Raw genomic sequence first — 64,603 nt, forward strand, 5'->3', positions numbered from 1 at the left:
GCAGCGATATGGTCACTCTTCTCTCTCTTGCATTCTGAACCAGCTGCAGGTGAGATAAGACTGTCTGATTTGCAAGTAGATGAGATAAGAGGAACTATGTTCTCCAAATTCTCAGCAGAGCAGGAATGATTTCAATTCGGCAAGTGATCTAATCTCGTGCTGACAGCAGAGTTGATTTGTTTATAAAATTCTAAACCAGAATCAAGATAACAACAAGACTTCTTGCACGGGAGTTTACATTCAATGACAGAGGCCTGAGAGTGTTGATTGTGTTTGTGTCGAGACTGATTTAATACTGGGTGTAGCTTACAACATATTCATGAACTACAGTGCAGAGCCTTTAGCATATGTGTTTGGGAAGTACTGAGCATACGACTGGATAAATGAGACTTGGATTACACTGCACGAGTTGTGTGAGAGTTTGTAAATGGATGCAAACTCTGCTGGAGTTTTGGACCCCATTACCTTGACTTGTGAAGAATGTTCACCTTTTTTGGATTCCTTCTTCACCATGGAGGCATGTGAGAAAAAGTTTTCTCCATGAAATCATGACACGTGGTGAGTAACTGATATATAAATGGTAGTTCTGTGGTTGAGGTATTCCTTTTGACTGAAAGTGAAATATTTTTCTGTTCACAGATATGTTCAGCTCCATCACCACAGAAACAGGCAGGTTTACTGGCCTCCCTGAAGAGGAGACACTTTGTTATATGGCCTACTTTAGGTGAAATTGAAGAAGAAGTGTGTCATGTTTATTGGCTCATTGTATGATCATTAAAGCTCCACTCTTGTCCTTCATTTCTGATTGATTCAAGTTTTTGTGGCAGTTTTTAAGGGCAAATGTTTCACCACTGACACAATATTTTTGGTGTCTCTGAAGTCCAACTGATTTACTAAAGATGTGTATTAAACCTTTATATTGTGGAGTGAATTATTTTGCGTGTTCATAATGTGTTCACAATGTCTTTTAACTGTACCGCAATCGAGGCTAAAGGGTAAGAGAGATCGTGCCTTTGCAGTAGCTGCTCCAAAACTTTAGAATAGCCTTCAACTGTCAATCAAATGCTTCCCCTCCATTGACACTTATAAGACAAATCTTAAGGCGAACATGTTTTCAATGGCCTTTGGTTGCTGTTAGTGGTTTTAATATTTGAGTATTTTATAATTTTTTCACGTATGTAATCATTCTTATTCTGTTTTATATTTGTGTACATGTTATATTGCTTTATATTTGTGTGTCATTCTTTGAATTTGTACATCACTTTGGTGAGCTGCACTTGTTTTTAAATGTGCTATAGATCAACTTGATTTGATTTGATAAGTATTAGGCTACAAACGTCCTTGCATATACAGTTTTAGGAAACAGTCAGATTGCTTTTATGAATAACCTGGTGTGGTCAGGTGTACAGGAACGTCTGTCAAGATGTGCAGCACTGAAATTTTTAAAAAGCCCACATGGTTACTGGGCTTTCCCACTACACACAATGAGCTCCGACAGAAGTGCAACTGACATTCAACAGTAACCGACCACTGGAGCGTTCGCGTATTGTCGGATGAACAGTCATGTTGTAAACTTCTTCCTAGACAAGGTGACATTTGGGTCAGAGTGAGAAGTCAGTGCTCTAATTGGTCCGCTGTGCTGATGAGGGAAAAATAATACATTTACTGTGTGTACAGTGGTGTAAGTGCACTACGTGGTGATTGCATTTTCTTTGAATAACGGCCACAGGAAGAGTAGTGCCAGTTGGAATTCCAATAAACATAACAGTGAGCATGACATAACCTCTTAAGATGTCGTAATCACACACTGTATAAGTGGAAATTATAATTTGTCCGCACACATGTCACTCCATTGTTCAATAAAACAGAAAGGAGAAATGAGAGTTTCAGTGGAGAGTAACTCTGCATCTTAAACTCCCATGAAGCTGTCACATGAGGGCAGATATAATCAAATATCGTCGACATATCGTCTCAAAAGTTGGAAGCATTCTGAATAACCATTTGCAAACTCCATAATTCTAACCAAAATAATCTCACACACTAAAAACCACTGGGCCAGTAAAACACCAACACAATACTGGGTTCATTTACCCAGTACCTAAGACAGTGGGTTGTTTTGACCCAATTTGATTGTTATTTTTTCTTCACATGGCTGTTATGGTTGCAAACTTTTGTAATCAACTCCCTTTTAAAACTCAAATGTCAGTGTCAGGCAGCAACCTCCAGGGCTGAAAAATGAAGCCAACATTGTGGTGCCAAAAACTTAACAGGCACTTAAGGCTGGCTCCAGAAGCCGGTCAATCCTCATAGACAGCCATGTTAAAATGTTTAACTTTACAGCAGAAATAAACATGTTTACAGTTTGGTTTTGGTCTCTATACCTAATTTCTACTCACCTGTTTACATTTTTAAGACTTTAAGTTTTCGCATAATCAATGGCAGGCTACTTTGAGGGACAGGCCGTCTGCTGATAGTGCCCTCAGCTTCTCAGACAGATCCACCTCCCGCACATTTACAGCCTCCACCTCTCACCCAAATATGGTCACTTCTGCCTCCAAAATCCAAGATGTTGATGGCCAAAATGCCAAGCTTGAGATTTCAAAACAGGAGACCACAAACCAATGGGTGACATCACTTGAGCAACATCCATTATTTTTGCAGTCTATGGTCAGTATTTATTTTTTTTTTTACAGATTGTTTACTAATATGGAAATGTGGATCTGGGAAGAAAAAATGAACTTCAGGCACTCATGCGTGGAGCAGGAACAAATGCATTTGAATTAAGTTTTTATCCAAAAAACATGGCTGCTTCCATTAAAACATCAACCGGTTTCAACTCTGAGGTCTTCGTCAAGGTGCAAAAGGGTCGACAGGAGTCAAGCAACACATTTTAAAAGCTTGGTAAGGGATGTCACCCATCCTGATTACTAAGTGAATACAGGTGGGTGATAACAATGGATTACAATGAGAGGCCTTTTTGTTTTTTTCTCCTTTGCTGAACACTTGTGGAGGCGTGTCAACCTCAAAATGGCTGTGTTTTTTTGGTTTTTTAATAAAGGATTTTTAACTTAATTCAAGTGCATTTGTTCCTGCTCCACGCACGAGTGCCTGAAGTTCATTTTTTCTTCCCATGTGCTGACCTTTTTCTTCAAGAGCGCCTGTGTTTTTTTCTTGAGTCTCATATGATAAATAATGTCCTCGAGCACACTACTTCCTTGTTCTCCATGGAAATGTGTATCCTTTGCATGCCCATCATTTCGTACAGATAACAAGACATTTGTGACACGTTTAAGGTCAGACTTGAGCTTGTTGTATCTAACATCAGTCAAAATAAGTGAATTTTGGTTTGAATAGATAAATGCCCCAAAAAATCCACTATCACAGGATGAAAACAATCCATTTGTACTTGGTAAATTTAACCCAGTATTGACCCAGACCGGTGATTTTTAGTATGCAGTGACATGACATGTTGAAAAAATATTATACTGTGACACACTGATTCCAAAATAATTCACAGATGCACAAACCCTTTATAATTATCTACTGACAGTTGAATAATGCCATCCTGTATGACACTAAAAAAAAAGGGTTTGCAGCATCCTTGTTAATGTGCTGAGCAATAGGCCAAAAGCTGCTGGAGAATAACTACTAAGACTCGGAGCCCACAGCAAACACTGACTCCACATTGGGGAGAATGTTATTTAAGAGGATCCTACCTATCAGTACAAGTCGGGGCAAATGATTTGCTGTCGCGACATCAGTCTGAGCCCGAGGTGCTGATCAATCTCAATCTCCTGGTTGTCTGCTGCATTGTGCACTGCACACATTTAGGAGATGTTTACACAAAAGACAACAGCAGTGGTTTAAACACTCCCTGGAGGAGGCTGAAAAGAGCTGATTATTGTAATTGCAGCACTAAAATTTACATGAATTATTTTTCACCAGCATAGCAGACCAATTAGAGCGCTAATTTTTCATTCTGACCCAAATGTCACCTTGTCTGGTCTTGTCTGCAAACAATGAAGTTGGTCATATTTACTTGTAAATCATTTTTCACAAAAACATCTTCATCACAACAAGCTGTTCTGGGCACAGCGGTCAAGGGAGAATGAAGCAGTGACGTTGGATGAATCCTAAGATTGGACATGTTTGTCTGTGGCATTCCTGGTGGTTACAGAATAAATCTAGGCAGAAACTCATCTGGTTCGGTTAAGACAAGAGGAACGCAATGGAACTGACTCAGTTCTGACAATGTCAGTGGTTTCTGTACTCATCTGAGCCACCACTGCCCTCAACTTCATAACAACCAATGGCAGAGAATAGCTCAGCAGCCAAATGAAAATGTTGGCATTGTACGCTTCTGCAAACCACGGATACATTTATACATTTCCTATCATATCAATGTTCCTAAAGTGATGTAGTTCTGATTACATGCATATGAGCTGACTTTGCTATCGGAAGTTTGAGGAGATAACGGATGGCGTGACATCTACAGCTGCCAAGCTGCAGACCACTGCTTGAGACCAGTAAAAAACAAAACAGGTGTTTTTTGGTAAGACATCGGAAGCATTTCCAGTTATTATTTTGCCACCAAAACTGGCTATTTCAAGCCCAAACATGATCTTTTCCTAACCACAATCAAGCAGATTTTCAGCTTAAACCTAACCACACGTTAACCACAGCGTCGTTGAAATGTAAAAGACATAAGGTTTCAGCATATCCACTACATACCAACAAACAAATGTTACATATCCGTGGTTTGCAGAAACTTATGATGTCAACATTTATTCTGGTGATTGGGTTGCAGCAAGCTAAGATATAGAAAGCCTTAAATGACTCCAGAGACTTTGTTCTTCTTTCAAAGTTTGGATATAAACCAGCCGAGTTTTTAACTAATTACAATAATACGGTTTAAATCCTACTGAAGAGGGTGACAATCCCCTGTAGCATTACACATTATGTTGTCGTTTGATGTCAAATATTGCTAAGCATTCACACCTCAGTGACTTTTAAGTGGGATGACTTTTCATGAACTACAGACATCTGTGTTGATAGTGGCACCAGAGTAAGACAAGCTTGCTCTGAATGGCTGGGACAGGTCCAATCCTGCATGCAGATGAGGGTTCCTGGGCCATCTGTGTTCTGCCTGAAAGGAGCCAAAACATCTCCAGCTAATTGTTCGACTATCCCATTGTGTGCACAGAGCTATACTGACTTTGCCAAGACAGGAATCTTAAATTATCCCCAGCATGATCAGCTAGTCTATATCACAGAAAGCAGAGTTTATCGAGTGTTGTAATTCTGAACCAAGATGCACTGAAGAAATTTGAACAGAAAGGTGTGAGGCAGAGCAAGAAAAGCTGAGATGTTGTTGGTTTAGCACGAGTACAGAGTTCAGTGAATAAGTAGAAGGTGGGCGTGCTGAGGGGGCATTGCTGACAAGTGCAGTTTGATTTTGCTGAAAGCCAGAGGGGACATTGGCTCTTATTCCTGATGAACTGCAGCCTGCGAATGACTGTGTGAGTTTTATTCTGTCATATACTCCACTGCAGACACTAAAGCATACAGCCAAATGCTAATAACTTCAAAGTTAATAAGAGCAAGCTTTTTAAGGAGCAGCGTGTAAAATTTATGGGGAGTTAGTGAAATCTAGCAGTGAGGATTGCAGATTGCAACCAGCTGAAACTTTCCCCAGTAAGATCTCCCTCAGTGTTCATTTTTTGGGAGGTTTTTACCAGGTACCGAATTATCCACAGAGGTCTCTTCTTCTCTAAAACAAATGGGATCATTGCTTGAAACTGGTAAAAACACTGCATATAGCAGTTTCATGTTAAAAAAATCAGTGTTTTTCTGATGCTACTTGTCGCAGGGTGGCTTTTAACTATAGGGGTGGACGTGAGAGCACGTATGGCCTTATCTAGAGCCATTGTTTGGTTTGTCTGTTCTGGGCTACTGTAAAAACATAGCAGTGCAACATAGCCATCTCCTTGGAAGAGGACCCGCTGCTTCCTATGTAGATATAAACGGTTCATTCTGAGGTAACAAAAACACATTCCTTTTTTTCCAGGTGATTATACACTATCATGGCCTGTCATGTCAAACTATGACAAGCTGGGTACCCCTCTGCATCAATTTAGGATGCTCAGGGACAACGTGTCAATTTACACTCGCCATGTGCATCATCTCTTTTCAAAAAAACAGCTTCTGTTTTCACAGGAAATTCACAGTTTCTGCTCGTTAAATGCATATAGTCTTTTTTAAAAAATATACCTAGGACATAGGTAAAAACTAGGGCACCCAGTAGCTCAATGGGTACAGCAGGCACCCGTGTACAAAAGCACTGTCCTTGCCACAGCAGCCACAGGCTCTATTCCAGCCTTCAGCCCCCTGCTGCATGTCTTCCCCTCTCTCTCTCCCCCTCTCACACTTGGTCTGTCCTATTTAATGAATATATAAAAAGCCCCCCCAAATAATCTTTAAATTAAAAATAAAAGACAAGTACAAACTATTGTTTTTAGGCGTACTTCCTTGGTTATAGGCAACATTGCATGTGGTTAGGTTTAGAAAAAAAACAAATAGATATGTGACATGTGACATAAGTCACTAGCATAGCATGCTAAACATACTAGCACACTTCATCATCATTAAAACAACTCTATTGACTATTGGTTTCACACTGGACAGCAGGCTCCAGTTTGAAAGTCAGGAGTTTATTTGACCCTTTCACCTCAACTCCCGGCTGCACAGTGCAGACTCTTTTTCTTTATACTGCAGCAGTTGCATGGAGTATCAAAAAATGCTGCTACCCGGGTTGTCTCACCGCTAAAGGTTGCCTCTGTGTGGTGTGTCTTTGTATTTGAGGAGTTGGGAGTGACCAGGTTGTCCATTTTTGCGAATATATTCCTCTAAATCCTACACACAGGACCTTTAAACCAGTGAAAGGCTAAAAAAATCTGGAAGGGAGGAAAATATGTAAGGCTGAGTCCTGGCATCTGTTTGGAAGAAGGCTGGGTGCTTGCCTGGCTCTGCTCAGGCATTTGGCACTGCAAGGGTATCAGAGTTGAGGTCTGAAGGAATCTGCATGCACTGAGTTGACCTGTATTGTTTTATTTAGATTGATATGCTAGAGTTCCGCCAGCAAAACCTAAAGCCCCTGATGGCATTTGCTTTGCAGAGCTAGTTTCAAAGCAATCATCCACTTGCTTCCCAATAACGTTTGATGTCTGAAATTCTCCTCTGTTTGAATCTGGAAAGTATGATGCAAACAGTGCAGCCTGGCAGGCTCAGCAGAAAATGATCAAGTGATACTGACAAGAGTTGCTTTTGTAGCGCTGCACACTGACATCCAGGATAAGAGGATGCAGGAAAAGATAAGGGGGGCCAAACCAACCAGTGGCCTCACGCGGAGGGCTTCGGAGGGAGCCCCAGTAAACAGTTGTTCCTGTATCCCTCTCTGCAGCCCCCACCTCCCCTCCTCATTCTTTGGGATGTGTTTGATATGCTGGTCATGTCTGTGGGATCCTGTGTGTTTTTCCATCGTGCAGAATGGCTCGGTGGACCTGGACCTATCTCTCGCGTTGTTCTGCAATGTGGCCCGGAGCCACTGAGTCACTGCCCTGGCCTTCCTTCCTGTCTCAGCTAGGGCAGAGCCTCCAGTGCAGGATGGGAGATAACCTGCTAATCGCTGGGCGAAGCGCCTGCAGAACGATAAGGGCCGACTCTTTCTGCATTCTAACATGCGGCTGCTAAGAAAGTTTAAATGTCCCAGTGACACGTGTCTATCAGCTGTGTGTCTATCAGCTGGGCTTCTTGTAAGCACGTCTCCACCTCTTTAAACTCGTGAAGTTCACAAGAACATACAGTGTCTTCAGCAATGATATTTCTCATGTTCTTACTGCAACCAAGCTAATCAAGTAATCAAGTTGTTATTTTAAACTAATAAGGTTTGATGTAGTGCTTTAGCTGACTCTTCTCAGAGCAGTAAGGGGGTTAGGAAAGATTTTAACTTGTTTAACTTGTATATGGATGACATTTCCAGTCAGTTTAATGTCAGAAAAACTGGTTGTGTTTTTTGTTGTCTTATCATTTTCTGAACACAGATGACTTGACTATTCTTTCATCCATTCATTTATTCATTCTTATATAAGTGTCATGCCTTCTTTGGCCCATCCCACATGTGATTATAAGGCATAGCCTTGTGGGAGACCTATGTTGGGCCATGTCTCAAGCTAGTTTGCTGTCTCTGTTAAGAAGTTGTTCGGCATTCGCTCACTCTACAGCAGGAAACGGCACTTCACTGTACTTATGTACTTGATCCAACAGTTGGGAACCACTGCATTACTACATGTATAGAAGTACGAGTATTATCCAAGTAAAATGTTTCAGTATTTGTACTTGTGATGAAGGAACATACTCATCTGAGTAGCTATATTTAAGCTCATACTCTTGTGGTCACAAATGATCTGAAGCGCAATCTTGAGGCTGTTCTGTAAATAGTTTATCCAGTGAATAAAAATACAGAAACTTCTGATCAACCCAGGCTTGAAATAACTTGTAACTTCTAGTTAGGCCCCACCCATATCTGGTTTATGTCCCACCCACTTCCTATTTAAGCCACACCCACTTCAAGTACATATACAGACACAGATAATTAAATTGGTTTAACAGATGCAGTTTAACAGTGGTGCACTAACTCATCCCTACAGTACACTATACAATATGCAATAAATAAACATGCACAAATGAAGTACACTATAATACTAGAACTGGTAGTAATAATAAAATATTACATAAATATACAGCGCATTGGGCAGTTCTTCTTCTGGGTTAACACACTGTCCTCTTTCAATAGCAAGGGTAAAATACCAGATCTCAGCTGAGCACACAGAGATCTTTGCTTTTTAGACAAATTATGTCCAACATTATTCTCCGTGTTCAGCTTTTAATTGTTGTTATAAATAATCCCCCCTGAAAGCTGCACCCTGAGTCTGTCTGTGTACAATTTAGGAATGCATAATTGATAGTGATGAAGTTTTCATCTGATTACTGTTGTCTTTATGTATGTAAATATCTATTTTATTCTCTATCTTTTAGCTTTTCCTTCTGTGAACTGTGACTCTGAAAAGAAATGCAGATTGAAGTAAATGAACAAAATTCTAAGCAATTAAAGCAATCAAGGATTTTTTTACGCACAGTAATCACACAACAGTTTGTGACTCTGCCATTGTTGTCTCGATCAGAGCGGTTTATGTCCACTTAAGTATGCACATTTCCTCTTCCTGGACCAAGAAGCAAGTATCTCAGTTTCCCCAAGTACACTATGTACGTCAAAGATCCGGATGGAGAGAATGAGCAGGCTTCGATGTTTGGCTCAGCTAAGGACAAAACAACCAGTTGTACATCTGTGTTGTGCAAACGTTGTTTTTAGAGGAGATGAGAAGTTTTAATGGAAAACATTTCGACATCACACATCCTTTGCAAGGAAATGTAGAGCTTTAACTGTGAAGTATCTTTTTAATCACACCACGATTCCCTGAGGTTTATTGCTGACTGTAAAGCTCTGGCTCACTGAGAGTTATAATCTCAGAACGGCCTGCTCTGGCCTCCCGTAGGCTCTGTCAATGATACACTATAATATAAATGGCAATTCCTGACTGCTCCTATACTACCTGTGTGTCTTTATAACGCAGAAAAGTGTTGGACAATACTTTAGGTTCTCAAGACGCTCCTGATTGAATAAAGTTTACATTAATAAACAGACTGAAATTACCGCCTCAACTTGGAGTTACATCCCCCTTTTACACTGCCTCTTCAAGGTGGGGAATTCACGCTGTTATGCCACCTCGCTGTTCTGTATAAACGGTTCCATTGCGGAATTAGGGGACAGAGTTGTCTTGCCTTTAAGCCAGCATTGGAGGTAGTAACCGCATCAAAGCGATGTCTGTGTGGACAAGACAGCCGGCAGGACGAGATCATGGGGGGCATGGGTGTGACTTTATATGTTGTTTAAAAAGTAGCTGATAGCAGTTAGCAGCTATCTCAAAGAAGAAAAACAGTGGCCAAAAATATCCAGAAACTGGGAAAGCCATGAGGTGCAGGAGCTTCTTACCCACTGGGCAGAGGACGAGGTCAGCCGCCATATAACTGGAACTGCAAACCATTGTTATTGCTTTGTTATGCCATTGTTATAGTTTATATTAAGTGCTGTTGACACATATGTTACATTTTATACTCAAGGTCCATGCTGTGCGATGCTGTTCTAAATCATACATTGGGGGCGCCATAATGCAGCCATCATTTGGTTCTGTGTAAAAATGCAAAGGCGGCATGTAAAAGGGACTTCATAGCAGCCCTATAGCACGATCTCTGAAAAGGGCTACAGTTGACATACATGTCTGTCCAGCTTCATATGTAGCCATGACAGTTGACAATGCTTCAACTATGGATGTTGCTGCAACGAGGCTACAAACCTTAAAACGTAGATTCTCACACAGATCTTCAACCCGGCAGAACAGAAGATCAATGCAGTCAGCACAGTTTCATGATTAGTGTCATCAACTGCGATATGGCGTTGAATAATGACCGGAAAAGAGTTTTTGCAGAACGTTATGATGTCACAGGGACGTTAACCTTTGACCTTTTGGATATAAAATGTCACTACTTTGTTATTTTATCCTATTTGTAACATTTTGTCATGATTAGTGTATGACTTCTTGAGTTATGGCAAGGTCACAGTGACCTTGACCACCAAACTCTTCTTAGTTCACCATTAAGTACAGGTGGATGCCAGTTTAGAGTAAATTCCCTCCAGACGTTTTTGAGATAATGCGTTCACGAGAATGGGACGGATTGGACGGACAACCTGAAATAAATAAAGCCTCCGACTACAGCTGTTGTCAGCATAGAGGTATAAAAAGTAAATAAAGGATCATATTCTTTGGTTTAGTTAGTAATTCATTATGTTAAATCCAACAGTATACCGAGTTATCTATTAATTTATTATTTCTCTATTCAACTGAATGTACCCAATCCTCTGCAACTGTTCTGTTCTTGGAAGAGAAATAAACTTGCTCCATTTGTATTTGAAGCATGTCGTCACTTCATACAATTATTAGAAATGGTTGACTCAGTGATCAGTCAATGGAGCATCTAACTGGACTTATTTCACACAGGCCAGTGAGCAGAAGGGACTGGGGCAGATCTTACTCCAATCATTCATAAGAGGTCAAACTCATGGCCTTCACACAGGCCAACTTTAATAGACTGATGCCTTAATGATGCCAGAACACAAGGGCATAGGTTTCAACACTGGGGGTTTTGGGGGGGGTCCTCTGCCCGAAAGTTTTAAGCATCAAACACTTAATTTCCTGGATTCTGGTGAAATTTTATGCACCAATGTTTGGCTTTTCTTCATAAACTGATGGTGTAAATGTCAGAATTGGGGGCGACAAATGAACATGTTCTGAATATTAAGTGGGATGTCCCCTCTGTGTCCTCCTAGAAATCTACACCAATGCCAGAATATTTTAATGTGCCCAAGAGAGAACTAAAGGGACATTCAACAAGACAGTCCATGTTAAAAGGGAGCTGTTATCATCTACACATGATGTCTGGTGGCACCGGACCACCCCACTGCTGCCCTCCTCACATTGTTGTTGGAGCCGGAGCCGTCGAGGCTTTGGTCGGTCTTGAGGTGTGGGCTCTGCCACTCTGACCTTTTCTTATCCGCTCTGACCTCCCGACCTCCTGGCTGTCTGTGCCTGACAGTGGCTTCTCCTATACCCCCACCCCCCCCTTCCTGCCACACACTCAACAGAGTGTCTGGAGGCAGAGCAGCTGAGGATTTGAATAGATCTGGGATGATGTCTCCGCTCCTTGGAAGTCTGATCTGGGGGCTATACTGTACAGCGCAGCAGCAGGAGGCAGAGAGACAGCAGTGACTAAATATAGTGTTCAGGGGCCGAGACGGCGTCTTTTATCTGCTCATTTAATTATTAATTCGACAGCTCCATCCAAGCTGGACTCCTCGGTCGTGGGTCATCAGTCGATCTGTCTGGGAGGTAAAAATCAGCCCCGACTCCACTGTCTGCCTCGATTTCATCATGTTGATCTCCTTTGAAACATTTTCCTCTGACTGCATTCTTAATGCAACTGAAACACTTTCATCAAGCTCTGCCTAATTGGAGAAATTTGAGCTGCAATGTGGCGGACTTGTAGCGAGACCAGATCTGTGTGGTAATGCAGTTCATATTTATAGACTGCACGGGTCTTTGTAATTACCCCATTGCCATGGCTGTGTCTGTGAATCAGCTTTCTCCAGCCCAGCGGCCGGTAAGCCTCTGAAACAGGAATGCTAAATACATAGGACCAGAATGTGCATATGCTATTATAGGGCAAACCTCAGATTTGGCTGCATTTCCATTGTAGTCCACATTTGTCCTCCCTGCTCCAGACTAAGTCATTTGCATAACAATGATAAAAAGGCTTGATTGATCTGCTATGCAGAAAAAGAAAACCCTGCTACAAACAGGAATAATAATTAGCATTGTTTAAAGGGCGTGTCCATCTGCATTCTTTTCCATGTTTTTCAAATGGAAACTCCCACTCAACCGTTATCAAAATCGTAGGTTACAGCGCTGATCCCCCTACTTACAACCGTCTCCACATGCTGTTCTGACAGTGCACGGCATGCGAGAAGTGTTTGAAGATTTGAGCTTGGAGGTGGTATTAAAGATGGTGCTATTAAACCCTCATTTAACCAGGTAGAGACACATTGGGACTCATTTCCTAATATGTGTGTAGAAATGTTCTTACTCGGCATATAAAATAAGTGCAAAGGCAAAATCACCATTAGATTCATGACACATGTGCACCTGCTGATATTGTTCTTACCACTGTGTGCATGCTGGTGAATTAGAATCATTCTAAACTGACAGGCATTTGCCTGCTATTTGCAATCAGCATTCTGCCGCGTCCCCATTTCCCTTTTTAAGGAAACAGGTTTGCCCAGAGATGTAACATGGAGAAAGTTTCTTTTTTGTTTTTTTTTACACACATATTAAGGCTCTGACATCAGTGTTGGTCAGTGAGCACCTGTGAATGCAACAGCAGTTGGGTATACAGCTGATTTCTTTTCAGAAATGTTTAAACGTCAGTTTCTGATACGCGCTCTCTCCAGATTATCAGGAAGTGCCCCAGGCTTTGAAGCCATTTTCGTAGTGGCCAAACAGTGGTACTACACTTTCCAGGGTCTGTCATGTGATGCCACTGAGCTCAAAAAGACTTTTTCCCATAGACTTTGGGAAAGAAACGTCTGTAAATCAGTGGATACATTTTTTTGAGTGTCACAACCCCCATGAAATGACTCGTATCAGGATCTGATCGATTCTGTAATAACTCTGGTGAAAACTCAGAATCAAATGCAGAACACACAGGAGGTAGAGTAGGGTTTAAAAGAAAAAGCACGGTCTTTAGTTCAGTTCAAAAAGTTAAGAGTCCAAAAAAATGCCAACAAAACAAACAGGCAGACAGGAAGTAGGGAAAAAATCCTTAAATCCAAAACAGATAAAGTTAAAAAAAAAATCCAGGGAATCAAACACAGTGATTGCTAGAAAGCTATAACGCAAAGGAACAAAGACAATCTGGCAGAGGCATGAGGAGCTGGTCAGTATATATACACAGGGATGGCTAAGAGGAGAATCAGGGGCAGGTGAGTAAGTGGCAGCAGGTGTTGATGAAAGATGGGAAAACACAGGAAACTGCAATGACAGAAGAGGTTAGTACTTCAAAATAAAACAGGAAATATCATAACAAAATCCAGAATGTTACACATTCAGACAGTCTAGAAGAGCTGCACAATTAAATCATTTAAACCCCATCCAAGTTAAACCAGAGGTTATTCATACCTATTAATAGGCTACCAATTAACCAGTTGGCTACAAATGAACATATGCACAATTTCTATAAAATAAAAAGTGGGACACTCTGTTTTCATAGATTATTGTTTTCATTTATGATTGGTGGGGATTAAAGGGTGTCAGTTTTATAGTTATTCAATACATTTGACCAATGCATTAGTATATTAATGATTTTGAATATTGCCTCTTTAAATGAATACTGTTTTAATACATTATGCATTTAGTTAAAGGTGTGTGTTTCTATTTTCTAAGACAGCTGGATCTTCATTATTTGTGCATAGGTAAGGTCTGAGGCAGCTTGAACAAATTCAGGTAAGAAAATGTTGATGCATCTGAGATTTCTAGTGAAACGTTTGTACGCACAGTTTAGAAGCACAGATATGTGCATACACAGTGTTTGTGAATGAGGCTTATTGAGATTCAACATGATGCTGCATTTGCACCTAAAAAATGAATAGATCCGCAGTCAGTTAGATGCAAGTCGGCACGCTCCCAGTGTGGAGAAGCAGACAGCAGTATCGGGCGCAGAAGGACGCCACATTAGCTCAGTTCCAAAAGTCACACAGTAACACAAACTAACCATCCAGAGGTAGTGGTGACGAGAAACTTTGTTCTGCTACGTAAAATGACTGTTTCTGTCAAAAGAAGTCTGGTGGCGGTGGACAGGAGCAGCAGCAAAATGTATTTTAGCTTCCTAATAAAAGGACCACCTCATAAAATAAACATCAGATAGGTGTACACTACATTAAGATTATTTTACCACTTTACCGGAACTGATCTCTTCAAAGCCACCAGACTCCATTGACAGAAACAGTAGTTTTATCTGGCAGCACATAGGGATTGTTGTGTGCCTTTTAAAACCAAATTAACATGGCGTCCATGGGAGAATGTGGGTTTTTATGTAACATCGAGCAGAAACCTTTGTCACATTATATGGGTAAAAGTTTGTAGAACTTATGGCTAAAACATAAATAGTTTGACCAAAAGTTTACTTTTCTGGTTTGAATACATTAGGAACACTACTGGGAAGCTACATGATACAAAAACCTAACAAAAAAAATTAAATTAAATAAAAAAAAAAATCAATAATAAAATGAAATAGAATAAAATAATGAAGCTGCTCTTTGAATATTACATAAAAATATCACACACATTTTTCTCATCAAACTGAAAAGACCAATCACCAAACACTGTGAATTAAAAATCTTGCATGTGTGTACGCCTGTGTAAATTATCAGCCCCAACAGTCCAATCAACACATTTCATTTGTTCTTTTATCACCCATCACACACACACACAGCTGTACATTTTTATAGAAGTAACACTAACACCCCAGTATCAGCATTCAAAGAATAATCCTACAATTTTATTGTCTTGTGTGTGTGACTAACACTGCTCTTGTTTTTGTCCAAACACTTTACGGTAAAATAAAATAGGATATACACATTTGTGCCGGCAAGCTGTGGTGTAAAGACAGGAAAGCCCATATGATGTAAGTGTCCTAATAAGGGGCAGTACACAGGGTGGAGAGGGCTCTTCCTCTATATGATGTCATGTCACTGCAGCAGTTTGCTGGTGATAAGGGAACGAGTGCAACTTCACATCCACAAATGTGGTTTGACGTCTCTTATCATTGCCCTGCGACTGATATGTGGAAGGGTGAGAATAACACAAACATGGAGAAGATAGGCTGTCTCTTCTGTTACTGTAAATATGTGTGACGCACACAAGACATTTTTCTTGTTATTATTGATATCATGACAGCATTTTGATTGCTCCCAAGTTGTATGTGTCAGCATGTTTGTTTCGTGTGACTGTGTCTGAAGCACGGCTGTTTTTCGTTACTAAAGTGCTCCCCATCCCTGAGTAAACACTGAGTGTATCCGCTCTCCCCCTGGCTCCTGGCTCCCTCATTGATCGGCCTGGACAATTTATTAGCCATTGTGACAGTTTCCTGTACAGCCAGGGTCGACAGGGGAAACGGAGAGGTATGCAGATAAAGTGCTCAGAAACACGGTGCACAATACCTATTGTGTTTTAATTGCAGGTTGAACTGTTACCTCCAAAATGTTTGCCACATACCTTTCGGTGTGCGTGTGTGTTTTCGCTTGTAATTCCACATACATGTCCTGCTGTGCCATCTATTCCCTCAGCATACTGAGTAATCACATAACTTCTGGAAAATCACGGCTGAAATGTGGGAAAACAAAAGGAAATTCCAGTGAATTCCACAATAAAGCAATGAAACCTTGAACAATGGCTCAGCGGCCTTGAACCGCAGCTTTCATCCATCTGTAAATGTCAAGTTCGGTTTTGACGCTTTAACAGGAAATATTTGATATGTGGCCAGAAAGGTCATAAATCAGCAAATAAATTCTCTTACACGTCTCAGCCAAGGTGTCCCTTTGTACTCTTGAAAGTAACCACTAACATCATGACAATGCAGCCCAATTACTGAATGACCTTGTGCCTGAGAGAGAGAAGGGCAATGACCCTTTGACCTGCCTGCATGGTTTACTCCAGTACAAAACAATGGGGAAACTCAATGACATGCAGCTGTTCAGGGACGTCAGACGCCTCTGCAGCAGCACCATGGAGAGTTTAGAAATTGAGTGACAAGTGGATGTCACACTGGGGTATGTAAATATGTCCTGTTTGTCTGTTCTGTACTTGTCTTTGACAAGAGCAGCCAAGCTTCAGATGTTGAATGTTAGCACCTATCATGTTCCATGAACTCAGCAGAGGGCACAGACTTACACTCACAGTTTCGGGTTCAGCAAATATCAAAGGTAAACACTCAAATGGAGTGTCAGAGGTAGACACTGATATGGTTGGTTTAACATAGTAACACATTGCTCAGACAAACTGTAGGAGGCATCAGTGTCAGTTTTTATTTATGAGGAGATCCTCCAACCATGGATGGATTACTGAACCGGCCTACCAAGCACAAGCTCAGGGGCCTAAAGTGTAAGTGGGCTCCCCTAGCCTTCACTTGCAAAATGTCACTTAAACTAACAAGTAGGCTACTGACCAGGAAGAGACTCAAAATGACCACGGACAGACAAAAAGAGATGCAAAGGAACTGCAAATAGATGCAAAACTACCACAGAAAGATACAAAACAATCCTAAGGAGACACAAAACAAGAAGGAGACACACAACTACCTCAAAGAGACACAAATTTACCTCAGTAAAGCACAAAATGACCTATATAAGACACAAAGTTACCTCAAAGAGACCTGAACAACTACAAAAAGACACAAAACAACCAAGAAAGACACTAAAGTATCTCAAAGACACACAAATTTACCTCAAGAAGACACTAAATCACCTGCAAGATGCCAAAACGCCAACAAAGTGACACAAAATAATCACAAGTAGAGACAAACAGGCACACAGGCATAAAATTACATCAAAGAGACACAAATTTACCTAAATAAGACACACATTTGCCCAAATAAGGCACAAAATTACCTCACAGAGGCCTAAACTAATATAGACAGACACAAAACAAACACAAGGAGACACACAATTTCAACATAGCAACATAAAATGACTAAAAAAGACACAAAGTTACCTCAAAGAGGCACAACATTGCCTCAGTAAGAGACTAAATTACCTCAAAGAGACCCAGACAACTACAAAAAGACACAAAACAACCACAAGGAAACACAAAATGACAACAAAGAAATACGAAACGACAAAAAGGCATAACATTACATCAAAGGGACACAAATTTACCTCAGTATGACACAAAATTATCTTAAAGAGACCTAAACTACTACAAACAGACACAAACCAATCATAAGGAGACACAAAATGACAAGAGATCGACACAAAACAACCGAAAAAGACAAGAAATTACCTCAAAGAGACACAAATTTACCTCAATTAGACACAAATATACCTTTAAGAGGCCAAAATGACTACAAAGAGACACAAAAGAACCACAAGGAGACACAAAATGACTATAGAGCGACACAAAACGACTGAAAAAGACACAAATTTATCTCAAAGAGACCCAAACGACCACAAACAGATACAGAACAACCACAACGAGACACAAAATTACCACAAAGAGACATAAAAAGATGCATAATGTCTATAAACAGACGCAAAACCACCACAGTCTGCATGTCTTGCTCCAAATAACATTTTGCATATCTGCATGCAGGGGCCCATTGTCTCATAACCTGTCCATGCCTCTAACATCAGAGAGAAATGGTTAATGAGTGATGGGGGGGTTCATGCTAGTGCAAAAGTCCAAACCTGCTGCAGCCTGTGCTGTGCTCATGTTACATCCCTGTCACCTCCAGCCTTTAGTATCACACCTGCCTTCACTGTACAATATGAAAATTGATGATCCTTGAGAGGAAAATGGAACCCCTGCTCTTAAAAAAGAAAGAAAGAAAAAACGCAACGACTAACACCTGTGAGATGTAATTCCTCACTGAATATGAGACATGTCGGGACATAGGCACAGGACCTGGACGCATATCCTACGGATGCTAGATCGGTTTGGGATATGGGAAATGTGCAGGCCCTGACCTCTATGCCACGTTCTTTAAATCATTCCTGAGTAGTTTTTGTGGTGTAACATGGCACATTTTTCTTCTCCTTTGTGTCTTTAAATATGTTTTCCTTATCACTTCTCCCTTGTAAAAGGCAAAATCAATAAAATATTCATAATTCAATGACACAAAAAGTGTTTGCCAGGCTGGGTATAATACTGCTTTGCAATCTGTTTGCCTATATGAATGCTATTACCTTGGGTAATATCATTACAGTAGGATCATTACATGTAATGGTGCTGCCCGAGACACAGAGGGATATTAAAGATCATAACAGTAAATCTGCACATTATGCTCGTGCTGCCTTGGTGATTGCAAACATGAGCATTTTTTAGTGCTGCTGGAGGTCCCAGTGAACATCTGGAAAATCCATTTCAAAGAAAGACAAGTGGGATCCTTGTGTTAGCATGTTTTACAGTGGTGCTGTTCTGCCATCTAGTGGACACACTCAAAAAAAAAACCCCACCCAACTCATTTACTTATTTATGTAAAATAGAAACACATTAACATTTTCCTACAGTGCATGGACAACATAAAGCATTCTGAGATTCCCTCAGGACGGAATAATGATCTGGATTTCCTGCAAATATCACTGTAAATACAGGGTTTAACTCCATTATGTGCATAAGATGTGTTCCAGCCTGATGCCCCCTCTGGTCCTTATTAGGAGGCAGCAGCTGCATGCTGGCTGGAGCACGCATAGACAGAGAGGTTAATCTGGTGATCCTCAATGTGGACAAATTCATTTTACTCTGCCTGAGGTTTATGGACAAGTCTGAGCTGGAGACAGGGGTGGTGGGGGGGATGTAGCTGTCAGCAAAATTCAGGAGAATCATTAAAAAATAATAAACAAGTGGATGATATACACAACTAAATGAAGGCATTTTGAAATTCAAAACAGCAAAACAACGTATTAGGACTGTGCTATCACTTGGAGAAATCTTTAAGGTTTCTTCAGCTGTATATCTTAATGTAATAGGAAAATGTGCATCAGCTCATAAACGTTTCCTTCTGGAAGAGTTTCTGGCGACCCGTTACTGTTAATGTTAATATTCAGCAAAAACAGCCAGGTCTATTGTGATAAGCAAAATGAAAACTTGTCTTTATGAATTAACCTCTAACCAGTACATTTTGATTGTTGAGGGATTCATAACATTAGCCAGTGACATCAAAGTTTAGATATAAACATAAAAAGCAGGTAATAGAACGGACAAACATCTAAAAGGCTGAAAAAGTTGAATGCTCAGAAGAAGTTTTGCTTAAAAATTTATTGCAAAATGAAAAACAACATTTCCATTAAAAAAAATAAGCTGCACAGTGCCCATGAACAGAACATAATATTCACATAACACTTGAAACAAGTTCACATATTTCTTTAAAAGTACTGTGAAGTTTCCACTTTCTCCTGTTGGGAGGAATGGTCTGACTCGACGCTGTACACATAGTGAAGTCCTTTGAGGCAGATTTGTTAATTGTTATTTTGGGTTGTACAAATAAAATCAACATGACTTGACTTCTACCATAGAAAATAAAACTTCTGTCACCAGTCTGTGTCTGTAAAGTGACAAAAATGGATCCTTTTCAAGTCAACTCCAATATCCTGTGGTCATCACCAGCGGTTCCTAAATTAACTTTCAGTATTTACAGATAAATTATTTGCATGGTTGCTTTTGTTCCCGACGCTCAGCTCCATATGAGGCTCAGATGCAGGATTCGGTTGTGGTGGAGGATTTCCTAATAACACACACACACACACACACACACACACACACACACAAAGTATTTTAAACATTTGAAAATGAAGCGTGGAGCACTCATGACATGGAAGCTAAGTACAGCGATCAAGTATAGGTATACACACACCAGCCCAGTCACCAGAAGAAAATGTTGGCATTGTACGTTTTGCAAACCATGAATATGTTATGTGGTAGGTGTCATATAAATGTTTCTAAAGTGATGTACTATATGAGCTGACTTTGTCATCAGGAGGTGGAGGGGAATGGTGGATGGTGTGTCAGCTAGGTGAGACACTTGCTGAGCTGCAGACCACCACTCAAGACCAACAAACAGTAAGTGTTTTTAGCAAGTCATTGCTGTGTTTCCATCGGATTTTAAGGCACAAAAAAAGGGTGTTTTTTATTTTTTTAAAGCAAACTGTCACTGTTTTGCTGCTGGAATAATTGCACGAAAAGTAGTTGTTTTTCACTGAGACATCACTGCCTTTCCTGCTGGGATAGTGCCATAAAAAGTTGTTTTTTGTTTTGTATTAACCATGATATCACTGCGTTTACTGCTGGGATAGTGACACGAAAAGCAGGTGTTTTTTTTGTGAGACATCACTGCATTTCCAGCTGGAATAGTGCCACATAAGAGTAGTTTTTTACCGAGACACTGCTGCATTTCACGCTGGGATTGTGCCATGAAAATCGGTTGTATTTTACAGAGACATCAGCAGTATCTCCAGCCTTGAATGAGCCACCAAAACCTGATTTTATAGCCCAAACATGATTTTTTTCTATCCATAACCAAGTGTTTTTAGTGCCTAAACCTCACCACACAGCGCTGTTGAAGGCAAGGTAAGGCAATTTTATTTGTATGGCACATTTTATACACCAGTGTGCTCTACAGGGTTATAAAAATACAGCAAAGGTAAAAGATTTATAATTTAAAAAGTGCAAAGTACAGCCAAGTGACACAAGATATACGCAATTTAAAAAGTAAGCTTCTGCCATTTAAATCAACTAAAAACAAACAAACAAAAAAAATAGCACATTAAATACTCCTATATTTACATACACAATTAAAGCAGGTCCACTACATAATAACGTACAAAATGTATGCATGGTTTGCAGAAATGTTCAATGCCAATATTTTTCCTTGCGATTTGTGTTGCACACACACTAGTTTATGCAACACCACACCATGTCAGGAGCTCTTATCTGCTAAGGTGTCAACGGTCAAATAAGTCGCCCTGTTGGTGCAGCAGCTGCCTCACACACACACACACACACACACCAATTAACAGTCCAACAGAATGGAGAGAATGCGGTAAACTCAGATCCAAAGTAGGAGGACAATGTTATCTTTATCAAGTCTGGCCCATCTCTGCCTCTGTGTTACCAGAAAAACTAGCCTGCCAGTGTGTTACTGGGGCACGTGTGCAGAAAAGGGGAATTTGTCCGTAACTGCATAAGGAAGAGTGCTATTTTGTAGCAAGTGAGTTAAACAGAGGGCTGTTGTTGAGGGAGGGCTCTCCAGCATGCGTGACACTGACATGAACATGCAAACACAATGGTGAGGACTGCCAGTGTGTCATCCACACAGACCTGCACAGAAATTGAATCCTTCTCAGAGTATGCTGAATTCAGTATGTAACCAAAGCTCAACAGAACAGTGGGATGTGCAGAGAGGTGTTCTGCTTGAGCCATGGTTGCACTGTATCACCATTTTTAGAGACACAAAGGACAGTAACTGCACATACAGTACCTTCAACCAACAGTGCAGCTGTCTTCCTGTCTTCAATGATGTAAAAGGAAGTCAAGAGGAAAAAGACTCCACCCAGGAGCCCAACAAATGGGCAGACCAGGAGGCTGTACTTCAGACTGTGGAAGTTCCAATCGTGAGTTGCAGATTTGGATCTGCGTATAGCATCAGAGATCTGCAAAGACAAATCAGTGATACACAGTAAATGTAATTTCCTTAAGCTTTCTTGTTGAAACACTACAGTTAAAATAAAGCTGACAGTGGGAACTATTTCTTACCGCTCCTACTAGGTAAGGACTCCCAGCGTCACCCAGGAGATGACACACTGAAATCTGGAGGGCCTCAGCTGTGGATCTTCTGGTCGGTATGACAACATACTAAAGGGAAAAGTAACACATGTCAGCTTCAAGTTTCAGCTGTCAGTTTCATGTTTTTTATTCCCACACACACTGTTCAAACTCACCAGCAGTATATCGGCCATGACAGCCCAGTTCAGTGATATCAGTACTTCACCGATGAAAATGAAAACCTGAAATGAAAATGAAACGTTTAAGACACAAAGTGAGCAACTTATCAAGTGATGAATTAATTATGCATTGATTCATTAATTATCTATAACTGCACAATTTAGAGCCCCCCTTTTGGACTGTGGGAGGAAGCTGGAGAACACAAAGAAAACTCACACTGACTTTTTTTTTTAATACCGAAATTAACTTTATTCTACAGCTTGGTTGCAATCATGCGGCTATATGATGCGTGAAATTCAGATGGAAGACAGGAGGTGAAAAAATCCTTATACTGTGCCACTTGGAAACGAAGGAATATAACTACATATAGAGGGTTTGATGAACCTGAAGGCAGCAGGTATCGTCAGAAAATTGAAACTTATGCTGGATGTGATCCACACAAAATGTAGGAAAGTAATTTTATCTGCAACCATGTGGACACGATTGTTGTTAGAAAGGACTTTGTCCTCCAGAGCTCCTAACGTTACTAGTGTTACACGGCAAGCTGATGAAAGTGTAGTGGGCTATAATTTTTTTGTGTTTTGGGCCCACGACTGAAATGACAGCTGTCTTATTTTTGGCCAGGTGAGTAAATGTGTATAACTGTCTTTTATATTTCAACTCTGTACATGGATGCATTGCTGATAACTTTAGCTACTATTTTCTACCTGCAAGGTCAACAGTTCCCAGAGGTCTGGTGAAACACCGTTAAACATCTAGGTCGTGGCTAAAAACACAGAGAAGTTGTCTCAGAACAGTACTGCATCCAACTTGAGGCATGTTTAACCTGATGCTTCAACGTTAACGTTTGCCATTTGTTGACTCCGCTCCTCCAGACTGAAGATGGGTTTGTTTTTATCAGTGAGGTTTTTTTTACTTCTTCACTTTACATCCTACTATTTTCAGGACTCAAAGTGGCCCTTGTGTTTGCACTTTTTTTTTTTTCGGATTTGATCAATCTAATGTTCTCAGTTCTGAAACAGAAAACAGTGCTCTCAGTGTCATCTACATCTACATCTTTACTAAATCATCGTCTATGGAGCAGCTCTACACTTTGAGACATCACAAATTTGAGTTTAAGCACTCTAGTTTTTGGATTTGGGAGATTTGTTCATATTTACTAATACTTTTGGACTGTCCTAGACTATAGGAATAATGTATGAATTTTAAAATGAATTTTGCTGAATGTAACTCTGGAGAATGAATTTGATTGTTCATTCCCAACCCAAAGCGTTGGTTTTTGATGACCTGGGAATGAGACAATCACCTTTGTTTCTTGTCATGATCCTTGGTTTTCCTGCCTGATCGCTGCCCCGCCCTGATTCGTTTCACCTGTTCCTCATCAACCTTACTGTCACCTGTCCCTCGTTTACCCCCTCCTTCCCTTGTGTATGCAGTCTGTGTGTATTCCCCACACCAGTGTCAGGTTGTGTGTTCTCTGTCCTTATTTCCAGTGTCATTCCAAGTGTGTGTTTTCTGAACCATTTTTTTACATTAAAGCTTGCTTTTTGTATACTCAACTTGCCTGTTTTGAGTCCTGCATTTGGGTCCTCTTATGAACTAAAATATGACATTTCTACAGAGTTACATGCAACATCTTACATCTCGTAGCTGTCCGCTGAAAAACACGTGTCTCCACTTTTGGCGATTTTGACTTTCTACATTGCATAGAGTGTCCATAATCCCTAGCAACTGTTAGCGTTGGATATCCGAATGACCAATGGAAAGACATCTATAACATCATCTATTCAACACGTATCTCCATTGGGTGTCAGAAGTGTCCATCAATGCTTGTAGAAAGTCAAAATCGTCAAAAGTGGAGATACGTGTTTTTCATCCGACAGCGACGACTGCTAATTAGCACTAAAACAAAGTACAGCTGAAGCTGCTTAGGATATCATTAATTTTGCAGGTATTGGTCATAAACATAAGTACTGCACAATTGTTGCCAGGTAAGTGTTCACTAAAGTTTTTCACTTTGATTAGGACATGAGTTTAGGTACCAAATTTTATGGCAATGTGAATGTCATGACGGCTCTAGAGGTAAAGTCAGGGGATCGATAAAGTCAGATTGAGTAATCCTCTGGGGAACACGAATGCCCGTACAAAGCACTGCACTGCAATCCATCCAATAGTAAAGATATTTCCATCTGGACTAAAATAATGGACTGACATACATACAAATTATAATTTAGCGAGTGGACACGGGCAAACAAAGAAGTTTGTCTCTTACATAAGTGGCGGGGATACTTGCTGATGCCACAAAGATGGTGATTAAGAGGCAAGGAGCCGATCCCAGCAGGCCTACTGCGCAGATGAGGGGGTCCGCGTTTGGGACCTTTTCCCTAAACCATCTTGACAAACCGCTGCCGAGACATCCTCCCAGAATGCCTGTCACCACTGTCACAGCACCAAAGATATAACTACAGAAAAGGGAGGCAGACAGCTTTGTTAAAACTCTGTAGATTTTTTTGAAGAAGAAGATGTAAATGAATGGTGATGCTGCACCTGTCTGTGGCGCTGCAGGGCTCTTTGACACATGGCGGCTGGAGGCCCTGACTGACCTGAGCTCTGGACAGAAAAGTGGGCATCCAGAAAGCCAGGGCTCCAGTGAGGAAGGCCGTAGCTGTTACGCCCAATGATGACCACACATAACTTTTACTAGGGTCAGAGGAACAAAACAAGAAGAACAGTAAATATCAATCAAAAATCATATCTCTGTAAACATTAGGGATCAATACAAGGTATCATAGCATTTATTATTAGCTAGGACACAGTATTAAGCCAGTATTAGTTTCCATGTCTTACGTTTTCAGAAGATACTTGATGTCCTCCAGGTAAGAGCTGCTCCCTGTGACTCCCTGTCCGTGGGTTTCTGCAGCACCTCTGGGTGGGTTGGGGCATAAGAAAAACAGCAAGACTAGTCCCACTACACCCAGGATGGGAGTGATCTGATAACACAGAAAAATGTTGTGATATTAAACACTCAATATCTGTCAGTGCTCAGCTAACATTTATCTGACTGTGTATGAAAATGTTCTCACCCTGAGAGCCCAGCGCCAGTCCCCTGTGAGAGTAGCAACCCCTGCCCCGACTATGTATCCAAGACCACTGAAAACACAAATGGTAAATTGCATCAATTGTATTCCCACACAACAATACATGATTTTAAATTTTAAAATTTAATAAAGGTGCAAAAAAAAGTATTTGTGTTATTGTTAGTTTATATTTAGTTTTTTTCTAACCTTCCGACTGGGATTAAGATGTAAAAGACAAGGATCATGGTGCTCCGTTTAGGCCCGACAAAGAGGTCACCGATGATAGTGGGAGCAATGGTGGAGTAGCTGGCCTCTCCTACCCCGACCATGCCTCGCAGCAGCATCAGGACCCAGAAGTGCTGGAGAAATAAACACAAAAGCATCAAGCCAATTGAACGAGATTTAGTCATAAATACCACAGATATCCTCAGTTTTATTTTTCTTATTTGTCAGTTCTACTGCATGTTGAAGTTCATATTGTCCATTAAACAAATTTGCAAAAATGTCTGACAAATACTGTATTGTTTTGAAATATTTGCATCTGTTTACACAAGGTTTTAATGTTTCTGCCCCTAAGGATAAGTTTCCTGAGCCACAAACTTCCCATCGATTACTTCTTGCACTGACACACAGGCATGAATGGATTACCTAACCATTCATGCCAGCCAGAAGTGTCAGTGCCCCCCTGGCCATCACCTGCAAAATGTCGCTGAAATTAACATGTACTAACTAGGAAAAGAGTAAAAAAAAACACGGAGAGATGCAAAGGAACTGTAAGGAGGCACAAAATATCTAAAAAAAGACATAAAACAACCTCCAAAAGAAACAAAAATGACCACAAAGACAAAAATGAAAAGACACAAAAGGGCTTGAAAGAGACACAAAAGATACAAAACAACCTCAAAAAAAGACAAAAATGACCACAAAGAGACAAAAATGACGAAAAAACCCTCACACAATTATCTAAAAGAAACAAAATGACTACAAGAGACACACAACAACCACAAAGAGACACAAAAAGATGCATAACAACTACAAAGACACAGAACAACAATAAAAAAGAGACAAAACCACCACAAAGTCTGTGTGTCATGCTCCTGTGTAGGAGAGGTGGTGGGGCCCTTTTGCATATCTGTGCCCAGGGCCCCATTGTCTCACAATCAACCCATGCACTCAGGGACATGATGAGGTCAAATGATAGAGGAAGAACAACTGCGAACACCATGAAGTGACACCTTGTGATCGTGTTGCTTCTTATTTCTTGCAAAGTGCGTGTGAGCACATCTAGTTCTCACTTACCGACTCAGTGACGAAAGAGCTGCCGGCTGCAGTCACTAGCCACACACTCAAACCACCAATCATGATGTATTTCCGGTTGTAGCGGTCCCCAAGGTAACCAAAGAGAGGGGCCAAGAGCAAGAAACTGCAGATGAAAACTGTAAGTGCATAAATGAGAATTAATTCCTTCTTTATAATGAGACAAGTTGACTTATTTACTTTATACTTCTGTCTTGCATTAACCAACAGTGCTGTGCAATCCACTTGCAGCACATGTTGCAAAACTGTATCTTAAGTAATGCAGGCTGAAATGAGGACCTTCAAAATATGTGCATCATCATACCTGTTTGTATAAGTGCAGCTGTACTGTCACTTATTTCAAAGAATTTCTGAATGTTGGAAAGGACACCTATAAGACAATAAAACAATTCAAGTGTTAACCCACCAAATTAGAAGCAGGAAATTGTGGTTGTTGATGGAGTGTGCATACAAGAGATCATCTGACCTGCTATCGTGTACCGTTCCATGTAGTTGAGCAAGTTGACGTAGCAAAGCACGGCCACAGCTATGTAAGCGCGTCTAGGTGATATTCCTGGTTTCTCCTCTTCCTCTGCCCTTGGTGTAAGTGAGGAAAGGCTGTTCGCAAAAGAGCCATACTGTAGACCAGAATTGGAGCCAATACTCCATCGAGGTTTTGGTTTGTCCTCTGGCTCCATTGTGAGCAGCTGTTTCTTCACCTGGAAATGGAGAATGTGTGACCTAGAAATCATTTACTCTCTGCATTCTCACCTAAGATGATAATACTGCAGCATGCGTACAATATAAAGTCTTACAAAACAACTCAATAAAGCTCAGTGACAGGACTGAATTATACTCTACAGAGAGGGGGAAGTGGATATAAATTACAGTTCTTCCTCAAAATGAAGTCTGTTACATCACAGAACAATACGTGACTCCCTCTATCCCACTGTACATTCATCAACCAAAAGGAGTCTAATACATTTCCTGTGTTGCCTCTGAAGCCATGCACTACTGTAGTTTGTGAGGAATCAGTTAGTGTGGCTTGTGGAAACACTTTAGAAATAGTCCCAATGACACAAAAGGCAATTACACAACTGCGTAAGAACAAAGCATTGCAACTATGTCAAAATGTCAGAAAATGGAGAAGTAGGGTTTCAGAAAAGGTTTTCCAGCTATTTTTGCAGCTCTCACGTGAAGCCATGCATAATGCTTTTACACATCCACATACTGTTGAAGGCAGGTGTGAGAAAGTGAAAACAGAGATGGAAACAAAGGTTGAATGGTTTGCATGCTGTCGCTCCCTCAAGTGCAAATTATTGGCACGTTCACAGGTGATGTTCTGAGCTAATGCTCTTTTTCAGACTTTGCTATTTATACACATAGGCTGTCTTTAAATGGGCCATTCCACCAAACTGGTGCCCTCTTCATCCCCAGGTTATTACATGCATAAATATGCATGAAAAGTTTCCATATAATACATTACATTATCAAGCAATTTGTCCTAATGGCAATTTAATGATACATCAAGTAAAACAATAACAAAAAATAACTTGAACATAGAAAAAAAAGGATATATAATGATCTGAATCCTTCACAAGTCTTAATTTATTTTGTATTATTGTGTGACTTTATTTCTTTGGATACAAGATAAGGGCCATATTGGAAAAAAAATCTGAGATTTTCAAGTTAAAGTCATAATATTATGAGAATTAAGTTGTAATTTAGAGAAAAATGTTTAAATATTATGAGAATAATGTCATGATTTAATGAGACTCTCAGGTCATACTATTTCAAGGAAAAAAATTGTGATATTATGCGAATAAAGTCATAATTTCCTGAGAAAAAGATGTACTACCATGTCATTAAACTCTTAAATTCCAATTTTTTCATAATTCGTAATTTCAAATTCAAACAAAAAAATGCATTTTTCTCATCAGTAATGTGCAATATGTTCGTTAAAATAGACATTTTAGTTGCACCCCGAGATTTTCACTCATTCTTGTTAACCCGACACCCCCCCCCCCCTTCTAAAAATCTGGGACATTACACAAGTCACATGATCAACAGAAAGTAGCATCATCTGAGTTCCCTGAAGGCCGTGGGAAAACCAAAAGTAACTTCTCTCACTTAATTTTCTGTATTTTTGATCGTATTGTAAGTATGACTGAGAATGTCGATCTCAGCATAACGCCCTGTTGCCTAAATTGTTTCTCGCATGTTAGGTTTTCTTATTCAGAGATAGTTTTGGTAAACCACTTTGAGGGTTCGAAGGGCTCTCATGCTGTTAGCATTGATGTCAGCACTGTTACTTTCAGTCCTGTTACTTTATGAACCATCTTCCATTAATAAACCTTCAAAAACCTTCATGAAGTTGAATGCAAATTGGACTGATTCGACGGAATTTCCCAAATACAAGCACTCTGGTCATGATAGTCACGTGACAATCACGGTATAACATTAAACCCACACATATCGATGAGTTAAATTACCAACACATGTTAACAAAAACCCATAACACATTAAAGATACAGCTAAGAACCGCACAGCACAAAAGAATAACATCAAGCCAGTAGCCGTCTTACCTTCTGTGTGGCTATATCAAGCTAGAGGTGCCTCTTTATTTAAAGTAGGATGTCCCTAAAACATACAGGAACCAGCAATACCCAGCCAAGGGACATCACCATAATGATCTAATCAAGTCCTTAGAGATCAGCATCATCCTAATGATCTGATCAAGCCCATACATAAGATTAAGGGCATCATGTCTGATAAAACAATGGAAACAAGGATTTCCTGTCATGTTGATTTGTAAAGGCCAACATAAAAGAGTCTATGGACTTGATCAGATCATTAGGATGATACTAGACTCCAAGTACTTGATCAGATCATTAAGATTATGTTGGTTTCTATGGACTTTATCAGATCATTGGGATGGTGTTTCAACAGCTCATTAAGTCTGTGGTTCTAATTCTGAAGCATTTAGACAAGCCTCAAACTACAGCTAGGGCTCTCCTCTTAGATTTTACATCAGCATTAAACATGATTCATTTCTTACAAATAGAGTACAGATACTAAAAGTTAATCAGACATATTCAGCTTCCATTGGTACAAACTCAGGAGCACCGCAGTGTTGTGTGAGCTTTCTTTATACGATACGCAGACGACTGTAAAACTTATATTCCAAATACATTTATAGTTTTAAAATGATACTAAGCTGTTTTATGCTTTGTCTGGCAAAGGCGATCCTAGTATTCATCAGTATTGTTCGGACAGACTGGTGGAGTGGTGTGAGAGGCATTCACTTATTATTTATGCAAAGAATTCAATTTAATTCTACTTATAAAGCCCAATATCACAACTCATAATTAGCCTCAGAGGGCTTTGCAGCATACAACATCCCTCTGTCCTTGGACCCTCACAGCCAGTAAGGAAATACTTTCAATGGGTCTTCCATTGAACTTGTATCCTCCACCTAGTTACTGCCCATTACATACAGACTGAACGAGTTTCCTCCTATAAATATTTGGACATCTATGTGGACACTTTTTTCAATCTATCTAGTCTAATGTAGTGTTGTGCAGTATGGAATCAGTGCATGGTTTCGTTTAAAGCTAGACTGACTAGGCTGCCGCATATTCGCTTAAAGATCATGGGTCAAGCACTTGAGACAAGTTTCCAAACTGCATATACTTAAAGGATGTTGTCTCTGGCTGGTAATATCACGTCTGACTGACCCCTCTCATACGTTATTTGAAGAACATCAGCTTGTGCCATGACACAGGAGATTTACAGTCCCACGGGCTCAACTGAGCAGATTGAGGAACTCGTGTTTCTCAGTCTGTCAACCTATTAAATCAAAGTGTAGCTTCTAAGTAGTCTGGGCTGACCACTGAATGTAACAGGGGATGATTGATATGTTGCATTGCATCCACTTTTCGTAATGTCTGATGTGATTTGTGGCGTATGTCGTATGGATTTGTTTTCCTTTTCTAAACATTAAGTGATTGCCACTTACTTCAGATGTATATCTTGTTCCTCTCCATTGTGAATATTTATGGGCTGGATATTGATTCTTGTTTCTACATGTTTTCGGACATCCAATGTTAAATACAGAGGCACCTCTATCTCAATCTAAGCATATAGAAGAGCGCTGGCTCAAAACGTTACTTGTGGATCTGCCAATAAAGTGCACTTACAGTAGGGGAGCTACAGTGAGTACTTCTTATAACACCACAGAACACTAGATAATGTGAATATGTAAAGAGTTTAGAGCTTATTATATATTTAAGGAAAATAGGCAAAACTTTGGGTTCACCATGTAAAAACCTAACAAATATTTTCAAGTTATATACTACTGTGTAAAAGCATGCTTAGGTCAGATAATAAAGTGACAAGATAAGAAATAAAAAAGATGTAATACTGTCAATAAAAGCATTTCAGGGGATAATTTTAAATGAGGTGTGAAGAGACTGTGCGTTCTGTCTTGGTGAGCGAGTTAGTGCAGTGACAACAATGAGACTATTGTGGATCTTTTTATCTTTATACTGACACTGTATTCATATCATACAGGTTGAACCTTTCAGATGTTAACACTGTCTCTGTAAAAATGTAGACAAACAAAGACTCACCTACTTGATGATATCTGATTTATGTTGTCCTCTCAGCTCATTCCATGTTTGCAGGACGGTGTGGTTTCCAGTGTGCCTCTGACAGAGGCCTCAGCTCTAACAAGGCTCAAGAGATATTAAGTTAGTGAAGGGGACAGCCCACTTTGGGTTGGTCATATGCTTTCACACAGATCTTCACTGTGATGCAATGCTGTAAACAACCCTCATGTGTCTCTTGTCTTTCTTTCATTTTTTTTTTTGGGTGACACTTTATGTTCAGGTGCACATAGTCACCATTAAGAAACTGCTTATTAGCATGCATGTTTTAGTCACTATAAAGCACTTATTAATGCATTATTCTGCATGATCATATTCTACAACTACTCAGTCATTGACTAAGAGTTTTCCCTAAATAACCTGCAGCTTACTGACAGTAAGTGAGGAAGTTGTAGTACATGAATTATGTGTGGTATGACCACAAGCATAGTCATTCTACCCCAATAACACTTAATAAATATGATCTATTTCTCTGTAACAAAGCACAAAATGTTGGCACAGCTAAAGACTGAATTCATACGCCTTCCACAAACACCCATGAAAATCACAGGGAAAAAGGAACATCATTATCTTCAGCCTCTTTGTGAGAAATTTGTGCTTAGGGAGGCACAGAAGATTCAGAACAACACAACCTGAACCCTGAGTTTCAGCTGTTGCCGTCAGGCTAATGGTTCAAAATGTGGAACAGACTGTAGATTAATCCATTCATTTATTCCATCCTCCATCAAAATACACACCAGAAATAAGTCACTTTGACTCAGGGACCAGAATAATGAAACCTAACCATTTATAATGTGATACAGTTACACTTGGTTTTATTATTTGAAACTAGCTAATTTGATGTGGTTGTGTAATGGTTTTCACGTTTCAAGTCGTCCTATTTTATCTGGTTTTATTATGCAAAACTATTGTATTTATTATTTTTATTATTAATGGAATGAATCATTTCAGGCATGTCAACGCAAGTGTATGTATGTATGATGTCTTTATGTGTGTACCTATGTATGTTTGTTGTATAACGCAGTGGCTTTGAGTTCAAGACAAATTTCCCTGTGGGACAATGAAGTATACCTTACCTTATCTCACCTTACAAAACTACAAATGTTATAGTGTCGTCCAGTGATGGACCATCATCAAACAGAGGAGGTGCCATACAACATCACTTAATAGCCACTTACAATGCTGCCCATTCACACCTGGATCCATCTAACCCTAACGACTCACATCTGTCCGTAACGACTCTGAAACTCAGAGCTCACATGCGACCTCAATGACTCTGTAAGGGTTCACACCCACACAGGGTTTAAAGCCTGCGACTCCTGACCAGTCTGTTAGAACTGAGGAAGCCTGTTGGATGACAGGTGAAACGTCTTCAAGAACCTCAATCATGTCCAGTTGCCTACTATACAGCAGTTAGGGTGCTCTCACACCCGAACCAGGCAACCAATCCAAGACTGACTGCTCACAATGGTGGGTCTCAGTCCCCTTCCAAACTGACTCTGGTGCAGTTTGTTTGTGGTGTGAAAGAGACTGAACCAACCGCAGGATTTTATGATAGCAGATATGTGATTTTAGCAACAGCCAAAACAAAAATAAAACCATCTGCTAATTGTGAAATCTGTCCAGGACCATGTACCCATGGTAACACATATGCACATCAGTGACGGTATTTTCCATGATTAAACAGCTGTTAAAACTCATCATCGTATCAGACCCCGTGTACTTTGTCTGTTCATTAAGTTCATTAAAAAGTGTGAAACAGTGATCCCACTGTATTACGCCCTGAATCATTACTGTACAGGACGCCTTCTTTTCATCCTGTCTCTATGTTAGTCATTATTCACAACATGCGATTGATTTGCAGTCCAATAATAGCCCATTAATAATGCGTACAATCTATTATTTTTCTATGAACTCTTGAAACCAAAGAACATAAATATAAACACTTTAGAAACATTAAAGTGCTGCAGCATCAACGTTTGTCAGTCACCACAATTTGATTTCCCCACATGGGTCCTGATGATGCAGGATGACAAATGCCAAAACTGTGCACAAGTTGCCTGTCAGGTGGTAGAACTTAGTATTTACTCCTCTTGGTTCGTTTGCAAAAAGTCAGTGTGAACAGGAACCAGACAAAAAGTATAAAGCAACAATGTACTTTATGTATTTTTTTCCTCTCATGTGGACCAAATGAACTGAACTACACGTGTTAAAACACCCTAAGAATGACCATGACCTCGATGACTAAGAATCTTCACCAACATGTTAGTAGTGTCCAAATAACTAAATTACGTATTTTAAACTCAGAATGTGTTCCTCTTTCTTGAGTGAGGTCTCGCTCAAAGCTAATTCACTGGTGGTTTGACGCCCATTTACCCTCACAGGTTCCCTATTCTAAAGTTGCCTTCTCTTCACACTCTGTATATACTATATCACACTCGAACTGGGGCGGTTCATCAACATAACTGATTACAGAAATATGTTGATTTGCAAAATGTGTGTCGGTGCGTCACAATTAAGTGACGCCCAGGCCACACTGCCTGTGCAGCACGTGACAACGACTTCAATGAGCTGATGCAGCTCGCACGTATGCAGTGTTCATACAGACAACATAGCCGCTGTAGCGAATGCATTTCCACAGTTAAAAGCCGGCACTCCACTCTGTTAAGGAGCCTTGTAAGCCACATGGAGGCAGTGTGGCCTGGACGAGCTGCAGCCAATAGGCTCAATAGGCTTTATTAGCATGGCATTTGACATGTTGCCAAAACACAGTTACTGTTAAAGGGCAGTGAATGAAATCAACAACTGATCAGTATTAGTCAATACAGTAAAATAGGTAATTAAATGAGTAAACAAAATAGAATAATATATGTAACGTACACATATCTCATATGTCTCACATATGTTTACCTCTAAACACATGTTTTCTATGTGGGAAAAAAACATGGAGTAGAGGAGTAAATAAAAAGATTCCTCCAGAGAACAAGCTGTAGCAAAATTATCTCACCCACAAATTGGAAATGACTTCTCACAGGAGTGCAGCTGCTTTGTACAGACACTAGCAAAAGCAAGCCAGAGTGCTTTGTAACAATGGCAGCAGACAGCACCGTCCTGTTTACTGTTTGTCTGCATCCAGGCCATATTTGAATTATCAACATGCCAAACGTGTTTCTGTGAGTAGTAGTCAATTACACCAGGCCTCATCTAATGTTGTCACTCTTTACGTCCATGCACAAGTGAGAAAATGGCTTAAACTAACAGACTGCTGTTACAGTCTGTAAAAATCATTTCAGTTATTTTCCTTGCCCCATGCATTGATGCAAAATACATTTGCCAGTGACTATCTCAACTGCATATTACTCCAGTGATAATATAAATTGATGTCATGTCCATTTTAAGTTTGAGTCAAATACTAACGTAGAAAACACCAATGTCATTATTTTTTAAGGGAAAATGATAGAATAGAAATATTTAATACAAATGAGACACGTTTTGATGTTTATATTGCGGTAAATTAATTGTTATTATAATCAAGTAATAAAAAAACATCTTCAAAATAACTGATAAAGTAGTTGTTATATAGATAAATCAGTTAAAAAAAATGTTAGGTGCAGCCCAATAGCACACAACTAGACCCTATACTCAAGTAATAAGACAATAAATTTTCAATATACAAGTTTGACAATCTCTAAAGAGGACGTTTAATAAATGAAGTATTTCTACTTGTGCTGACTTTGTTCTTTAACCACTGAATGGAAATCAAACCTGTGCATCTCAATAGACCTCTGTTTTTTCAAAGTGTAGCCATCACTAAAGAATGGGGAAAATACTCTGAGTTAGAATGACTTAATTCATATTTTTTGGGCACTATTAACACTTATAGTTTTGTGTTTTGTTACATGAGAATACACCATATTTATTAAGTGTTATTAAGGGAGAACGTGGTACCACCAGTTTACAAGGCCCACTCTGAGCAAAACATATCGAGATCATAATTCACGAACAACAATTTCCTCACTTCCTATTAATAGGCAGTAATTAGGAGGTTATTGAGGGGAAAGTGTGTTATCTTACAATAAGCAAGAAATAATAATAATAACGTTAACTAACATTATATGCTGCTACTGGCCTCATTCATTGATGAGTTCTAACAGCTTTGCACACACAACTCACACAACAGAAGGACTAAAGGGCTGATAGATGTGGGTGGTCAGCTATATATGAATGTGTTATTATTTTCATCAGGGGCTTCACTTCTGCTGTTGCCACAGGAAGTGTTTTAAGAGCTATTGCCTTGAATACATTAGGATGTGTCAAAACAAATTTCTGTCTCACTGGGGAACAGATACCATCACCCAAACAACTTGTGACTTCCACTTTTAAAACAGTCCTCATTAAAGTCGTAGAGGTGATTCCCTTAATGGGTAACTTAATTGGGGAATTTTCAGTGATTCCAACTAACCACGAAATCTGCTACCTTCTTGTCGCTTTTCCTCATGTCTGAGTGAGATTTTATAGTGGGTGAACAGTCCTACACAATGAACTGACCCTCAGGCGTCGCCACAGGGTCAGCTTATTCAGTGGCTTTCTAGCCCACCAATAGAAACACAACAGCCTCTGGGACAAAAACAAAAAACATGCAGGTACCTGCTCATCCACCACCGTCACAGCTGAAAGAATTTGTGATCAAAATCTACAGACAGACTTCCTCCTTCACTCTGAACACAAGTGTGAGATCATTTCGCACCTTCAGATGAAGACGATTTGTGTAAAAATAGAACATCGCAGTTAATATCCATGGTAAGAGGTGAAGAGAAAAGTGTGTGAGCTTAAAAATATATCATACCATCACTATCTACACCAAAATGAATGAATTCATCCTTGACCATGTCATTGCTGGGTTTGACATTGTCTTGCAATTTTTTTTCAGGTGGGGATGCTAATAACTTAAAGGTCCCATATTCTAAAAAGTCAGATTCCGATGTTTTTATTAATATAAAGCAGGTATGGTGCTACAGTATATAAATACCGTGAAAGTATCAAAATGCTCAATCCACAGAGAAATGCACACAGTCCATATTCAGAAACTGTGCCTTTAAATGTGCTGTGAGGATGAAGGTGTGATATCACAACTATGCTATATAAAGGCAGAAACTGCCGCTACAAGGGTGTTACAGTCATTAAATGGCTGCAGTGACAACACATTCTCACTCCGACCTTGTCACGTATCGATGTTTGGTCATGGACTTTCCACGTCGACATATGACATGCAAGGTACCCTGGGTGTGTTGGTTGTTCACGTTCTGGGGCGCTGTGTCAAGTTCAGCCTGTTACGTTCATTGTCTGTTTTCAAAATACACTTCCTTGTTCACAGGTAATGAACCGTTTGCATACAGTCTCTTTCAAAATAAATGTACTATGTCAGTACAGCATGCAACGTTTTTTTTCCTTCAACAACAAACACACGTGGTTACGTTTGCAAACATACGAACTTCCACTGCCTTAACTTTCGTCGTTGTCCCCTTGCGTTTCCCCCTGATGATGCCAGGCGCCATTAAACAATAGCAGTGACTGGCTGCCTATCATGCCAACATGAAAGGATGGCTTTTTTTGTCGGTGTCTGATGCCGGAAGTCACTGACCAAGTGCCAGATTTTGACGATTTCAGAGTGAGACTGGGTTGGCAATGACGGTGGAGAATAGGGGCTGTGACTGACACAGGGAAAGTGTCAGAAAAACAGAGTAATACAGTGGAGACCTAGGGGAGAAAGAGAGAGCGCATGCAAGAGAGGGACAGAAAATACAAGAAAAAGAGCAATAAAGAGAGGCTGCAAGGCCACTTGGTTGGCAGTGTTTCTTTCTGCCTCCCCAGCAGTGGGAGAGATGTGCGTAACAGCGCAGTGAAGAGCAGTGATCATTACCTGCATGCCACATCGCCATGGACTGCCATGTGCAGTAGACTTCCCAAGGAGTGCAGCCTGCTCTGCTGAACCTTTCATGCACAAGACGACAGACTATTGAAATAAGGAAGAGAAGAAGGAAAGGTGGTGCAAAAAAAAAGCCCTTGGCTTGTAGTTTCAGTATTAAAATATATAGAGCATATTTCCTTTAGAGTAGAAATTCAGGTTTTTAATCAGGCTCAGGCCCAAAGCTGCTGCCGTGTCAGACTCACATTGGGCTTGGACAGAAACTGTGCAGGTTCATGTAGGGGTTGCTCCTGATTTTTGAGATGTGGAGGACCTGTAAACACTGACCAATCAGAACAGACTGGACTTTTTGGGGAGGGAATCTTAAATAGACAGATGCCAGTACGGGGCGTTTCAGACAGAGGGTGAATACAAGTATATTCAGACAGACAGTATGAGAAAAATAATGTGTTTTTTAACATTGATGTGTAAACATGTTCTTAAAGAAACCCAAAATACAAATTTGAACCTAAAAATGAGCATAATATGATTCCTTTAAGTAATATTATTACAGTAAGATGCATGTAATGGCCCAAGACACAGAAGGTTATTAAAGACCATTATCATAAACCTGCACATTATGTACATGCTGCCTTGGTGGCTGCAAACATGAACATCTTTAGGGTAGTTCTAATGGAGGTCCCTTGAACATCTGGCAAATCCATCGTTAGAAAAGACACCTGGGATCAGTCATGCTGGCATGTTTTACAGCAGTGCAGTGGTGCCATCTAGTGGACTAACTCAAACAAACTGAAGTGAAACTGAACAAAAACACTTTATATTTACTTTTGTTAAATAGAGACACATTTACATTTTTCAACAGTGCATGGACAACATACAGAGTTTTGAGACACTTTCAGGGTAGATCCATGGAAATGGGTGGGAAAACTGGAATTCTCTGATGGACTTCCAGCAAATATTACAATAAGAGATTTAACTCCATTATGTGCATATGTTGTGTTCCAGCCTGATGCCCCTCTGGTCCTCATTAGGAGGCAGCAGCTGCATGCTAGCTGGAACATTCATAGATGTAGAGGCTAATCTGATGATCCTCAATATGGATCCTTCCCCCATATTGAGGATCATTCATAACTGGCCACATGAGTGTAGATGGTTGTCAGCAAAATTCAAGAAAGAAAGTCCTTACTGGAATCGAGGGTCTAAGGCAGGTGTGTCAAGCATACACTGCAAATTAACTCCAGGATGTTACAATATGTAACTGTAATATTTCACAATAAATTACATTATTATTACCTCACAGGCTTTTACTGTGATTTTTAACCAAATTCAGTTTTATTGTGAAATTCATGCAGTTAAATATAATTTTACTGCTAAATCACAGCAATATATGCAGTTTAACTGTGAGGTTACAGTGAAATACTGTAATTCTATGAGAGCGTACTGCTAAATCACAGTAATCAAATGTACATAAACTGTGCAGTCACAGTTAAATTCAGTCATTTACAGGCGCATACTGCCAAATCACAGTAAAATGCAGGCATAACTGCTGCAAGTTCACAGTATATAGCTGTCATTTCACAACATTCTACTGGAAAATGACACAGTAATTTACTGTGAAAGACCATTCAAATATTTTACAGTGTACAGCCACGGGCCAGAAGGGTAATTAATTAATAATAAATAAAATTGCATATAAAATAAAATGGACCCATTCTTATTTCTTTATAGAAGTAAATGGGAAGCTAGTGTGCTGGGTGTGCAAACAGCTATAACAGAAAGCTACCTTATTGCTCACAAAATAGCATCAGCATCAAAGGTTGAGTTTGTGAAGACATGCATGCTGAGACATATTGTTGAAATTGCACTTACTCCAGCTGTTCACCATCTGTTTTGTAAATTAATGAATGTTTTTAGGATGTTCTCCTCTACACTAAAAGAAAGCAGAAATTTGGAGCTGTTATTGAGAGGTTATGGTTCCCAACTTGGGAACAATTTGGGCTGTATGTGGCCCACGAACTAAAATGAGTTTGGTACCCCTGGTCTAAGGATAAAGGGTGTTGTACTGATTGTTCATCCCTTTGAGGCAAATTTGAGAGTTGTAATACTGGCCTATACAATATTTCAAGACACCTTAAACATCCTGCTTTCAGCACCAGCAGTTTAACTTCAAATATTTACTAATAAATTAATTGCACTGAGGCCTTTGTCCAGCTTTATTCAATCGCCCCATTGCTCTGTTCCACCGGGGGCTCAGATCCAGGACCCTGCTGTGGTGGGAGATCTCCTGGTACAACACACGCACACACACACACACACACACACACACACACAAAATGTATTGACACTGAGCACTTATTAGATCAACATGGAAACTAAGTAATCTAGTACACTGAACAAAAAAATAAATGCTTCGCAAGTTGAAATAAAATGTCTGCGAGTTTTTCTATGCACAGTACTGATGTCTGTAACGGGTTTATATTTCATCAATAATCAATATACATTTTGTTATTCTTCTTCTTGTTATTTCTGTGTTTTTCGGTGAGTTTTAATTTTGTTAATGAAGTTTTTGTTGTGTGACCTTTGACATTTTGGCAGTGTCACTTCCTGTACATTGGCGCTTTTCTCCTCAGTCAGCTGCAGGCCCTGCTAAGGAGTGGTAAGATTATACGAACCCCATCCACAGATATCATTGTTTTTTACACAGCCTTTGAGAGAATCAATCTCAGCTGACAAGCCAGTAGCTGTCCTTGTCGCATTTCCACTATCTACAAACACAGTGCCGAGTTGTTAACAAAATGGAGTTTAAAGCCAGACCGGCTATACAAACGGCTTAATTCTCCCAAACTGTGAACACAACTTTGTTGAAATCCATGTTAGCACTTCTCCTTTGCCAGGATAGTCCATCCACCTGACAGGAACGTGCATTTGGCATGCTGTCTACCAGAGCTGTGAACTGAATGTTCATTTCACTACTATAAGGACTCATCTATGCTCAATGTTAGACATGGAGACAGAGACAGATGGAGCCTTCTGTCGTAATTGTGCACATTTTCTTAAAGCTTAAGGATACAGATGAAACAGAGCAGAGATCGTGGAGGTAGTGTAGTGTAATTCAAGTGAGATAAAACCATAGGAGACCAAGAAGAAATTTAAATAATGGTGGAACAGACAAATCTGTACTATATAATATATAGCGATGAGTAGTGAAAAGAATTCTCCGTCCCCATTTCGTGATGTATATAATGGCCGCATAGACCACCGCCGTCTACAATGCTGCCTCCGTTTAAAGGTAAAATATTTCAACCTCCTCCACTATCGCCTAATTCATTGCTGTGTGAAATTTTTGACTCTGTCCTCCATCTGTTGGCTATATTTATGCCCCCAAAAAGTATGAGGGCAGTGACGTTTACAACAATTGAAACAGATGAATCTATAATTATATGTAAAGGGAGTACAAATGAGTCTTAAGCTCTGCATAGCCACACCAGGAATTCATGATCTTCCAAGACCAGCCACCCAAACAGCTGATGCAACAATTGGTTTGCACAACTGAAAATTTTCTGAACAAAATGTCAGAAACATGCTCGTCATCCTCAGCAGGGTTTTGACCTGACAGCAGTTTGTTGTCGTAATGATGCTGTTAATCAGCATCTTGATATGCCACACCTGACAGGTAGACCTATGATTTTGGCAAAAGAAAAGGGCTCACTAATGGATTTAACACATTTAACAAACAAGTCTTCTATTTTTTATTTTGACTTGTGAAAAATGGGAGCAAAAACAAAAGTGTTTTTGACATTTTTGTTCAGTACAAGTGAGTTCAATAGAGGGCTATTGCTCAGTAAGGGCTCTCCAGTATGTGTAACACTGACATTAACATGCAAACACAACTGTGAGGACTTAATCATGTACTAGTGTGTCGTCCAGACAAACTCCTGCACAGAAATACAAACAAACCCTCTCAGAATATGTTGATTTTAGTATGTAACCACAGCTCAAAAGAACAGTAGAGTGTGCAGAAAGGTGTTCTGTTGGGGCCATGGTTGCACCATATCACTGTTTATAGAGAATAAAAGAACAGTAACTATATCTACAGTACCTTCAACCGATAGCACAGCTGCCTTCCTGTCTTCTGTAATGTGGAAGGAAGCCAAGAAGAAAAAGAGTCCACCCAGGAGCCCAACAAACGGGAGGATGACAAGGCTGTACTGCAGACTGTGGAAGTTCCATTGATGTGTTGCAGATTTGGATTTGCGTATAGCATCAGAGATCTGCACAGAAAAAATGATTTCCTCAAGCTCACATAGGTATTATTGATGAAACAGAAAAAAGAAGTTGACTATGGAGAAATATTTCTCACCACTCCAACTAGGTAGGGACTCCCAGCGTCACCCAGGAGATGACAGAGTGTTGTCTGGAGGGCCTCAGCTGTGGACCGTCTGGTCGGTATAACAACATACTGACATAAAAAGTAACAGAAAACAACCTGTTGGCTTCAAGTTTCAGCAGATGGTTTCATATTTTTATTCCCACACATGCTGTTCAAACTCACCAGCAGTATATCAGGCATGACAGCCCAGTTGAGTGATATCAGCAGTTCACCAATGAAAATGAATACCTGAAATGAGACGTTTAAGACACAGAGTAAGAGACTCATCAAGTGATAAATTAATTGTTCAATTTCTTGTTTTTAGTCTATGAGTGCATTACCTCTAGCTAAACCAGAATTAGAATCAGCCGAGTTTGCCAAGTACACAAGAAATTTCACTCAGTTTTTTTTGTAGCTCTCAATGTACAGAAACAGAAGAGGCATACAGCTAAAAACAAGGACACAATGACATTTTTAAACAGCCGGATATTAGTGCAGCATTGAAGAGTGTAAAGCCTGCTGAAAAAAATAATAAATTATTAATGTAGCATGTAACTTTATATATATGACGTAGGTGGATATATGTCTGGGAACTGCCCATTGGTCCGACATCCCATTGTTCCGACCATATTAAACTTATTGTTCCGAAGTCCCATTGTTCCGAAATCATCATGATGCCCTGTGGTTAAGGTCTGGTTAGGTTTAGGCACAAAAACCACTTGGTTAGGGTCAGGAAAAGATCATGGTGTGGGTTAAAATGAAAAAGAAAGTGACAAAGACATAAGCCGTGAGCCTCCTCTGCCTCAAGCCTTTCCTAGCTGACCCAGAGCCAGTCGCGGCACACCATCAAGGTAGAAATATGCCCGCCGGGAGCCGTTCAGCACCGCGGACCGTCGGACTAATGGGATGTCGGACCAATGGGCTGTCGGACCAACGACATGGACCCATATGTATAAACAGTATATATACAGTATATGCAGCATGCTGGGATTACTGAACTGTTTACAGTTGACAGGTGACAGATGTAGCATATCAAGATGCTGATTAAACAGCATCATTACTACAAAGGTGTGCCTTCTGCTGTTTAATCAGCATCTTGATATGCTACACCTGTCAGGTGGAGGGATTATTTTAGAAAGGAAGAAGTGCTCACTAACACAGATTCGAACAAAACTGTGACCAAAATTTGAGAGAAATATTTCTATTGAGTGCATGAAGGTCTCAGATCTTTGAAAAAAAGTGAGTAAAAATAAAAGTGTTGCATTTAAAATTTTGTTCAATGTATTTACCTACACCAAGACCAAGTCAAGTCAAGTCAAGTCAAGTCAAGTCAAGGATCGAGATCAAGACTTTGAGGGGTTGACAATGAGTCAAGACCTGAGGAGTGAAAGGCTCACACTGCATGACACACTTACGATTAAATGGGGAACCATAGGCCCTCCTTGTATCTAAAGGTGGAAAATGAAAATTCCTCTGCATTCACCTCGTTTGTTTGTATAATCAGCTAAACCATCTTTACTCAGCACTCCTTTTTTGCACAGGAAGTTTACTGATATTCCTATAGTTGTGGTTTTGATTCGTCTTGAAATAAAATCCAGAGTCCTCTTTGTCGAAGACTGAGACATGATCGAGTAAAAATGCTGCTGAGTCCAAGACGTGGCCTTCAAAAAGTGTTCTCAAGACCAACACTGATCTCAAGCACTACGACACTGCTTTGTATAGTACTGTATCTGTTATTTAGTGTTAATTGATTGGAGGTGGGTTGGGTTTTACAACTATTCATAGCGTTTTATATTTATTCAAACTTATATATTTAGGTATATTTGAAACTGTTAAGAGTTAATACTTTGTTCAGTTTCAAGTTCAGATTTTCCTTTGCAATAAAAAAAAGGAGTTTAATGTCACTGACCATTGTTGCTTTCGGGGACTATCGAGTACTGGCACCATTTCAAAAGTACTGTTTTAGCACCAGTATCAGCAAAATCCCACACAATACCTAACCTCATAAATATATATATCATTGTGTGGCTCTAAAGTCTAGACCCATATATAAAAATTATCATTTTAACTACTTGACACCAGCAAAGATTTAAGTTTGTCTCTTACATAAGTGGCGGGGATACTTGCTGATGCCACAAAGATCGTGATGAGGAGGCAGGGAACCGATCCTAGCAGGCCAACTGTGCAGATGAGTGGGTCCGCCTTTGGGAACTTGTCCCTAAACCATTTAGATATAGCACTGCCGAGACATCCTCCCAGAAAGCCCGACACCACCGTAATAGCACCGAAGATATAACTGTACAGGGGAAAAGAGGCAGACAGCAATGATAAAACTATTTTCCAATTTTGAAGAAGATGTAAATGAAGGGTGATGCTGCACCTGTCTGTGTGGTTGCAGTGCCCTTTGACACACGGCGGTTGGAGTCCCTGACTGACCCGAGCTCTGGACAGAAAAGTGGGCATCCAGAAAGCCAGGGCTCCGCCGAGAAATGTCGTGGATGTCACTCCAAATGATGAGCGTACGTAACTTTTACTAGGGTTAAAGTAACACAACAGAAAAGATTGTAAATATTCATCAAAAATCATCTCTGTAGACATTAGGCACCAATACAAATGATCACAGTATTAACTGGAGCTTGAACAATAAATCTGAAATCTTTTTTTTTTATGTGTTCATGAAAAACAAAGAATAATGGCTGACATATAATTGATCTTTTCCATCCATCCTTCTCCTACTTTTTCAGAAGATACTTGATGTCCTCCAGGTAAGAGCTGTTCCCTGTGACTCCCCTTCCATGTGTCTCTGCAGCACCTCTGGGTGGGTTGGGGCATAAGAAAGCCAACAAGACAAGTCCCACAAAACCCAAGATGGGATTAATCTGTTAACACAGAAAAAGGTTGTGATATCAAACATATTTTATTTGTCAGTGATCAGCTAACATTTACAGCTGTTCATTAAAATGTTCTCACCCTGAAAGCCCAGCGCCAGTCTCCGGTGAGAGATGTAACCCCTGCACCTACCATGAATCCAAGACCACTGAAAACAATCATAATGGTAAAACAATCAGAGTGATCATGATGACATAAACAAGCTTAACAGTAGGATACACCTGTCTAGCAGTATTCACAGATGAAAAATATTGTCTTTACTTTGAGCTGGTTAAAGAACCATGATTTAGATTATCTTGATTTTCATCCTTTTCATAAGGTGCATGGTTGTTTAATGTCTGTTCTTTTCATTTGATTGTCCAGCAGCATTGTTGGCTGGACCGCAGTTAAGCGGGGGCCAGCCCTATAAATGCATAAGTCTGTCACAGGGTTGGTGAGTGAATTACTGAGTGATGAACATTCATCACTGGTCGGTCTAATGTTTGTGTTTCTTTTTTGGCCATTAGTCCATTAATATGAATAGGCACACTGGTTATATCTTTGCCACCAAGCAAAGAATAAAAAATACCTAGACTATATTAGAGTTCTGGATCTAAACCAGTGGTTCGGGTTGTAATTTTTTCGGCCTTTTAAGAATTTATAATAAGATGCATATGCAATAATGCATAATTTCTAGACCCTGGGTCTTCTGCAGGGATTTGTGACCCTTAGGGAGTCCTCAGAATTACTACAGGAAGGCTGCTCCCCAGTTTTTTGTGTTTGTTTCCAAAAATTAATTAAATTTAGTGTCTGAAAATACACATTAATATGAATCCAACATATTATTATATCCAACATGCCTTCCAAATGCACCAGCAACAAGTTTGGAAGGCATGCTTTCTATAGAAATTGCCAAAATGACACCAATTATCATTGCCAGAAACTGTAAAACAAAAGTTATCATTGGATTTTCAAATTCCTGGTGGTCCTCGGACACACAATGTGCGACGAATGTTTCTGTCAAGGAAAAAAAATATAATCAAAACTGAAAACAGTGATATTTCATCAAAATCACTTAATTCTACATCTCATTTAAAATTTGGCCAAGTGTGCATAAACTAATCAGCGTAGCGAGGGGTAGTGGTGGACTTATAGTGACTTTGTTTCTGACCTTCCAATTGGCATAATGACGTAGAAGGCGCAGATCATGTTGCTCCGTTTATCCCCAACAAAGAGGTCACCAATGATGGTGGGAGCAAGGGTGGTGTAGCTGGCCTCTCCGACCCCGACGATGGCTCGCAGCAGCATCAGGAGCCAGAATTGCTGAAGACATTAAGACAACAGGACAAAAGCAGTTCAGCAAGATTCAGTCCAAAACACCACATATATCCTCTTAACATATGGCACTCTTATTTCTCTGTTGTACTTCACGTTGAGGTCTGTGTTTACTCAGATGTTTGACAAATACTCTGTTGTCTCATGTAATGTTTGCATGTATTTACATGAGCTTTGCATATCTGTAGCCCAAAGGATACATTTCCTGAACCACAAATACCCCCTCTACACCAACACCGGTTCTCTTCTGCTTCCTGCACCTAATTTTGAAGCGTTCAGAGCATTTTGACCAAAAACAAACTGGTTCAGAAAGTTGGTTCTCAGCTAGAACAAAAGACCTGAGGTGTGAACAGTGACATCAGTTGGTGTGTCATATTCTACAGGTTGAAATGAGAATGCAATGGAGACGCTAAGTGAGAAATTGTTAAAAAGTGTGCAGTTGTCTCAGTAATACCTGGTTCATGCTTGTTTTTTGGGTAACACTCAAAACTGGTGTAAATGCGATTTGGTTTAGTAGATAGCACCAAGGTTCCAGCAGTCATGAATGGAACTAGTTTAAGAACCGGTGCCAATTTGGTGGTAAAACTTCCCCTCTATACTCCTTGCACTGACAATCTGGGGCCGTATTCACAAACATTCTGAGAACACTCTCAGAGAGCTCCAAACTTTAGCAGGATTTATACTTGTGTAGCAGACTCTACACCGTAGCCTACGCACGTCGCCTCATGCTTAATTAGCCTAAAGTTTTTTGTAAGTAGTCCTAGCTTAGGAGTGATTTAGGAAAGTTCTCAGAGCAACTATGAGTAAGGAAGGGACAGAAGGTGTGTGTTTGACCCCCTGCTAGGTGTGATGCTTTCTTTTAACATATGTGATTGGTTGTCAGACACATGCCTTTTTGTGAGCCTGCAAGGTGTGGACTCCCAGTGGAAATGAAATGAACTGCTGACTGAAAGTGTTCTCATTGTTAGTGTGATCACTCTGCTGATGGAAAGTCGAGACAGACCCAAGTCATCACTGCTGCACTGCTGCATTTTTCCAGTTTTCCAAATATCTCAGTATTGTGATCATTTCATTTCTGGCGTTACAGCGTTATGTGGGAAATATGTGCGTATCCCTAATGAGATCGACCGCAAATATTATCCCTACATGATCTAATCTGTAGCATTTCATTTACTCACTGTCACCCAGTGTTTGGAGAATATTTCTCCGACCTCTTTGTGTTTCCACCATTTTCTCCTCTGCCTAAGAAACAGTTAAGCCTCTTAAAAGTCCTCCTCTCTACTCCTAACAAATTTTCCAAGATGCTCTGTGAATAACTTTTATCTCTACAAGGACCTCGTCTTAACTTTAAGGGGGAATTCTAAGTTTTGTCTTAGAATTTTGTCTCTCGGAGCAACTCAGTGCTAGGAAGCTCTGTGAATACGCCCCCTAGAGCATTTGCACAAAAGGAGTAGATGGATGATGAGGTCAAATGACAGAAGAAGAAAAACTACTAGCAGCAAGATCTTGTGATGTCAACACATCTGTTCTCACCCACCGACTTAGTGACGAAAGAGCAGCCAACTGCAGTCGCAAGCCACACACTCAAACCACCAATCATGATGTATTTCCGGTTGTAGCGGTCCCCAAGGTAACCAAAGAGAGGGGCCAAGAGAAAGAAACTGCAGATGAAAACTGTAAGTGCAATAATAAGAATTAATTTCACAGATTTAAAAGCAAAAAGTGCCACACACATGTACGTGTCTGTCTAATTTTATATTTCTGTCTTGCTCGACAATTCACTTGCAGTCCACGTTGCATAAAATGTGTTCCTTTAAAATATGTGTGTGTTCCTGCATCATCATACCTGTTTGTAAAAGTGCGGCTGTGCTGTCACTTATATCAAAGAACTTCTGAATGTTGGAAAGGACACCTATAAGACAGTAAAGACAATTCATGCGTAAACCAACCAAATTAGAAGCAGGAAATGGTGTTTGTGTACAGTGTGTGTTTGTTGTGTACACAAGAGGTAATCTAACCTGCTAATGTGTACCGTTCCATGTAGTTGATCAAGTTGACGTAGCAAAGCACGGCCACAGCTATGTAGGAGCGTCTCCTTGATATTTCTGGTTTCTCCTCTTCCTCTGTCTTTGGTGTAAGTGATGAAAGGCTGTTCACAAAGGAGCCAAACTCCAGACCAGAGCCGGGGCCCAGGCTGCATGGAGTTATCGGTGTGTCCTTTGGCTCCATCGTGAGCAGCTGTTTCTTCACCTGGAAATGGAGAACTGTACATTTATCAAGCTAATGGTGCATGGTGACAAGTGTAATACATTCCCTATGTGTTGCTTTTAAAGCCCTGTGGAAGAGAAGGGTTTTCATTTTTCAGCTATTTTACAGTTCTTACAACACCATAGAACAATAGATGATGGAAAAAGCTTCGACCTCATTATATTTTTAAAGAAAATAAGCAAAACTTTGGGTGTACAATTTACAATCCTAATAAATATTGTCAAGGTAAATCTACTGTATAATAGGATGCTTAGGTCAGAAGTTTAAAAGACATAATATTGTACATAAAAGAGAGTTTAGAGTCATTGCAGTGACGACCATGAGACCACCTAAACAACATATGGAATAGTCTTAAAGCTTTGGCTACAAGAACTTAAGACATGGCTCTTTTTATCAATCAAAATGATACTGCTGATGTATCCATATCATACAGATTAAAATGTTAAAACTGTCTTTATAAATAAAATTGTAGACAAAAAAGACCCACTTACTCAATTGTGTCTTTTTATCTTATTTTCTTAGTTCATTCCATATTTGCAGTTGGCAGAGGTGTGTCTCCCTGTGTGCCTTTAAGGCTTGAAGAAGCTAACAGAGGCCTCAGCTCTAACATACCTCAAGAGACTTTCAGTTAGTGAAGGGACCAGCCCACTCTGGGTTGGTCATATGCTTTCCCGCTGTGCATCATTGTGATGCAATTCTGTAAACAAGCCAGATACTTTATATTTCATCTACCATTAATATGTTTCATACATTATCTTTTCAGGTATGTTAGTTTTTTTTGTGTTCATTCAGAATTCAGCTGGATTTTAATAATATGTCATGAAAGCATCACCATGACTGTCTTAACTTAGTTGCACAGGCAGATTATTACACAATGGGCCCCTGGAAACAGATATGCAAAGGGCCCCACCACCTTTCCTACATAGGTGCAAGACACACAGGTTTTAGTGACTTTGTGTCTCTTCGTGGTCATGTTGCATCTTTTTCTTTTGGTTTTTGTCTCTAGTTTTTACGGTTTCTTTGAGATAATTTTGTGTCTTATTAAGGTAATTTTATGTCTCTCTGGGGTTATTTTGTTTCTTTTTTGGTTATTTTGTGTCACTTTGGTAATTTAGTGTCTCTTTGTGGTTGTTTTGTGTCTCTTTGTTATCATTTAGTGTCTCTTTGTGGTTGTTTTGTGTCTCTTTGTTATCATTTAGTGTCTCTTTGTGGTTGTTTTGCCCATTTTTGTAGTTATTTGATGTCTCTTGGCAGTTTCTTTGCATTTCTTTGTGGTCTTTTTGTGCCCCTGGGCCTGTGCCTGGTTGGCCTGTTGAGTACTTAGTAATCCATCCATGCCTAGTGGTATTGGCATAAGTCTCAATACGTGAGAGTTAGCGGCCAGGCAGTCTTCCCCCTTTTCCCTTCTGTTAAAATTAATTTCTTTGTAAATAAGAGCTGCAAACAAGTATATAAAAAAGTTAACAAAAATCAGACATGGCCATCATAATGCAGCTTGATCAGAATTCACGTAGGTTATCTGAACTGTACAGAAGCGCAATGCATTCCCCTCAGAAAAATATTTGCCCTGTCTTTCTGAATTAACTAGATTATCTCAGAATTTTCTACATGGTATAGTTTCAGAGGTCTTACTGAACAAATTCATGTAGTTTTATACAAAAAATGCAGGGTGAAATTTTACAAAAAACAAACAAAAAGATGCTATACCTAACAGTTCATTTGTTCTTATAGTGAAGATAATAAACATACATTTTTTTTTTATGAAATTAAAAAAGGATGAATATTCACAGCTGTTAAGACCATATATTTAATGTTATTCAATTGTAAATTGGATGAAAAAAATATATTAGTATAATTTTTCACTATTTCTAAGATGTTTTCATCTGAATACTATGATGGTATATATCTAGAATAAATACATAGAAATAAAACTAGCACTACTAATTCCACAGTAGCAAATTTATATATGTTGGCATACTAACATTTCACAAGCATTATAACAGAATATGGGTTGTAATTTAGATTTTTTTCTTTCTATTTTACAAATACCATGAAGTGACATCTCAAGCTATGGGGTCTGTTCAAACAAACAAAGATTATGTAATTACTGCCCCAAGGAAATATAATTGCACAGAATAAGCCGCTGCTTTTTGATAAGTGTGGACATTAAAGGGCTGATTCAGACAAAAAAGAGCAAGTAAATCCTCAAGTAAATGCATTAGACTTCTGTAATATCGGGCTGAGGGTCCCTGGTAATGTTAGCTTTGTTACTGTTACTAAAATAGAAACTGCGCCAACGGAAGAAACCCGCGCAACTGTTTCACTTTCTTCTTATTCACCGGGCAAAATAAAGGCATTAACAAATATGCTGGTCGTAACACATTTGTGCATCGATTAAAAAATGTGATTAAATATCAAACAACAGCTCGGAGTAGCGGTGAGAGGACAGGAAGCAGGAAGGACATTTGGCTGCTGTATTTTCCTCTTTGTCATTACTGCGTCAGCCCATTAGCCAATCACTTAACGTCTTCATTCACACAAAAGAATGACGTGTCCAATCGCGGACCTTCTCTTTCACACGTCCCCCAGCGCTTGCTCACATCCGGTCGTATATATTTTGCCACGAGTTAGCGGCGAATTTGGAGAGTGTCCATTTTGAGCAGCGAGTCGGCGTCTCCGTTATTTTCCCCCTTAAAGTAAGCACGGTTTCTTGTTAGTACAGCTTGATTTAAATGGCGGCGAATACCTTTAGCTCCAAACCGCGGTTCTTTTCATTGTTGTGTTCGCTATGGCGCTGCTTTTCATGTGTATTGTGTTATCTAGTTAGCAGTAAATGTAGCTAGCAGACTGTTAGCCGCAGCGGTGCTAAATACGTTAGCGCGGTTATTGCGCTCATTGAGTAGTTCATTTATGGGTTATAGTAGAGATTAGGACATTAATGCTTATGGAGCGTTTCTTAGTATTTTTATATGTTGCGCATACTGTAACATTACTGGCTATTTAATTCTGTTTCAGCTGACTGGCTGCTAGCCGGGCCTGACTCTGTACCGAGCGGCAACGAAGCAAAGCGCGGTCCGCTTGAACACTGAACATGGAGATCCACGCCGGATTACTGCTTCTTTTTGTTAGCTAACAAAGTACTCAATGTACACGTAGACCTAGAACAGTGTTTATCACCTATTACTGTCATAACATTGACGTTAATATAGTTCTCTGACTACACAATTATGAAGGATATTGTAATTTCTTAAAAAAAATGTAGAATTTACTCACCATACCTTTTGTAAAGAAACGATATGTTAGCATGGCGACAGCCGCAGCTATTGTTAGCTTTCTGTTAGCCTTCGTGGTGTTCCACTCTGTTGTCATTTAAAATAAGCAATTAAGTTTAAGCGGAGAAATAAGTAAGACTATTGCTAAATGTTAAATAATATCGTTTAATGTTTTAGCTTCTTTTGCATTTAAAAATAAATGTGTTTATGCGAGATTAGATTAACAACTGGGCAACTACTCTCTGGCTCCAGACCTGAGGTTCCACCAAAAGCCCCACGCTCACTGCATTTTGGTAATTTTTGGCAAAATTACTTAAAATAACGATATATGGGCACAATTTTAAGTCATTAAGAAAAAAATTTATGCATTTTTTTCAATTTCCCACAAAGCAACTGTTAACAATATCACACAGAGTCCTGACTCTGGGGCTTTGTTCGTTTCACCCCTTAGAAGCATGTTTCAGCACTGGCTAGTTTTCATCCATCTCTAGGATCATACTAAGTTTGTTTTCCCTATCTCAGTCTTTTAAGAGCCCACCGTCAGAATGGCAGATGCAGAGACTCTTCTCATGGAGACATCGGACCAGAACGGAGCTGAGGGTGAGGAGGACCAGAATGGAGCGGAGCAGGAGCTGATGGGTGGAGAGGACGAGTGCCTGGAAAGCCAAGATGGCCAGGAAAGCCAGGACAATGGTGGAGATGGAGGCAAGATTGACGCCAGCAAAGGAGAAGAGGATGCTGGGTGAGTGTTTAGTTTCCCTCAAGACCCACCACACTCTTATGTAAGAGCATCTTTTGTCGTTAAATAAAAATTTAGTGTTGTGAAATAGTGTTCACAATAAGAGTTTACGTGCACAGGATGAAACAAAAGATGCCAGGAGACGGCATAATAACAGGATAACAAAAATGCAAATGTATAATAAATCTTGTTACCAGTTGATTTTGTTCATTAGCAATCTGCTTGAATCTATATTGATAATGAGTAATAATTAAAATTAATAATAGCTAAGCATTCTTTATCAGTCAAGACTACCTGTGCAGTAACTAATAAAGAAATAAGAAATGAACAGCAATATGTCCTCCTGTGTTTGCAGTAAAATGTTTGTGGGCGGCCTCAGCTGGGACACGAGTAAAAAAGACCTGAAGGATTACTTCAGTAAGTTTGGCGAGGTGTCAGACTGCACCATCAAGATGGACTCCAACACCGGCCGATCCCGAGGCTTTGGCTTTGTTCTCTTCAAAGACGCCGCCAGCGTTGAAAAGGTGAGCCACTCTGACTGACCTGACTGTTTGTTTGTTCACATGTAGCATCACCATAGTGGTTTTTTATGATCAGATGAGGGTGATGCATGATTAACACCTGGATCTTTGTTAACAGTTATTTTAATTTGTGGGTAATTTGATTCTTGGTGTTCACCAGAAAGATTGTGGTGTGAATTAAGTGCAGTGCACTGTTTTTATACAAAGACAGCAGGCTTTTACATCAACAAAACTGGTTGTTAGCTGATTCTTTTGCTACATCTGTCCGAATTTAATTTTTATGAGCATGCAGTTAAAACAGAGCATAGACAGAAGAGATCATGTAGATCATTTCTGTTGCTCAAAACAATTGACTTGGGTTTCACTACTTGTGCTGCACTTGTGGTCACATTGTAAATGCTCACTGCAGTAGACATTTAAATGAAATGTCACATGATGAAAGGAAAATTTAAAGGCTTTTGACCCTTCATTACTGTGTATCAGCACTTCACGCATACTATAATAATATATGTCTGCAGGTGCTGGAGCAGAAAGAACACAGACTGGATGGACGTCCCATTGACCCCAAGAAAGCGATGGCCATGAAGAAGGAGCCCGTCAAGAAGATCTTTGTTGGGGGTTTGAATCCTGAGGCGACTGAAGACGCCATCAGGGAATATTTCGGGGCATTTGGAGAGGTAAGTTTGACCAGATGGAGCCATGAAAAAACGTAGTAAACAGTTAAGTGTTAACGGAGCAGCGAGTAAGGATAGTGTTTGTTCGTGGGCAATGGCTGATATCATCTACAGAGCCGGAGGTCAGTCTAAGAACTGATGGCTTAAGTACTCACATTTAGGCACGTGCATCGCTATATTACAGAACTCTGAAGGAAGGATAGTTTATGTGGAAGATTAACTCTTTTTATCAGAAGTTCTTTCTCTAACAGACACTATAACAATAATAAGCTTCGTGCTGAATAGGGAAAATATTAACTCTTCTTTAAGTCTGTTTCATTTGTCACTTAAATTACACAAGAAATGTTATGTAAAATAACGTCATCCAGAATTTTTAATGCCACTTAATTGTTAAACATCTTAACAAGAATCAAGTTCAGTTTCAGAAATATGTATTGTTTTGCACCAGATTGTAACACAAGAGTCTTTACCTTCTCTTCCAGATCGAAACCATTGAGCTTCCAATTGACCCCAAATCAAAGAAAAGGAGGGGTTTCATCTTCATCACATACAAAGAAGAAGCCAGCGTCAAGAAGTGTCTGGAGAAGAAATACCACAACATCCAGGGCGGCAGGGTAAGCACGCACGCACGCACACACACAAACACAGCAGAGCCAGGTGCTTCATGACACCTCCCATGTATGCTACCCTGCAGCCCCCCGATTCCATAAACCCTTTCTACACAGATCCTCCAATATTGCTGCAACAAAGTCCCTTCATTACACCGGCTTTGCTTTTTTTTTTTTTTTTTCTAAAAAAACAAAAACAAAAAACAGAACCAAACGCAGGCATAAAGCTGCCTCGGTGTATGAATTCTTTATTTTTTTTTTAATGGCACGCTGGCTTCAAGAAGCAAAAGACGCAAGGGGTTGGTGTCTAGTGTGATGTATAACATGCATGTCTGGCAGCTCTCTAAACAGTAACAATGGCGTAAATGGCAATAATTTACATTGTCTGTTATATGCGTTGGTCTCGTCCTGTGCTCAGTGTAAGGAGCTCCCAGACCTCATTGTGTCCCCATTTGTAGACATTTTTGGTTGCTCTTATTCTTTTAAGTTTGCTGCCAGCTGCTTTTTAAATCTGTGCCACACACACCAGAATATATCATCAAAACATCACTCTGTCCCGTCCTGCTGGTTGCTACTTTCTCACAAATGTCAATTCTGTGCTGTTACTGCATCTACTGCTGTCTTAAAGGAGTTAACAGCAATGCCTCCCCAGTCCGTGTGAATACCCTTTTTCACACCCTTTTACCCTTGATACAGAATAGCGAGGCAAAATAAGTGCAAACTTCCTGTCTTGAACAGGCAGCATAAAAGGGGGCTTTAATGAGGAATTTGTGATGGTTCATACCTTCATCACATCACAGTGGAACCTGACAGTTGATCATGATGGATTAAGTTTTTTCATCATGTAGTTCGACATGCTGAAAAGAGCACTCATAATCAAGTTATGTCTGAACTGAAAATTTTAAGCAGCCACATGAGGAGTATTTGCCGGCACTAGCTGGACTAAACTGTTTACTACCAACATTGTGTATTAAGTGTATGTCTCCGTGATGACCTACAATATTAACATGATGAAAGCATTGTTGAATTTAAATTGTGAAGAGTTTTTTACTCTGAATAAAATATTTTGTCAGTACATTTGACTCTTGGAGTAAATGTTTGCTTGCTAAATTAGAATTTGACAACATTTTAACATTGTGGCACTGCTTTATTAGTTTTACTGCTTTTTCCACTTCTGCTGGGTCTGAGGTCAGAATTTAACATGTGCTTGTCCTCCACAGTGTGAGCTTAAGATCGCCCAGCCAAAGGAGGTGTACCAGCAGCAGCAGTATGGAGCAGGACGTGGTGGTGGTGGTTATGGTGGCCGGGGAGGAAGGGGCCGTGGAGGTAAGGATGCACAATCTCCTTTTTTCTTTCCAGTCTGTGTTTGCAGGGTCTCTGGGTCTGATCTAGTACAGGATGTGTGGTTGGCACCATATTTTAAAGGCTGGAGGGTGACGGCACGTCAAAATTTGATGTAAAAACTAATAAAAATGCCTCTTTGCCCACAAAATTAGTGTAATATAGAGAAGAATGGTATTTTAGGGGGAGAAATATAACATTTTGACACACTGTTGTTGGCTGATACCCGCCTGTTGGGGCCTTGATGTACTGTTCATATCTGCATTGTACCCACTGAGTTTCTTATCAGCCGTTAAGCAGACGCCCTAATCCTGTGTCTGGCCTACATTTAGTGACTGTACAGGAAAATTGAAATGGGGTTTCAGGCATTTTGTTGTTTAATTGTCAGAAAATCTGTCTTTGGGCTGTTGAGACTAAACCTTCATGTGAACTCTGCACTCTGTGCGTCTCAGGTCAGAACCAGGGCTGGAACCAGGGCTACGGAAACTACTGGAACCAGGGATATGGTAACCAAGGCTATGGCTACAGTGGATACAGTGGCTATGGCAACTACGACTACTCTTCTGGTTACTATGGATACGGTCCCGGATATGACTACAGTAAGTACACACACAAACCACCATGTATGGAAGATGATAGCTGCATGGAGTTCAGTATTCATGATTTTAAAAATAAGTCCTTACTGGGTCTTAAAATGTCTTAACTCATTTTTTTTCAACAGTCTTTAAATGCTAAAACATGGGAAATAGGATACTTTTTCTGTCTTTGTATTGTTAATCTCAAAATAATTGGTAATGTCTATTTTTAAAATAATTTACAGAATGCTTCTGGCATTGACATCATGAAGATCAGGATAGAGGAGCCAACAATACTCATGTACATCTATCACATCCAGTCAATGGATATGGATACTTTTAATATATTAATTGCCACTTGTTCCAAAGTTTTAAAACCTTCCAGCATTTAATGTAGATCATCTGACTTTAACTTGACCAGAAAAGTCATGTTTTATGTTGCAATAAACATGTCGGCAATATTGTCCCCTGTTCATGTTAGTTCATGTTTTTTCCCTACAGTTTTGATTATTGTAAAAATTGGTCTTACGTTTAATTCTGAATGGCATTGATAAGTCCTCATTCAAACTTGCCTTAAACTGTTGAAACCCTGCATTAGGGATGCACCAGTTAAACTGTCTCATACCGAATCCTATGGATTGATTAATAGTTTTAGTTTGAATAAGATTCAGTATATTGTGTCAGTGCACGACCATGACTGTCTGATTATGCCAAACTACTGTCAGAGTAAACGTTGCCAAATTAAGACTTTGTTTGTGTTATTTCTTTATCGTGTACTCAAATGTCCTTCCAGCTTACTACAGCATGTGAACAGGAATACATGTAGATATATAATATAAGGAATTGCTTCAGCCACATACACACACCAGAATGCAAATGCATGGATTTCCAAAAATGTTCCTCTAGCGATACGAGGAGATATTTGCCTGTCTCATGTCTGTGTGTTGGATAGGAGTTAGGGTGTTCTAAGCCTAGCTTGATATAAGAACATAAAGCAGGAAGGTATTGACTATCTTGGCATACGTCAGTGTGGAAAAAACCCAGCAAACACTTCTGAATCTGACTCACATGTTGAATCTAAATATACCAACAGATTTTGTCAAATTAGTCATTTTAGAGGGCGTTGGTGGCGTAACCGTTGTGTGGCATCCGGATGCAGTGAATGTGCAAAACATCCCAAAGTCTTGTCATAACAGTAGGGTTGCCAGATTTGCTCACATACCACAGCTGGTAGCCCCACACATCTGGGAAGGCAGCACAGAAATACCGTGTTTACTGATTTACCTCTTCTTGCTTTATTAAAAGTTCTCACTATAGCTGTCAGCTCCAAATCTCATCTTTCTAGATCTTCTATAATCTGCTCTCACACTGAGCCACAGTTAAATCACACTATCAATCATCTTATATTGCTGTAATAATAATTACACTAAATAGTTAAAACCTGATTGCTGTGTGTCTGACGTGTCTATCCTCTCTGCCCCACAGACCAGGGCAACGGCAGCTACGGGAAAACTCCAAGACGGGGGGCACACCAGGCCGGCTACAAGCCATACTGATGATCATGTGGTAGCGCAAGGTACGCCGTGGCTTTAACTACTCTTTTGCAGTTCAGAGCTGGTAAACACTGTTCATCTGATCCCACAGAACACCAGAGTAATTGCTTTTGAAGTGCAGGTGTCCGTATTAATCTACTGTAGCTCGTTAAATTCACCCATTATTTATCTGCTCCTCTTCCACTTAGAGCTAGGCAGCTGATGTTTGTCCCATGGTAAAATGTACAATATTTTCCTTTTGAGATTTAGCGTAGTAGCAGGAAATGTAAATGAGATAGACGTCATGTTGAAGAACATTATCCCCACAAATTACTTTTGGTGCAACTCTAATGTTTTAGATCTGAAGTATTTGGGTTTAAAAATGTGTGACTCTGTTGTGTGTTCTCCCCCAGGACTCCAGTGATCCGGCGAGACCGACAGCAAGACGGACACACTGGGCATGACTCGACCTCTTTTATGACAGAAGACCATTTGTACAGAAAACATCTGAAATGTAACTTTTCTTTTTCTTTTTTTTTTTTTTTAATTCTATCATTTTTAGGTTTTACTTTTCCCTTTGGTGTTCCTTTTTTTTCCTTCCACATTTCCATCAACGGAAGTGTAATTTTTACTGTACTTTTTGGTACCTGTTTTGATTCTAATGTATTGTAAGGCTTGTATTTTACATGTTTGCTGGCTTTACAGGTTGAAAATCTTGGCGCTGTAAAGGAGCTTTTTTTGACAAATAAACAGTTTTCAGTAATTTTTTTTTTTTTTTTTTTGAGGGGGGGGGTCTGTTTTGGGCTGGAAGATTAGGAAGTAGTCAAACAGATTAAGGATTCAGATTCAGTTTTCAACATTGATTTCTATCGGTCTTTGTGTCGCCACACAATCCAATGATCTGTAATGAAGGAATGTTGAGCGTAACTGAAGAAATTGTTTCACGTCCCCTCAAATGGCACATTTGATATTTTTCCCCCTTTATGTGGAATCATTTTTACTCTAGTTATAATTCCGTCAAATTGGAATGACTGCCTGCGAGCTTAATGAGTTCACCAGGGACTTAAACATCTGAAAGCATACAGGTGTGTGGGATTTAAGTGGGGGCAAAAATGATTTAACCACATGCAACTGCGGACTTCCTGTTAAATCACACCTTTTACATAACAAGCAAATTGTTAAGTTTCTATGCTGGTTTAGTTTGTGTTTGTCAAGTGTCACTGGTTTTTAGAAATAACCGCTCTGAAGTTAAATGTCTGCTTAGTTTGTTTTCTGGACGGACTTCAGGCCTCTGGAGTCTCCTCAGCTAGTGTCTGGCAATTTATTAGTAATAAACATTCTCGTTTGTAATGTTCTGTGTATTTCTAATGCTTAATGTTACTGTTAATCATGATCCTAGTCCTGAAAATTAGAAATCGGTTGTTTTAAGTTATTAATTTGGTGCTCGATCATGCTCGGTTTTCAAGACAGTGCATAAGAAAGATTCCTACCCACAAAAGTCTGAAAAGGGTTAAGTGTTACAGATTATTATATGCTATACTTTCACGTGACCAAAAATTTTAGGTTTGACCTCATTATGCAAAGAACATATGGATTTGTCAAATTCAGAAGTCCCCCCCCCCCCCCCCCCCCCCTCCAGGTCTACGGGTGGTTGGATGACAAAATCATTCAGGTTCATACCTCCTGGACTGCAGATACTGAGCAAGTATCTGCATTGTCTGGCTAGTAATACAGTTAAATTAGACTAAATAGTTCTGACTGAAATGCATCAAGAGGTGTAGAGGGAAAAACATTTGTGTGAGGTCAGGGGTCACTATGATAGGTGTGGAAGACAGCTGGTGCTTCTCAAAGTCAAGGATGCTTCCTTGGTAGGAGGGATCCTTCAAGTCAGGTCCTACAGAGGCTAGGCAAGACTGTCCTAGCATTTGGTGAATACACACCTTGACTTTGAGAAGCACCGATTTTCTGGACCAGAAGCTGTTCCCAAAAGACACTTGGTTTGAATCTAGCCTTGCCCAAACAAATTGAAACAGAATACTTTGCTGCAGCATGTGCACAATAGAAAACTACGTATAAAACTTTCAGTGATATTTTAGTACATTTTAATATATGAAAACAAATCTTTTAGAATGATTCAACCTGATGATTTAAAGTGCTACTCTACATGCTGCTGCTGGTTAAAGTTTAATTAAACTTATGAAAGCATTAATACAATATCCTAATAGCATGCATGCTTTAAACACAAAGTGCTTTCATCAAAGAATCAACACCCTTTAAATAATTATGCAAGTATGACAATTTCCCAATATGCTACAATTATTACCACTATATATACTGCATGATGGATTTATCTACAAAAAATACACCATAATTTATTAGTTATGTTTTGAAGAAGAAAAGTAACCAATGTGGTCAAATTCACGAACAATATTTGCCTTTGAGATGCAGCAGAACAGAAATATAAAGTAGAAGAAAATGCAAAAGTACAAGTACCTTATAGTTATGTACAGTGCTCTAGTACTGTACCTAATGTAGTTACATTCCACCAATGGTATTAAATATGTCTTTGGAATTTCAATAAAGGGTTTTATCTGGTAGAAAGTATTTCCACACTCACATCTGTGCAGTGTTTCACTGTATTTTGAGCTTTCTGTCCGACCTTCATCAGCGCATACATGACTCAACAGTGGAGAGGCAGGTAAACGTAATCAGTCCCATTCTAATCACTGGCAGTATGCAGCATAGTGAATACAGAAAAAAAATCAGGAAGCACCTTAAAATAGAACCAAACAGGAGTTCTGCTGTCGGATGTGAAATGGGACGTGGCTCTTTCTAAGGTTCATTCATCTTCAGCATGCTCAAGACATCAAGACATGCCTTTATACAACGAAACAAAAGCTGAACTTGCAAGAACATTCCTAAACGTACGCCCCATATGTGTCAACAGACCCCATCTACCATATGTTGTGGTCTTGTTTAAAACTTGGCCTCTTTCTGGTTATCATTTTTTGACACTATTCCTGAGACTTTCGGCTGTAATATTATGCATTCTCCTACTATTGGTATTTTTGGTATATTTTCAGTTCCAGATGATTCCAGTATCTCTGCTCACTCTGGTCTTTGCCTTTTGCTCCCAATAAGCTGGATGCTCAGCTCTATTTAAATGGAAGGATGTAAACCGTCCATCACACAGCCGATGGATCACAGATGTAATGCAGAACATCAAGCTGGAAAAAAATCTGATGCACCCTCAATGGCTCCATTAAGAGATTTTACAAAACCTGGGACCCATTAAAAAATATGTGAATAGTATACGTACCTGGCCAGGTGGTCTGTCCTGTATGTACTTAATGTTTTTTTGTTTGTTTTGTGACCATCTGTTTCTCTTCCTTTTCCTTCCATTTCTCTCTATATTCCTGTACATGTTTGTTGTTTGTAGTTTGAGATTTTAGTTGACGTTAATGTCCTGTCTGAAATCTCTCTCAACAAAATGTTAATGTTAACCCACCTCTCAACCCACTGGACTAGATGGATCTGCCGCCAACGCACTGGTGCCAGATACCGCAGGACACTCCCAGAGATCCTGTGTCCATGCCTCGACAGGTCAGAGCCAAGTCTGATCCAAGGAGGCCCCACCTTGGATTAGGGGTACATCTGGGGTACCGGCACATCACAAGAATCCTTGAGCTGAATGGGACCTGGGAAATTTAGAAGCCAGGTCGACACCTTGAGCTTCTTGTCATGCTCTACAGGCCATTTCTTAACAGTTTTTGTAGTGTGGCATGCTGTATTTGCTTCTGCAGTAGCCTACTTGTTTAAGTGTATATGGGTGAATCATATCAAACCTTAGTAACCCAACAGTAACAGATCTGGGCTCTGCAAAGTTCTCCATAATTTGAGAGAGGGAACTTTGCGGTGAGTTGAAACAGAGTGAAACTGTTAAACCCTGGGGGCTCAGGGTGAGTTTACTGACCGCTTCACCCAGGCAACATACCTGCCAGCCAGGGGCAAGTCAAGGCATGACCTGAGACATGGCCACGCACACACACACACACACACACACACACACACACACACACACACACACACACAGAGTAAAGTGTAGCTGTGGAGACGGTTGTGTTTCTCCAGCAGTGGTCACTTGTAAACAGAACGGTGGGACCTGTAGCGATGATAGGTAGGATCACAGCACTCATCCATTCACATATACACACCAATAGTTAACTTTAGACACTGCTGTTGATTATGTGAGTACAATTTTTTATTTTTTTTTAAAGACTGCAATTGTTTTGTATTCAATCATACGGATGTGGACAGCTCGTCCAGCCTGTGGTCACACTGTGTGCGACATGATCAACAAGTCAGCAGAAGAGTTCGCACAGAGCCCATCAGCCTTGATCATCGGTAAAGTCATTTTATTGTTCCCCAACATGTAATTTACAGTCAGGTCCATAATTATTTGGACAATGATACAGTTGTCGTCATTTTGGCTCTGTACANTTCGCACAGAGCCCATCAGCCTTGATCATCGGTAAAGTCATTTTATTGTTCCCCAACATGTAATTTATATTTGCTAATCGGTCTTTGCTGGTTGTTAAGTTGTTAAAAATGCCAGTGCTATATAGCCTGGAAAAACAGGCCAACTATTGCCTATTATTTCCAAGTGTATAAGAGCATGAAAGTGACAGCAGGGCTTCCAAAAAGAAAGAATTTGGACTCAGGATACTTTTGTAAGAGAATTCACACATATTCTTCTTCTGTAACAAATTAACACTGATTTAAACTGGAAGGGAAAGGATCCAGTCAGGGAGCTCTTGAGGGTTTGGTAAGGCAATAAAGCCTATATTGCACTGCACCTTGTTTCCTCAATTTAAAGGGCACCATGGAGGGCACTTCATCACATTTTCTCCTCTGAAAGGGCACTTCATCATGTTTTATCTACCATAGGGGCATCCCAGAGGCGAAGTTGGTTTTCCTTGCAAAGTGAAGGCATGACCTGAGGCCTGTACTACAGAGCAGGATTTGGAGTTAGCGAGGTAATTTCAAGGTTAACTGCGGGTTTTTTCAGTACTATGAATCTGTCTGCTTTTTACTGGTATAAATCACTGTGGCAACTTATTCTGAACAACTAACATGCTCCGGAGCAGGTTAACTTCAGAGTGTCGGATCACAGCCTGTCAACACCCCGACCTCTGACCAATCAGATCACTGAAGAAAAAAGTATCCATGGATAAAAGTCTGGAGTCTCAGATAAAAAAAAGTAACCTAGAGGTAAGTAGTAATACTAGGTCATTTCGTTGTTTCAGGGCTCTGTTTCCACTGGTTTTAAAACAGAGCTTCTAACAAACACAGGGATCGTTTACACACTAAACACATGACTTCTGCTGTATTTCAACTTATGCAACGTTTATTTCAGTCCGCAGTGACAGCGATGCTATTTTACACTCTGATTCCATCACTGCAGCTCAGATTGACACGAGACACCTGTGTGATGAGAACTAGGATAAGACGGATAATATTTTATCAGTAAAATTATCCACACACTGATATTTGGCTCCCATTATTATATAAATGCAATATTTTGGTCAGATAGACCTCATCAGTCATTAACTAGGCTACTTTTCCACCCTTTACTTCAGTAGCAGAAACAGTCTGAAGTGTTTTATGTGACATATTCATCATCATCGTTCAACTAAATAGCAAAAAATACTCTATACTAACATCATTAATAGCCTAGTGATACCTACACATAATTTAAGACTCGGCCAACAGTGACTTTTTGGATAGTATTTCTACATTTGATGACTGATCTAGTTGATAACCAGCTTCGTAGTACCGGTTATCCAGACAGCCAATGTTAGGGTTAGTCAAGCCAAATAACGAGAAGATATCCTGGGTAAGTTAAACTGGTTTCGTAGTGCAGGCCTCTGCCTCACTCTGCCTCTGATTCATTTACTGAACCAATCTCACTCCTCTTGCCTAAACCAAATTAGTCCAACCAATGAAGGCAATGAGTACAAGTCAGTCAGAGTGAGAGTAGGGTGGGTCATGCCTTCTCTATTGTAGGAAATGCATTTTGCTGAACATGGGCGCACCGAGGGGGATGATCTATTTCCATCTGTTTCCAGTCTTTGTGCTAAGGTAACCGGCTAAAGCCTTTTGTCAACCATATACACATTAGAATATAAATTCTCATCCAAGTCTTCCCCAAAAAGAAAACATGATTATTTCCCAAAATGTCGAGCATTTCAGGACAACTTGTCATCACCAGTTCATTTTTATATTTTACATCAAGTTTCTCTTCACTCCAGAATGAAGATGGTCAGCTGGGTCTGACTCGCCTGACCAGATGCTCCAGACCGTCTCCGAGTAAAATCCTTCATGCAAAAGCAAACCTGTTAGTATCTATGTCGGTCACGTCACGCATCACCTCACAGCGTTTACTGCAGTATTACGGATTCCTGATTGGGGTTGCTGTGTAGGCAGTGTTGTTAGCTGATTGTTCTTACACACCAATCACTAACTACACTACCAGTACAACCACCACCATACACACACACACGCACACACACACACACACACACACAAACAACTGCTTAGCCATGTAAGCTTCCAGTACTTTACATACACCACATTTCGATGCGCATAAAAAACAGAGGCTACGAAATATAAACTATGGACTGACCTCTTTACTGTAAGTCAGTAGAGTGTTCCAGGGATTTTTTTTGTAGGCCAACACAGAAGTTAGTGTCGCCCTGGTTCCCTTGTCAAAAAGCCAGTGGGATTTTTCCATTGGATTTAGGATCATTGCAGAAAATAAGCTCTGTGGCAAACAAACATGATACTTTCATGTTTAGTAGATAGTAACACTAGCGTTTCAGTCTTCCTGGACCTTCGTCAAGAGTGTTCAACACCATAATTCACAACACTGAGTTTAAATAGAAACTGCTCCACCCATTTTACAGGTGTGGGGAAATTTTTGAAGCCTAAATGCAATGAAGTAAAAAGCTAATGTTAGGCTATTCAACTGCACTATGGTCGCAAGTCTTAACGCCCCCATAGCACGGCTGTAAAGCCATGGTCGGCACGATGACGTTCT

The 64,603-nt window shown here is 39.9% G+C and overlaps 3 protein-coding genes across 11 annotated transcripts; 1 reads left to right on the forward strand and 2 right to left on the reverse strand.

The window, feature by feature from the left end:
* Positions 1-19,739: 19,739 nt before the first annotated feature.
* On the reverse strand, positions 19,740-27,507 carry spns3 (SPNS lysolipid transporter 3, sphingosine-1-phosphate (putative)). Its single transcript, XM_050040427.1, has 12 exons — positions 27,297-27,507; positions 27,135-27,200; positions 26,813-26,949; positions 25,721-25,872; positions 25,520-25,586; positions 25,284-25,426; positions 24,984-25,136; positions 24,709-24,898; positions 22,433-22,498; positions 22,248-22,346; positions 21,973-22,144; positions 19,740-20,220 (listed from the first exon to the last, which is right to left on the reverse strand). The coding sequence occupies exons 1-12, from the start codon at positions 27,505-27,507 to the stop codon at positions 20,114-20,116; spliced, it is 1,563 nt and encodes a 520-aa protein (XP_049896384.1). The 3' UTR covers positions 19,740-20,113.
* On the reverse strand, positions 27,489-48,848 carry LOC126387768 (protein spinster homolog 3-like). Of its 7 annotated transcripts, none has more exons than XM_050040423.1 (16): positions 48,734-48,804; positions 47,993-48,238; positions 47,821-47,886; positions 47,512-47,648; positions 45,811-45,962; positions 44,742-44,808; positions 44,508-44,650; positions 44,152-44,304; positions 43,878-44,067; positions 41,955-42,020; positions 41,763-41,861; positions 41,502-41,673; positions 37,648-37,715; positions 37,397-37,467; positions 31,441-31,536; positions 27,489-27,528 (listed from the first exon to the last, which is right to left on the reverse strand). In XM_050040423.1, exons 2-15 carry the CDS (start codon positions 48,201-48,203, stop codon positions 31,473-31,475), a joined length of 1,659 nt encoding a protein of 552 aa, XP_049896380.1. In that variant the 5' UTR covers positions 48,204-48,238; positions 48,734-48,804; the 3' UTR covers positions 27,489-27,528; positions 31,441-31,472. The 7 variants fall into 7 exon arrangements, with proteins under 7 accessions (XP_049896380.1, XP_049896379.1, XP_049896381.1 ...); XM_050040422.1 differs by having other exon boundaries at positions 27,501-27,528; positions 31,441-31,545; XM_050040424.1 differs by lacking the exon at positions 27,489-27,528 and having other exon boundaries at positions 31,460-31,545; positions 37,397-37,489.
* A 1,975-nt stretch (positions 48,849-50,823) lies between these two features.
* On the forward strand, positions 50,824-58,854 carry LOC126387668 (heterogeneous nuclear ribonucleoprotein A/B-like). 3 transcript variants are annotated; one of them, XM_050040268.1, is made up of 10 exons: positions 50,887-50,938; positions 51,734-51,807; positions 52,037-52,256; positions 52,609-52,777; positions 53,293-53,451; positions 53,931-54,062; positions 55,277-55,382; positions 55,850-55,996; positions 57,458-57,548; positions 57,918-58,854. In XM_050040268.1, the coding sequence occupies exons 3-9, from the start codon at positions 52,060-52,062 to the stop codon at positions 57,526-57,528; spliced, it is 981 nt and encodes a 326-aa protein (XP_049896225.1). In that variant the 5' UTR covers positions 50,887-50,938; positions 51,734-51,807; positions 52,037-52,059; the 3' UTR covers positions 57,529-57,548; positions 57,918-58,854. The 3 variants fall into 3 exon arrangements, with proteins under 3 accessions (XP_049896224.1, XP_049896226.1, XP_049896225.1); XM_050040267.1 differs by lacking the exon at positions 51,734-51,807 and having other exon boundaries at positions 50,824-50,938; XM_050040269.1 differs by lacking the exons at positions 51,734-51,807; positions 57,458-57,548; positions 57,918-58,854 and adding an exon at positions 56,218-56,713 and having other exon boundaries at positions 50,824-50,938.
* The last annotated feature ends 5,749 nt before the right edge of the window (positions 58,855-64,603 follow it).

The sequence above is a fragment of the Epinephelus moara genome, chromosome 3 (assembly GCF_006386435.1).
Source record: "Epinephelus moara isolate mb chromosome 3, YSFRI_EMoa_1.0, whole genome shotgun sequence".
NCBI lineage: Eukaryota > Metazoa > Chordata > Actinopteri > Perciformes > Serranidae > Epinephelus > Epinephelus moara.

Excerpts from the sequence above, each read along its gene's own strand:
- spns3 (XM_050040427.1), bottom strand. The coding sequence starts at position 27,507 with ATGGAGCCAGAGGACAAACCAAAACCTCGATGGAGTATTGGCTCCAAT. Across the intron at positions 25,137-25,283 it reads ATCAAGTATCTTCTGAAAAC|TAAAAGTTATGTGTGGTCAT; the intron begins GTAAGACATGGA and ends CTCTGACCCTAG. Across the intron at positions 22,145-22,247 it reads GTCCTTACCTAGTAGGAGCG|ATCTCTGATGCTATACGCAG; the intron begins GTAAGAAATAGT and ends TTGTCTTTGCAG.
- LOC126387768 (XM_050040421.1), bottom strand. The coding sequence starts at position 48,203 with ATGGAGCCAAAGGACACACCGATAACTCCATGCAGCCTGGGCCCCGGC. Across the intron at positions 42,021-43,877 it reads CAAGTATCCCCGCCACTTAT|GTATTCATTTTCATTGGTGA; the intron begins GTAAGAGACAAA and ends GTCTCATTTCAG. Across the intron at positions 37,716-41,501 it reads AGCTGTGCTATCGGTTGAAG|GTCCTCCACATCTCAAAAAT; the intron begins GTACTGTAGATA and ends CAGTGTTTACAG.
- LOC126387668 (XM_050040267.1), top strand. The coding sequence starts at position 52,060 with ATGGCAGATGCAGAGACTCTTCTCATGGAGACATCGGACCAGAACGGA. Across the intron at positions 52,257-52,608 it reads AAAGGAGAAGAGGATGCTGG|TAAAATGTTTGTGGGCGGCC; the intron begins GTGAGTGTTTAG and ends CTGTGTTTGCAG. Across the intron at positions 53,452-53,930 it reads ATTTCGGGGCATTTGGAGAG|ATCGAAACCATTGAGCTTCC; the intron begins GTAAGTTTGACC and ends CTTCTCTTCCAG.